The following is a 72,089-nucleotide window of genomic DNA, read 5'->3' on the forward strand; positions in this document are numbered from 1 at the left end:
AGCACCTCTGTAATAAGGCTAAACCCAAAACCCAAAATTGAAATCCAAGACTAGTGATGAAATTGTGAAGTTGTTTCGGATTTCTCCATTTTTGATGTTTTTGTTTTCTGAATACTCTTAGAATTAAAATGCTAACTGAAATCAAAAGCAGGAATGAAAGCTCAAATTGGAACTCAGGGCTGAAGGTAGAAGAAGATAGCAGAACCCCCTTTCCCAAGGCATTTCATGCCCTTTTATAGGCAACCCCAAAGAGAATAGATCAGGTTCTGATTTTCCAATCAGTCCCTCCCTATTTTCAGTTTGGTCCCTCTATTCGTAACTTGCTAAACAAGTAAATGCCTTACATTTATTAAAATCTACACTTGTACCCCATTCTAGAAGGCCCTAGGGTATTCCTCTACCCATACAATACCTATACTGCCCTTCCCTATATCTTGATATTACTATTCTCATCAGAACTACCCTTTTCCATACCCAGATTACCCCTAAAAAACCCTAAAAGTTACTGAACCTACCCTCATCCTTAACAGCTATAACCAATACCCTAATTTAAATCTAAAACTAACTGAAATTAATTAATTAGCATTCAAAAACTAACTAATCAGACTCACCAAAACCAATTTGTTCAATTATACCAACTCAATCAAGCTAAATGAAATTAAACTGAGCTTAAGCTACCATGATCAATATTAAGTGAACTTAAACTAATTCTTAAACCATGAACTTACAATCATTCAACCAAATATCAAACTCAGAATCAATAGTAATTAACAGAACTTAAACTAATACAATTAAATCATAAAATTAACAGAACAATTAACGAAACAACAACTGTAAATAACACTTCAAACGTGCGAGCAAAAAGAAGCAGTAAAACTCACAAAGGCACAAAGGACTCCGGCCAGTCAGAAACGTCTGAATCCTTTCAGATTTTTGACGCGTAACATCCCTAACCATGTGTTCTTACAAGAGAACACATGGTTAAGGATACTACGGTTCAAAATCAAAAGGATTTGGTTTTAGGGTTTGGCCAGAAATTCTTAGATCTAAGATTCGGGCCGTTTCACGGTGATTTGAAAGAAAATAGCCATGGATTAATGTTGAGGAAGGGCCGGGGGTTGTGGGGTGTGATTTTAGACTGATTTGGATGAACTTGTCACTTGGCCGGAAAACTTCAAACTAAGATTCGAAGAGTTTCGGCCTTGTTCGAGGTGGACCAGTGGGTGCAATAGAAAAATGAGGGTGAGGGGGATCTGTGGTGTTAATCTCGGAGTGAACGACGTAGTTTGTGTTCACCGCCGATGAGGGATTTAGGGACGGGGCGAATTAGGGTTGAGGAGAAGGGTGGGGTAAGGAAGACGGGGCAAATGGGGGTAGGGGGGAAGTTTCGAACACTTAAATATAGGTAACCTAGTTAGATCCGGACCGTTGGATTGATGAGATCTAGCGGATCTGATTCAGGGACCCCGAAACGACACCGTTTCGTTTAGAAGGGGGGCATACCGGGCATGGATTTGGGTTGGACAATTTTGAGGCGTGTGGGCCTGAGAAATTTCAACGCATTGGCCTAAATTTTGGGTCTTTAATAAGACCACTTTTCTACTCTTATTTTCTTTTTATTTTCTTTTCTTATTTTTACAATTTTTATAATTTTTTATAATATTTATAAAGATGTAAAACTAACATGAAATCCTGATTGTTTCAAAACAAAGACTAATTAATTCCTAAAATTGTTCAAAAACTATTTCATGACAAATTCACAATAAAAATCATTAAAATGCAAAAGTGAACTATTTTTTGTGATTTTCATGCTTTGTTCTAAACAAATTATCCCTTAATTGATACTAAATATAAAAATTAAAACCTAAATGCAAATGCATACTCTTTATGTTTTATATGAATTAACATGAACAAATAAGATGCCAATAATTAAAACAAAATGACGCCAAAATTCACAAGAATTGTAAAAATAAAGAAAAATTATTTTGTTGGAATTTTTGGGAATTATTTATATATAGGGCAAAAATCACGTGCTCACAACGGTCACAGGTTCATTCTGGTAGCCATCGATTATTTCACTAAGTGGGTTGAGGCCAAAACTTTCAAGTCAGTAACCAAGAAGGCAGTGGTGGATTTTGTCCATTCCCATATCATCTGTAGATTTGGGATCCCGAAAGTGATAATCACGGACAATGGTGCTAATCTTAACAGCAACTTGATGAGAGAAGTATGTGAACAGTTTAAGATTACACACCGTAATTCCACTCCATATCGTCCCAAGGCAAATGGAGCAGTTGAAGCAGCTAATAAGAACATCAAGAAGATACTGCGGAAGTTGGTGGAAGGATCTAGACAATTGCCCGTGAAATTACCCTTTGCTTTGTTGGGTTATCGCACTACAGTCCGGACTTCCATAGGTGCAACTCTGTATTTGTTGGTATATGGAACTAAGGCAGTAATACCAGCGGAGGTCGAAATTCCGTCCCTCCGGATTGTCGCTGAAGCCGAGATTGATGATGATGAATGGGTCAAAGCTCGACTGGAGCAGTTGAGCTTGATAGACGAAAAAAGATCGGTAGCAGTGTGTCATGGTCAGTTGTATCAGAAAAGAATGAAAAGTGCATACAATAAGAAGGTGCGCCCCAGAAAATTTGAAGTAGGGCAGCAAGTATTGAAACGGATCCTCCCGCATCAGGTCGAAGCAAAAGGCAAGTTCGCCCCAAATTGGCAAGGGCCTTATATTGTGACCAGAGTGTTGTCCAACGGTGCTTTGTGTCTAACAGATATCGAGGGAAGATGTGTCGACATGGCTATCAATTCTGATGCAGTCAAAAGATATTATGCGTAATTTCTTTGATTATGGTAGTTATTGGTTCGTTTGTTTGTATTTGGTACTTATTGGATAATGAAATGACGGAGGCAATTCTTTCTTCTATCCAAACACTTTTAACCCTTGCTTCCCCCTTTTGAGCCTTAAGTTATTCTTTCATACCCTTCTTTTGGAATCACTAATGGAAAAAAAGATATGAAAAGAGAAAAAAAAGAGAAATTAAAAGAAAAAAAGAAAAGAAAGAAAGATAAAGATCACAAGAAAAACAAAACCGTGGGAACAACGTTTGACCTGATTCCTCAAAGAGGATACGTAGGCGCCTCACGGATCGGTCGCAGTGTGCATAGTTCAACATAGTGTAACAAAAAAATAAAATCCGCCAAGCAAAGAAAACTGGGGCAGAAGTTAGGTTTTAAAGTTTCAAAAAAAAAAGTTTGATTCCAAGAGTTGTAGTAGTTCACCCATCAAAGTTATTTTGAATTTTTGATAAGCCTTTCTTTTAGCCCCACGCCGAAACCAACATCGATCTCCAAAAAAAAAAAGACCTCCCGATCAATATCCGAGAGGTGGCCAGTCAGGCAAATGAAAGCTGAGGATAATGCGCTGATCCCCAGCAAGAAGAGGATCATAAACTGGAAATGAATTGATAGCCGAAAAGAATCTCCAGAAGAGAGAGTCATATCGGCAACACTCCAATTCCCTGCTGAAAAATAAAATGAGAGAGTCTTATCGGTGAAAACCTTCACAGGCACCATAAGGCGACAAAGGATGAGAGAAATGAAACGAGAGAGTCTTATCGATGAAAACCTTCGCAGGCACCATAAGGCGACGGGAGCTAAGGGAAAGGAGAGAGTCTTATTAGTGAAAACCCCTCGAAGGGCAATATAAGGCAACAAGATAGATTGGCAAAAAGGGTCTGGATTTGCGAAGAGGTGACCACCTATTTATCCCCAGCAAGTGAGGCCATCAGGAAGATCGATTGATACAAATAGACTGGGTTGATTAATCTGTAATGCATGACATGATCGTTGAGACCAGTCATACCGTCCAGATAAGTTCTTTCCTTTTCTTCTCCCCCAGCGTTTGCTCAAGAAGATTTTTTTCTCTTTTTCTATCTTTTCATTTTCTTTGTCTAAAAAGATTTTTTCCAGAAATTTGTTTCGAAAAAGATTTTTCAGAGTTTACTACCAGGGGCCGAAAGAGTACAAAGCAAAATACGAAGGGGACAGGCCAAAGTCAAGACAATAAGACAAAAGGCGTTTGTTGCAAAACCGAATGACAAACTGGCCTGGAAAGTTAAGGGGAACATGAAGAAAAGCGGGAATCAGAGGTTTAAAGACCTGTGAACCAAGTTCCAAAAAGATCCCCGGCAGAACTTCGATAGATCACTGACCAAGGTCCAAGGGGGTCAGACAAAACAGAAAGGGGGAAAGAGGGAGAGAGAATTAATCCGCAACAAGATAACCCTAACAGTCTTATCCTCAATAACGTTATCCCCAGATGATAACATTTTATGCCCTGCAGTGCGGGGAGAAAATAAACTTTTAAGGGAGTAGTTTTGGAGTTGAAGAGAACTCCCCCAGCATGTTTTGAAACAAAAGCGGGGAAGAGATAAATGAAATACCATCCCCAGCAGGAATATCATCCCTAGCAAGCAACTTTATCCCCAACCAGTTTTGGGAGCACAGAGCAAGGGAAAGGGAAAGGAAAAATCATCCCCCAGCAGGAGTGACATCATCACTCACCATGTTAAAACTAACAAAGTTTTCTTTGATTTTTACAGGAAAACAAAGGTTGATGATGACAGAAAAACACGCCACAAAGAAGGTCATCAAAACCGGGGCAGAAAATTTTCTGCCGTTGTTAAAACATTTTCTCGAAGGAACGAAGAAACAAATCCAAATATATTTTTTTTATTATTTTTTTTCATGTCCTAGGTCGCCCACCAGTATAATGAGGGTACGCATTTTTCATTCCATGTCCTAGGTCGCCCACCAGTATAATGAGGGTACACATTTTTCATTCCATGTCCTAGGTCGCCCACCAGTATAATGAGGGAATGCATTTTTTCATTTCCTGTCCTAGGTCGCCCACCAGTATAATGAGGGTATACAATTCTGTCTTTACATTTCATGTCCTAGGTCGCCCACCAGTATAATGAGGGTATGCATTTTTCATTTTCTATCCTAGGTCGCCCACCAGTATAATGAGGGTATGCATTTTTTTTATTTCATGTCCTAGGTTACCCACCAGTATAATGAGGGTATGCATTTTTCATTTCATGTCCTAGGTCGCCCACTAGTATAATGAGGGTATACATCAGTCTTTACATTTCGTGTTCTAGGTCGCCCACCAGTATAATGAGGGTATACGTTTCTATTTCATTTCATGTCCTAGGTCGCCCACCAGTATAATGAGGGTATGCATTTTTTCATTTCATGCCCTAGGTCGCCCACCAGTATACTGAGGGTATGCATTTTTCATTTCCTGTCCTAGGTCGCCCACCAGTATAATGAGGGTATGCATTTTTTTTATTTCATGTCCTAGGTTGCCCACCAGTATAATGAGGGTATGCATTTTTCATTTCATGTCCTAGGTCGCCCACCAGTATAATGAGGGTATGCATTTTTCATTTCCTGTCCTAGGTCGCCCACCAGTATAATGAGGGTATACATCAGTCTTTACATTTCGTGTTCTAGGTCGCCCACCAGTATAATGAGGGTATACTTTTCTATTTCATTTCATGTCCTAGGCCGCCCACCAGTATAATGAGGGCCTACATTTCTGTTTTTCATTTCACGTATCAGGCGCCCACCTGTATAACGAGAGGAATACTTTTCAGTCTTTACATTTTATGTATCAGGCGCCCACCTGTATAACGAGAGGAATACTTTTCAGTCTTTACATTTTTGTTTCAGGCGCCCACCTGTATAACGAGAGGAATACTTTTCAGTCTTATACTTCAGGTCTTGAAATCAGTAACCCCTCCGAAAGGCAGAAGGTTACAACAGAAATCCCCAACACCGGGAAGCAGAAAGTTGCAACAAGAGGTCCTAGCATAAGTCCAAATTCAGAAATCAGAAAGAAGGCAGAATGTTACAACGAGAAGTCCAACACAAGTTCAAGCGCATGAGTCAAAGGGAAAATAAGACAAATCTCAAAAGAAGCGGCCTTTGAACCTCAATTGATCCCAACATAACAAATCTGATGAAGAAAAGCTGTATCCCCAGAGAAACCTTGGAATGTTTAGGGGAGGAAGCCATATCCCAGCAGACCGAACAAGATAGTGAGAACTAGGATTGAGAAAAGCAAAAGGCCAGTGCCATCCCCAAGTTTTCGGAAGAAGGAAGCACCGGAAGAAACACAATCCGACAAGAAAGCAAGGCAACAAAGACAAGTTAAAAATAGATAAGATCTTGTGATCCATAGGCTAGCCTAGCTTCTGATTTTCTTGTTTTCTTTTGGATACGGTGTAATAAGGAGATCAGTAAGGCAGTGGTAACAGTATACAACAGCAGTAACAGCAGAACCACAATTCCCCGGTAGTCCCAGCTACCAAGACTTCCCGAACTACATTGACCTGATTCCTGTTTAGCCCAGGATATGTAGGAAACCTCTGAAGCAAAGGTTCGGTCAAATCTTTCAAAAAATGTTTCACGCGGAGTACTCGGATGGGCAAAAATCGCTCACTTTATCTTTGCACGAAAACCCTTCGTGTTTTCGGGCAAAGAGGGGCAGCTGTAAGCACGTGATTTTTGCCCTATGAAAGAATTACTCCCAAAAATTCAAAATAAAATAATTTTCTTTTGTGTGCAATTTTTGTTGTTTTTGTGGTATTTTGTATAATTATTTGTATTTTTATGAGTGCATGTTTATTTGTTTTAATTAATAAAAATATAAAATATATCACATTTTCATTTAGTATTTAATTAAGTTTGTTTTGCAAAAATGAAAGTCACAAAAAATAGGAATATTTTGCATTGTTAGCATTTAATGTCAAATTATGCAATTTTGTTTTAATTGGTGTTTAATTGTGTATGATAATTGTTGTTAGGAGTTTAATTAGTATTTTTGGAGTTAATTTAGTTTGTAGCTCAATTTAGAATTTTAGTTTTATCAAAAAAAAAAAAAGAGGGCTACAAAACGTTAATATTTGAATTGAGTCTAATATACCTATTTGACTATTTTACTTTATTTCTTCGCAAAAGAAAAATTACAAAAAATATATATGTAAATTTTAGCTTATGTATTTCTCATAAACTAGAAAAAATACAAAAAAAATAGTACCTTATTTTTTGTACTTTATATAATTTCGAAAATTATAAAAAATATAGTTTTATTAATGTTTTGTAGTCATTTTAAACTTAAAAAATATAAAAATAGTACTTTATATTTTATCGTTGAATAATTCCGAAAATTACAAAAATAAAAAGAGTTATTAACGTTTTGTAGCCATTTTAATCTTGAAAAATACAAAAAAAAATATTACTTTATATTTTTATCTTTATATAAAAACGAAAATGACAAAAATAGTTTTATTTATGCTTTGTAGCTATTTTAAAAAAATAGTTTGTTTTAGTCTTATTTTGGTAGTTATTTTGCTTGCATAGGATTAATTGAATAACATCGTGTTCTATTCTCGGGTCTGGACAAAGAATAATATTTGGGTTCAAACTACCCGTTTTTAGGCCTAATTTTCGGACCTAGCCCATAATAATCCGAGCCCACCACACATGGGGGACACGCGTGGGGGACACAGACGGAACATAATGCGATGGGCTCATATTTTGAGACACTTGTCTCCCACGCTTTTTACACATGAGAGCCTCTCACTTTTGGACTTACACGGAAGATTTGTAAAAAAGGGAAAAGTGGGATACACAGACCAAAGGAAAAAAAAAAGAGGAGAATTTTTACAACTGTTCATCTTCTTCTTCTTTTTTTTTTAAGAAGAAATGAAACCAAAAAAAAAAATGCTAGCCCACTGCTTCATCTTCTTTCACGTCCAAAACGACTCGCTCACCCTCAGCTTCCGTCCAGCAGCACTGCTGCGTCGCCATCGTCACTACCAAACTACCAAGCGTTGACCACCCCCGTCGCCTTCTTCACGTCCAAACAAACCCTACTGCCACCCAGTCGCCATAACCAACACTAACAACCCCGTCGACCACTGCTTCACGTCGACGCCACCAGCTGCTGCCGCGAACACCTCCATAACCAACGACCCTACTGTTGCAGCTGCTCCTCACCACCACCCGTAGCTGCTCCTCACCGTCGACCGCTGCTACCCCTCACCAACACCCCACTGCTCGCGACGCCGCTGCTGCTCCCCGTCGTCCAGCTGCTGCCGCTGCTCCTCACCACCAAACCCCACTGCCCAGATGCTCCTCACGTAGACCATGGCAGCAGCGAACCCAGCTGCTACCGCTGCTGCTCCTCGATGCCTCACGACCACCCTTGTCCCTCTATCTAGTCCGCCATAGGCCAAACGACCAGCTTTTGCTTCGTTCTTTTTCGATGTCCACAAAACAGTCCGTTCGACCTCCAATAGTTCAACTCCGAGTTCGACTTGGGTTCGTTCAAGTGTCAGATTTGTCTTTCAAGATTTTTTTAGTTCATTTGATTTATTTTCTGTTATGATTTTTGGTTTTAAGTGTTGTTCGTAATCTTGTTTTGTTCGTTCTATTTTTCGGATTATTGAATCTTTGTTTAAAGTGTTTATTTTTGTAAATCTTGTCTTGTTCATTAGTTCTCCTTCTTCTTCAAGACCTTTTATTTGGTCAAGGTTTTTCTTCTGTTTGTTTGAGTGTGCCTTATAAGCTATCTTCGATTTGAACAACTTCGTCGAATAGTTAGTTTATGACTGCTTTGTTTGGACGAGTACAACCTGAATCACTTCTTTGGTTTGTTTTGATACTTGAATCATTTGTGTGAATTTGATTTAAGGATTGATTGTAGATGTGTAGTGATTTGGTGTAGTTGTAAATCAGAGAGGTTTAAATACAGATTATTAAGAGTGAGGGCAAGACAATAATAATAGGGGATTTTCAGGGGTATTTTTGGGTATTAAAAGATTTAAAATGTTTAGTGTTAGTAGTCTGCCAGTTGAATATTTAGTGTATAATTAAATTAATGAATTATTTAATGAAAAGGGATTAGTAGTGCAGAATACACCCTGTCTGGTATCTTTAAGGGTGGAAAATCAGAAAATAAGCATGGGATTAATGATAAAAGTGTATAGATGCACATGGGAGGGAATATACAGGCTGAAAGTGAAAAACTTTGAATAAATAATGTTTAGTTCTAGCCTATAAATAGGAGGAGTTGATATAGAAAAGAAGACTGGAAAATTTAGAGAAGAAAAATTTTCAGAACTTCAAAGTAAGAAATAGGCTAATTTTTCAGAATTAAAAGTTAGTCTTTGAGAGCTAAAAATTGAAAGTGAGGTCCTTTTCTTTACTACTGAAATCAGAACTTTGTTACTGCCTCTGTGGATTGCGTTTAGTGCTACTGATTTTCAGTCAGGCTTTCCGGGATTTTTCAGTTTGGTTCTGACCATTGTTACACTGGTTATTGCTGGTTTTTGTTGCTGTTATTTGCTGTGGGATTCTGTTGTTGTGCTACTGCTATACATTGTTGCTCCTGACCTCTTTTCTCTCTTATTGTAATTCGAATTTCAGATACACATTTGAATCTTGTAGTGATAAAGCTTTGAAGTTGAAATGCAACAATAAAATCCAACCGTTTCAATAAAATAGATAGTAGACAATTTGGTCTATTTAGTTTTTCTTTGTGAACTGTTTTTTTTTTTTGTATAATTGGACTAAAAAGAGAAGGAATTGTATAAATGGTCATGCGCTGATATAACATGAACCTTTCAATTGTGTTAGATTAATGAGGTAAATCATGATAAGTAGCATATCTCTAGTTAGTTGTTTATTTTCATGCATATATTCAAGTAGTCCACAAACGAGATAGAGTACTTAGTCAAAACCCGATTAGTATTTCGTTTAGATGGTTAAAACTAATTTCCATTAATCCTCTTAAGTGATTATACTCTCATCAGTATTGGCATTAATTCATGTTACAAATAATCTCACATAGATAGATTGTGGACTTGATAAAAAATGTAAATGTAAGGTGGGTAGGTAGTGTCAACATTATAGTTCCAATAATAATAATAATAAAAATAAATAAATAAATAAATAAATAAAGGCCGTAGTCGATAATTTTATGTATTAATAACTAAGTATACTTACACTAATGTAGAGTAGTTTCAATAAGCATTTAGTATAGTTAAATTGCGAATCCATTAGGGTTAATGAATTAGTCTATAGCTTTGATCATTTAGTTAACCTCACCACAGTTAAAAATGGCTAATTGTAGTAACGTTAGTCAATCTTGTACGTTTTTTATATACATAATTCCATTTTTAGTAATATTAGCTTATGGAATAAGGCGCGAAACAATTTTCCATTTTTACAAGTTCAAGTACAATTTTCGTTAGCATCTGTTGTAATCTATTAATTAAATAAGTTACGTTTTTTTTAGCATGTAATTAACCATGATTTTTCTTTATTTAGAGACAAATAAAAATAGAAATGTAGTTACTTTCCTTTTTTTTTAAAAACAAATAAATAAATAAAGACGAGCTTCGTCAAATAAAACAAAAAATAATAATTAAAAAAAAAAAGCAGGACCCTCAGTAAAGGTTTAAGAAATTTTTTAGAAGTAGGGAAGGGCTGTTTAGCGAATTTCACGGCCCTCCCAAAAGATAATAACGCGCTAGAATCTTTAGGTGCGACTTTAGTAAATTACATTCCTAAATATGGATGGGCATTTTATGCGGCCCGAATCCAAATCCTAAAACGTTGAATAGAGTGTGCCTAAGATTGCGGGTTCATCTGATGCGGCGCAATCCGAAAACATACTTTAAACGGCGTTCACTATCTCGAATAAATATGTATATGTAAAAGCAGTAAAAAGTAGAATCAGCACATAGGTTATTCATGTAAAAATCAGATAATAGCTAAATGCAACAGTTGAGCGACCGTGATAGAACCACGGAATTCGGGAATGCCTAACACCTTCTCCCGGGTTAACAGAATTCCTTATCCGGATTTCTGGTTCGCGGACTGTTAAACAGAGTCATTCTTTTCCTCGATTCGGGATTAAATTGGTGACTTGGGACACCCTAAATCTCCCAAGTGGCGACTCTGAAATAAATAAACAAATCCCATTTCGATTGTCCTTTAATTGGAAAAACTCCTTCACCCCTTCGCGGGGGCGGAAAAAGGAGGTGTGACATATGTGTGTATCATGCATTTGATGTTAGTAGCTCTTAGAGGTACCATATGTTACAGGTTATATATTCTTTATCCCTGTTTATATAAATGCTCGTACTTAAGCTTTTCCTGCCTTACATACTTAGTACTTTATTTGTATTGACGTCCTTTTTATTTGTGGACGATGCATGTCGTGCTGCAGGTCTTGATAGACGGGTAGACACAGCTCTGCCACCACAGTAGGCTGCCTAGTTCAGCAGTTATTGGCGAGATCCCTTCTCCGGACTTGCCGTGGTCTTGGTATGCATTTTTGTTATAGATATTATGGTTATGTCGGGGCCCTGTTCCGGCAATGTTGTAGCACTTATGTTCCTTTAAAGGCTCATAGACAAATGTCGACTCATGTATAGTTTGGTATGCCTTTTCGACTGATCTTTGTTGTATAGTCTTTCATGGCAGTATGATAGCTTATACCTTATAAATAGTTTCTTTGTTGTCTGGTCATCCCATGTTATGTATGATCATGCCATTATCTTTCATTGTTGATTGTTCATGATCCATGTCTACCATTTATATTGATCTCGTCAGCCCTTAAAGATAATAAGGAAGGTTAGATAAAATGTACGTTGGTGCTCGGCAAATATGGCCCGGGTGCTAGTCATGACCCTCCAGTTTGGGTCGTGACAAATAATTACAACTATTTATTATTAAAGACAATAATCAAGGTTTTTTTATTTAAATAAAATATGAAAATAAAATTAAAAGAGTGGTTAACTATGCTTTGAAAGGACAATTCTTCTAAAAAGAAAATAAATACTACTTAAAAGGTCATTTTGATTTTGTCCTTATTGTTCTTTTTCCTCTGCAATGATGTAATTACTAATTAGTAACACACGGAGTAATATAATTTGGGTACCGTGCATCCTTTATTAATGAAATCCTAGGAGTTTTATCCCCATAGAGCGAATTCTTGTAATATAAGTTTTCGTATATTAGATTCAATATAAAATAATATTAAGTTGCAGTATAAAGTTATAAAAATAAGTATTTCTTGTACTGGAGAAAAATTCAACTAAAGCGATATAAAATATTACAAAATTTTAGAATGAGATTATATTTTTAATCCAGGTAACTAAAAAAAGAAAAAGGTTTAGATTAGAGAAGAATAACATGTTTGGCCAAGCTTCTTCAAAGCCAAAAGTACTTTTTTTTCAAAGTTAGTCTTTAGGAAGGAAAAAAAATACTTTTGAGTAGCAGAAGCAATTTTGGAGAATCAAAAAAAAAACTTCTCTCCAAAAATATTTTTTTGAGCACTATTGAGAAAAATATACATATAAGCAGTTTTTAAAAGTTTGGTCAAATACTAATTGTTGCTCAGAAGTGCTTTTCAAATTAATTAGTCAAATACAAACTGATAAATAAAGAGTCTTTTTTAAACTCTCCCAAATTAGGAGGATTTAGGGGTCGTTTGGTTGGAATACAATTTATATCGTTATATTGGGATAAGTTATGCTATAATTAGTTATGCTGAGATTGTTGTTTATTCATTGTTTGGTATGTTGTATTAAGAATGATAATTGCATAATTTCTAAAAAGAAGGTATAAGTTATACCAGTGCTAATTACCCCACCTTCTATAAGGTATAAGTTATCACAGTATTAAAATTAACACCGGAATAACTTATACCTAATTTGCTAACCAAACAGAATATTAAAATGATATTAAATTTGTATATCATCCTTATACCTTTTTATACCTCATACCAAATGATCCCTTATAGTTTTTTTACACTTCTCCTCCAATATAAATCGAACCCCGGACCTAACGAAGATGTTTTTATCAATTGGGTAAGCCTCACTTCTCAAAAGGATAAAGCATGAAAGAAGAGGATAAAAGGATGTAGAGAAAGAAGCCAAAAAAGCCTAGGAAAGGCCAAAAGTGAAGAAGATATAATTCTCGAAAGTGGAATTGGATTGGTTATTTAAGCCTAGGAAATTGAAAAAAATTAGACCTTTGCGCGTGTACGACAGAAAACACGAAGGAGCGTGTCTTTCTTCCTCCTCTTCTTCTTCTTTGCCTCTTTTGTTTTTGGTGCGTGTTTTACTGAGTTGTTCTCTTTTTAACGTAGTGCTGACCTTGCCCCTAATATTTTTTCAAGACTTGACCCCTAATTTCAAATAGGTAAAAAGTGAGGGAAACAAAAAAGGAAATAAAATCTTGTATTAAACGGGTAAAGTTAAAAAATGGTCATGGTTTGAATGTAATTAAAAAATAATTACATATTCATAAATCATTAAAAATTAGTTAATCTTTTAAATTTATGACAATGTTATAAATTTTAAACTTAAAAAGATCAAATTTTATTACAGTGTTCTCGATCTTTAAGTTTGAAATCCAAGATACTATTATGAATTTCTAAAATCAAGACAATATTTTAAATTTTTTACTTGTTTAAGTTTGATATTCATAATTATAGTGTTTCACATTAAAAATTATAATTTTTTTTTACAAATTTTCGAACACCAACTATTATTTAACTTAGAATATATGTGCGAATATTCAATAGATAATATTAAGGTTTAGCTGAGGAGTCAAAATAAAAGCTAAAGACAACTTTAAAGAGACCATCTATATATTTGGCCTTAAATATAAGTTACATATAATAATAATAATAATAATAATAATAATAATAATAATAATAATAATAATAATAATAATAATAATAATAATAATAATAATAATAATAGTGTAAATATTTCGACTCTAGTATATGTAACTTGTAGGTGCATTATATTGCTGTAATTATTTTTGTCATTTTAAACAGACGTTTAAGATTTTAAAAAATTTTATTAAAATTTTTAATAGTATTAATAATAATAGTCTTTCATTAGATTAGTTATTAATGATTATACGCTTTCTTGGATTAGAAAGGTTGTTAATGGAGTAGAATAATCAATGTTTTCTTGGTTTTCTAAGGTGATCATTTTGATAAAAAACATAAATTTCGCTAAAGAAGAAATGAAAGGGACAAGAGAAGTAACATATTACTGCTTCCCCCCCCCCCCCAAGACTACTAAATAAGTACTAATTTACGTAGGTATGAACTACAACCGACTAATTCAAGTTAATCAGTAACTTGATAGTGTAACTAATGAAATTAGTAAGCAAAGATTTCTAAACCAATAATAACTATAGGAAATGAATTCATCCTACATTTATCATATTTCTTCTGATAAGAATCACTACTAAAAAATTTGAATTAGCTACGAACGTATTTGCTAATATGTTACTAATTTTCTTGTAACTAATAAAATATTTAATCCGCCGCTAAGTAGGATTAACGCCGGATTTTATTGTTTAGCTACTAAATTTGTTCGTCGCTAATTTTTAATTTTTTTAGTAGTAACATATATTTTATCATACATTCGAGGGCAACTAGGATTTAAATTCTAGCTGAAACAAAAAAAACGCAGATGATTTTTATAATTAGTGACAAAGTTAGGTTGTGTTGTACATGTGCTGCTAATAGGTAACGGATGAAATACTCAAGGTACGCACAGTATAACTCAAGCACCTATGATACTAAAAAAAACATATATTGTATCACGTGCTACATGATAATTTGACCCATAATAAGAGTTCATGTGGGTGCCATCCCACTCTAAGGCCCCGAGGTCTGAATCTTAATTATTCAGATCTCAGACATTAAATGTGTTTATTTTTAAAGTCTGAATTTTAATTATTCAGATCTTAATCATTAAGTGTGTTTGTTTTTTTACTTCACAACCTGAGTCTGAATGAATCCGTATGATTAAGATTTATAACCGAGACTTAATCTCATTAAGATGCTATCACATATTCATTATAAACTGCCGCCACCGCCTATCATTGTCAACTACCACCATGCCACTACCACTACCATATTCAACCACCACCAGCACCGCCACCACCACCGTACCATCATCCTCAATCATAGCAGTCACCATTATCGACAATCACCACCTACAATCCCCACTACTCCGACCACCATCATTCTCATCCACAATCGACACTCATCCACCTCAACTGACCACCCCATCACCATCAACAACCACAACTAGCATTGTCCATCATTATAACCTACCACTGCCCACCCACCACCACCAGCCTCAATCATAATCGCCACCACTATCAATCAGTACGAGCTACTAGCATGAACCACCATCATCAACAAAAACTACCACCAACCACCGCCTCTAGTCGGCGTTCACCCGTTAGCCATTACCACCAACAACTATCATATTTTAAAAACTATATATATATTATTGATAGAATATTAGATTAGTTAGTATTTCATTTGAATTTTATGTTTATCAATTTTCAAATAAAGATAAATTTTATATATTCAGATGTTAAAAATCAAACAGTCTTAATTATTTTTATTCAGATCTTAATACACAACTTAATATATTCGGATGTGTATTGAGATTCAAATGTCTTAATCTTAATACACATCTTGATATTTAGATGTGTATTCAGATTCAAAAATTTTAATCTTAAAAAAATCAAATGAGGCCTAACACTCCTTTCATTAGGGGCCGTCGGATTGACGGCGTTAGTTTTATAACGGCAGGGAGATAAATTAAATATATAATGAGCAAAAGTTAGATAATATGTTCTACTACTAATAAATAAATGAGAAAAAGTAAAAGAAGATGGCGAAAGTGACAGGAAATGGAACCAAAAAGTGTTGGGTTTTTTGCTCACAAAACGTGTATAGTAGGTTCAATTCAAAGCCTTGACTGATAATTTTGACCCCATCTAATCTTCTAAGCAATTGGTATAAACTTTGACTTTTAAATATCCTTCAAATTTTAGAATTTAATTAGAATAACTGTATTGGTTCAATATGTTTATATATGCATGAATCCGAGAAGACAAGTTTAATTCTAAAGAGTTTTTTAATTTATTTTCTTATCACATATTTAGTATGGAGTAGGGAAGGTTGAACCAATTTGAGTTAATTAAGTGATCAAGAAATTTCAACTTAGCTTGTAATATAATACTCTTTTTTTGTAATTGCAAAAAAGTACATGGGGGAATTAAAAAACCCTGGGAAAGAAGTAAAGGGCATACTATAGAAGGCAAAAATAAAATAAATTGTGCCCTATCGATACAAGTTTGTTATAATAGTTTGTACTTTGTAGTTGTTGCTAGTGTATATTCAATGTATAAAAAATGTATATTAGTGTAGAATGCATATTATACATTCATCATGATACACTGCATACATTGCGTACAGACTAAATTTGTAAAAAATAAAGACTAGGGGTAATTTTTGTTGTAGACTTTAATTTATTATTGGATTGTTGTATACAAAGACGGAGTTAAGATTTGAAACATGTGGATTCAAGATTCTAGTTCTTTTATGTTACTGAGTTCTAACTTAGGGTGTGTTTGGCATGAAGGAAAGAAAATATTTTCTAATTTTTTCATATTTGGTTGGCTTAAATGTTTTAGAAAATATTTTCCAAAACTCCTTCTCAACCTTCCCCACCCTCACCAACCCACCTCACACCCTCACACCCAACCCCACCCCACCCCCTCTCTCCAAAAAAAAAATTTTAAAAAATTTTTTAGTTTTTTTTCGTTACCACTCACCCTGCTACCCTCCCCTGTGCGCAAAAAAAAAAAAATTGTTTTATTTTTTTTTTAATTTTAAGTTTCTGTTTTTTCATTTCTCAGCACCCCCCAATTTATTTATTTATTACTTTATTACTTTTTCTTATAATTTCAAATTTCAATTTTTTTTCGTTTTTCTGCACCCCGCACACCCCCACCACCCCCGCCCGAAATTTTACAAGTTCCAAAGTTATGAGTTCGGAGGTTTATGTGTTTGGAAGTTTACGGGTTTAGAAATTATAAAGTTTATGAGTTTAGAAATTATAAAGTTTACGGGTTCGAAAGTTAGCGGTTTATGAAATTTGTGGGTTCAGAAGGTTGTTGGTTCGGAAGGTTGTTGACTCATGTTTATTGTATCTAAATTATTTATGAATACTCTTGAGAAGTTATTTTCCTTAATTTGCGTACCAAACACCAGAAAATGAATAAGATTACTACTTATTTTTCAAAAAAATATTTTCTTGGAAAATATTTTTCATTATACCAAATATACCCTTAATATTTGTTCATATTCAATAATTTTTTAAGACAAATATAAGGTTTGAATTAAAATTTATTGGGTTCGACTGAACTCATAGCCGAAGGCCTCGCTGTGGCCCTTGTTGTATAGTTTAAAAAGTCCCATTCTTTTGCCCTGCTATATGATTTAATGACATTGATAGTACCCTTTTTCTTTGGTAGAACATTGCCACAAGTCCATTATTTTTGTTACTGTTTCCAGATTTTGCGCAGTTGCTCAAACATAGTAAAATAGGTTACTTTGAAGATAAGAAAAACTATTATTGCACTGCAAGTTATGGACCTACATTCTCCTGCATTCTCGAGGTTTTTTTTATTTAAAATAAATAAAGAAATAAACAATACAATTTTTAAAGTACCACCAAAGGAAACACCACAACAGTAGCAACAAAGCCTCTTTCTTTTCTTTATCACTTAGCTTTGTTGAGATCGAAACCCAATTTGCTTTAAAAAGAATAAAAAAAACGTATATTTGATCCTTGTTATTATACACTTATCTCGTTAGTTCAATTAGCAAAATATTTATAACAAAAAAATTAGTAAAATTAACTAGTGAGAGCGCTTTGGTACACGGGGTTAGCTGGACTTACTCGCACTTGTTATAATAAATAATTATGACAAAAAATAGTTTAGAGGTGCACTGAATAAAATTTGTCAAGTTCATAGGGGTCCGATCTATTATGCCTTTACATTTAATTATCACTTAATGATGATATTAGTTTAGGCTCTCAAGTCAGATTATATATAACTCTTAATTCTTTATAAATAAAAATATTGGTATTATTTTTTAAAATTTATCCAAAGCCAAGCCAGTAATGTTAACATAACCTCTTTAGATGCATTACATGAGAAAAAAAAGTAAATTCTAGCTAGTTTAGTTATTTGAGATCAAGGGCTAAATATTCAGCATTATATTAACTACATAACTAATTCTGAAATCAACATGACAATTTGCATACATATGAATCTTTCCATGTGATGAGATTGAAATAGTAATAGTTGGCAATGAATATGCTCCTGCATGCATCTTCATGTTTCACCATGTGCCTAATCAAATTTCACAAAAGCCAGTCATAATTTATTTTTTAAGAGTTCATATAAAAATAGAATAAAATAAATAGACAACTCTACGGTCTTGTCAATACTCATTACTTACAAAAATACTGAGATTAGAAAAAATTCTTAAGGCAATCTTCGCTCATTTTTATGTTAGTTGTTTCAATTTAATTTTTACACTCATTTTTGTTTTCATTTTATTTTTATTCTTCTAGAAATATATTTTAAATATCTGTTTTTTGCGTAAATCTTGTGGTTAAAGTGTTCTTTGTTCTTTTTATAGTGTTGCCTAACTTTTTAAAGTAGTGGATAAAGAGAAAAAGACATGAATGCATCAAAAGTTGGAAGCATGGGTTATCCATTAATTAATCCATTAGTTGATTATTGAAAAAAGATATAGTTGATTCACCTTTTCGAGGAAAGTGTTTGGTATTTCTTTGTTATTTCGTTCAATTTAAAGAAACATAAGGAAAATTTCTTGCTTTTTCCATCTCGAAGGAGTGAAAAAAATGACGCGTAAGCTCATATCTACTCGATATTTGATGCATTACAACAACATACCCAATGTATTCTCACAATATAGGATCTGAGGAGAGTAATATGTAATAGAGACCTTACCCTACCTCTTGGGAATAAAAAAATTATTTTTGATAGACTCTCGGTTCAAGAAAACTCGATATTTGAGACATTCTTCTTTAGAAAAATGACATAGATTGATGAATGCTTTTAGGAAGAAAAAAGAACTTATATAAATTTGATAGTTATATAAAATCAATAAATGAATGACTAATAATATATTATAAGATAGTTTGACATATGTATTCAAAGTAGACCGAAATAATAAGCCCTTTTGTTTGAAATTCATTTTAATGCCCCTACTAGGATAGACTGCTTTATTTTTTCTCGATTTTTGTGTAGTCAATTTTTATAAGGGTTTTAATATAAATATTATGGGAACAAAACCATAATCGGATTATTTATCAGCTATATATCATATTGTATACTCGACTACTAGCAGTTAGAATAATACTGCATGGCATCTAAGTTAGACATGGTCCAAAATGAGGGAGCCAAATACGAGACACTGGGCCAAGGCATGAGATATGGCCATGTTGGTTGACATATTCCATTTAAGATTCAATATATACGTACTAACAATATAATTTTTTTCCTATCTGTATAGTTTAATCTATTGTAATCGGTAACCTTATATTATTTTTCAAATTATTAACTTTACTTTTTATGAACGATTATTTACAATTATCTTTTAGATGACGTTAGTGCATAAAAATTAAACCTGACTTAGATTTTTGTCACTGAATGCAAGAACACTGGTTAGAACAAAGTACTCTTTTGAAGTTTGATGAAACAAATGCACGAGGTCAAAGCATGGGATATGGCCATATGTTTGTTGGACATTTTAGAATTTAATATTTAAAGCAAGAATAGTTTGTCCTAAACTGTATTAATATTTCTATTTTCTTTTCCATTCATATAATAATCACCCTTAATAACTAAATCTACACCTTTAGTTTCCATAGTCTAATACCAAAAATTAGAAGGGAAAAGAAAATTAATAATTCATATTATTTACCTCGAAATACGAGTAATAATTAATCTCATTTGTGATTTTAAAGATACGTGATTTAATTCAATACTAATTAATAACCAAAAAATCCAACATATAAATTAAAGAAGCGAGTTGAATCAAACCAGTGTTTAAACAAATCTTGACATCGAGCTATGATGGCCTCGAGGTAGATCAACAAGAACAGTAAAGTAACAACAATAAAGTTAAGAGATAATTCTGACGAATAATGAGCAAGAAAGTAAGAGAGCATATTCCTTTGCCAATGATTGACAATGCATTACAAATGATTGGTGTCCCCTTTATATAGTTGGGGAACCCTAAATATGGTACATTTCTATTTTCAGTAAGGAATCTTATTGGGACAGTTGTCTAATCGCCTAGTACAAATCCGTACTAACTCATACAAATCTATTCCGGAATTCACGCCATGATCTTAGTGCCATCGCGGGAATCTCGCTCTTTCTGTTATAAAATCATAACGGTATTATCTCGAGGTTGATCATATTCGGCCCAGGTATTTATCGAGCACTTTGATCTTCGAGCTTCGTATTCCGCCTTCAGGCTCGAGCTCGGTCCGTATTGAACTTGTTCCCAACGTGACACCTCGAGCCTACAAAATCGGGGGCACATAATTTTGACTGTATACAGATAGTCCTCGCGTTTCTTAGAATAAAATGATAAGAAATGACTTGAGCCTCGATTTTTCGGAGTCCTTGATGATGATGTCATTCCCATAACGTAGGCACTCAAAGTGACCGAAATGTCCCGTTGGTTCGCTTTCCCAAAACATTAAATGCTTCACCAGTGTTGGTCGGCCATTAACGCCATTGCATCGTCGTCGCTTGCCTATAAATAAAAGGTTTAATTTCGGAAAAATACTTACTTCACTCTTCGAACCATCTCCAAACTTCTTTTATATCTCCCTCTCTTTACCTCTTCTCTCTCATTACCCGTTACTCCCATCCTTTTTAGTATCAGAAAATACCAAACTCCGCCTACCTCCACTTCTTCTAACTTGAATCAATGGCAAAAACTTCCAAAACAGTTCCTCAAAAGGAGAAAGCTTACTCATCCTCTTCCCGGTCGGCCGAGGATAAAGCACCAGCCCTTCACGAGATCATTCTCGGTCCCTGCATTATAAAGAAAGACTTCAGAGTTGAAAATCCCCCCGCGATTTCTGGTCGATGCGAGCATGTATCGAGGTATGTGTGCTTGATAACAGAGAACACATCAAGGCCATAAAGAAATACTGTGGATGGGAGACGAGGTCGTAGTATAGATCCCCGACCCCGAGGAGAGCATTACCACTTATATGGAGGGGTTCCTAAGTGTTTACACTTACCCCTTCACACTGGGTCCCCTCGATCCAGTCGTGATCGACTTCTGCAAAAGATATCAAGTCACCCTCGTCCAGATCCATCCTTCTTTCTGGTGTATAGTGACTATGCCTCGTTACTTCTCCAGCAAGGCCGAGGGGCTAGAGTTCACCCTCAACCACCTCATCCGATTGTATAGACCTCAGTTTTTTCGAGGGTTGATCAAGCTCCAACGCCGATCGAGCAAGGCATTCTTTGCTAGCAATGACTATGATAAGTACCGGGTCTGGATGAGCCGGTTCATGCGAGTGAGGACCTCGAATGTCATCCCCGAGGAAAAAATGTCATTCCTAGAGAAATGAACCCCGATCGTAAGTAAAGCCCTTTTCTCAATGTTTTCTTACTTTTCGTCTTCGCATTGTCTGATGGCTCTACCTTTTTTGCAGTGGTTGCTTAAATGCCATATGTGATCCCCGACCTCGAAGACTGGGTTCGTAAATTAGCTGCGACCTTCTCGTATGACGAGCGCAAATGGCGTGACTTGTCGAGGGGCACATGGGAGGCCAAACCCCACGGTAAGTCCATCTCCTAACTTTTTGATACTTTACCATTTACTAGAGATGCCACCTTACTCATGCCTGATCTTCATTCATGTAGGTATCGAAGATGCCTCCAAAATAAGGCTAGCCCCACCCGGGAAAGAGACCGAGTCCCTGATTCCAAAATCAGGGAAGAACAATAAGAGAAAAAAGGTTTCGAAACCCGAATACCCTCAAGACAGGAGGGTCCCCACTCGAAGTTTAAGAAGGAAACTCATTCACGTGGACATAGACTCAGTCCATCAACTAAATGAGGAAGAATTAGACAAGGGCAAAGAATCGGCGCTGGTGACCTGATCTAGGAAGTCAGTTGAAGTCGTCAAGCCCTCCGAACCGGAGACCATGCCTCGTGGTGAGGAGGATCCGAAGAAAAATGTAGGCAAAGCCCCCGAATCACCTGAGGTCGAGATCGTTACTCTGCCTCCAACAAGCACACCGAAGGGGACAAATACTGATATACATGGATCTGAATAGAGCGCCTCGAGGGACATACTCGGGGCCATGACAATAGGTCACTCTCCTCCTCTACCAACTTATTCTGAGGAGGCAATAAGGGAAGCTCAAGCTCTGTAAACACATGACCCGAGTGGAGTCCCTTGTGAAGAAGATCCTTTCCAGGATTGCTTTACTGGGGTCTATGATGCTGACAACCTCAACGATGCATCTACCCTATTCGAATAGGCTCACCGTCTTTTTTCTCGGGTAAGCATTAACTCATATTGCTGCAATTTCTTCTTCTTCCCTTACCCTAACTGATATCTCTTTTTTTGCGTAAGCCATTACCAAGTTCAGGGCCGACCTGAGCCAATATGAGGCCGAGCTCAAGAAATCCTCGGCAGAGGGGAAGGCCCTGAGGCTCCTTTGTATCCAAAAGGAGGAGGAACTCAAGGATCTTCGGGCAGACTTGGCCAAAGCTCGTCAAAATGAAGTCGACCTAGACAAGCATGTAACCATCATTTTGCAAGAGTATGGTCTACTTGACCCAACTGTGGAGGCTAACACTTCAGTGTCTCAGCTACAGCAAAAATTGGAGATGATCGGGCATCTTCGAGTGGAGGTCGATCAAGTTAAGGCCGACTGCAACTAATAGAAGGAAAATATGGATCGGTTTGCTGCTGAGAAAGAGGCTGCTCTAGCCAATCTGGCCTCGGCTGAGACCCAGCTCCGGGGTGCTAAAGTGAAAATTTTGGCCCAGTCCAAGAAGATCGATGAGCTCGAGGCCAAACTTTCCGCAACCGGGGCTGAGGTTGCCGAAGCCAGGACCGAGGTTGAGAAGACGAAGGCCACGACTGATAAGACCATTGTTATGTACCTAAAAGATGCTGAGGCTGCTCAAATGGAACTAAGGGAAGCCTTCAACTGGGAGAAATGAAGCAATGATTTGGCCAAGTCTCAATCTCGGAGGGAGACCCTCGAAGAGATCCATGCTCGAGGTTTCGATCTCACTGAGGAGATAGACCAAGAAAAAGCGCTCGAAGCCGATGCCAAGTTTCCCATCTCCTCCTCCGACAATGATAATGACGAAGGCAGCCAAAACAGGCCCGATAATGAAGTTGGGCCTGAAGAGGAAGCTGCTCCCGGGGGAGAGACTAGCCCTGGGCATAGATAGGATTTTCTTTTCTCCATCTGTATTTTTCTTTTTTGTAAGACCTTCAGTCTCTTGTATATAGATTTTTCCAAGTATATAAAAGAAGAATTTCCTTGAATATTTTCTCGATGTTTCCTGCCTTATAAAATCCTTGTAATGATTTCATTCTTTGAACTGTGTGTTTGAGATTTTATCTCAGATGTATTCTTCGAAATTGTCGTGGTCGAGTTCGAATAAGGTTCGAACTTTGGGGCATAGACCCGTAAGGGCTTGTGCTGGATAATGGTAAGTCCCCGAGCCATAATCAAGCTATTATTTATTTAGGCTTGGGATAATCAAACCCTTAGGTTCGGATCGGGTGAGGACAAGGTCTTGAACCCTAAGTGTATCGGCCCTTAGGCTCTTTTAGATCGGGCCATTATGGCCTCTAAGAGATGGCTATTGTTTCCCCTTTTTGGCTTAGAAGACTTAGTAAAAAATTATTTATGCCTTGGCATGCACTTTTTACCCATTGGGTTTTTTGAGGGTTCGATGTCGATCAGAACCCTTTGTTTTTAGTGTCTTAGCACAAGTTTGCATTTGGATAATTCGATACCTCTTAAGGTTTTTTGAGGGTTGATTTTATCGAAGCCCTTTGATTATTTTGTTGAGGGTGGCCTTTATTTAATCGATTTTTTGAGAATTCGAAGGCATGTTTTTATTGCGGAATTCGGACGTCTTCGAGCCTCATTATTTAGGGCATAGCCTTTAATATGGTTGTAGCCTTCGGGTGTGTCCCTTGGACTTGTTTCCTGATAGCATTTCGAACTTGTTCGAAATGTTAGTCCTCGAGTATGATAGCCTTGGCCTTTATGTCGAGGGATGCCTCTTTGAGGTCTTATGAATTCGAGTTTAGACGACTCGAATGTGTTGACTGTCGATGACAGTCCCCGAGTATTCAAGGTGTATTTGTGTTTTGGCCCTTAAGCCGTTTCTCACAGAATCACAAGTATGGAGCTCATGTAGTAGTAAACTTATTTGAGACACAGAGCATTAGATATAGAAAGAATGCTTCTTTGAATAATTCATACATGCGTACATGTTTTGCCATCGGGCCTCGACTATCCTATATGGACACGGTTCATCTGACCGTTTGGCCCATTACAAAGTTTTCCTAACTAGGCCCTCTTTGGCGTGAAGTATTTTTCTCGAAAATATAGCCTCCGAGAGTGATGCCCCCCAGTATTCGAGGTTGATTGAAAAGAAGCCTTGGATACTGTTGAATTCTCACTAGGTAGCACGTATTTGTTGACTCATTAAAAACCTTGCCGGAAAAACCCATTTGGGATAAAAATTGATCTAAGGGAAAAAGAGTGCAACGCATGCTGTAAAACCTAAGGCCTTCATGTAGAAGGGTGTTCTCGATGTCTTCGATCGAATATCTGCAACGAGTTAGTCTTAAATACAAATAGAGAAAAGGAGAAGATCATACCTTAGCAGTAATACCGTTTGAGTAGTGATACATTCCAATTATTTGGCAATTGTTCGCCTTCCATTGTGCTAAGCTTGTAAGATCCTTTACCGATAACTCCGATGACTCGGTATGTCCCTTCCCAATTCGGGCCTAGCTTCCTTCATTCGGGTCTCAAGTATTGAGGGTGACTTTCCGCAGAACTAGATCCCCGATTCCAAAGTGTCGAAGGTTAGTCCTTCTATTATAATATCTCTCAATTCTTTGCTTCTGTGCGGCTATCCAAACAAGTGCAGCTTCTCGTTTTTCATCTAATAACTCGAGGCTAGTATTTATAGCCTCGTGATTTGATTCCTCCGATGCATGTCAAAATCTGGCGCTGGGTTCCCCGCCTCGACTGGAATCAAAGCCTTGGAGCCATATACTAAGGAGAGCGGGGTTGCCCCCGTGCTGGACTTTGATGTCGTTCGATATGCCTAAAGAACCTCGGGCAGAAATTCTCTCCATTTCCCTTTAGCGTCGTCCAACCTTTTCTTCAAGTTTTTAATGATAGTCTTGTTTGTCGATTCGTCCTTCCCATTTCCGCTCGGATGATATGGCATTGATAAAATACTTTTTATTTTGTGTTCTTCGAGGAACTTCGTCACCTTGTTGCCGATGAATTGCTTACCGCTGTCGCATACGATTTCGGAAGGTATCCCGAATCGACTCGACATACGATGTGGTCCCAGATGAAGTCAATAACTTCTTTTTCTCTGACCTTCTTGAAGGCTTGTGCTTCCACCCATTTAGAAAAATAGTCAGTCATACACAAAATGAATTTAGCTTTACTTGGGGCCGTTGGTAGGGGGCCTACGATGTCCATTACCCATTTCATGAAAGGCCCATGACAAGACTGTGTGAAGTTGCTCTCCGGACTGATGAATTATCGGTGCAAACCTCTAACATTTATCACACTTTCTAACAAACTCCTTAGTGTCTTTTTCCATGATATCCCAGTAATACCCTACTCTAATAATTCTGCTAATCAAAGACTCGGTGCCATAGTGATTTCCACAAGTGCCTTCGTGGATTTCTCATAGAACATAATCGGTGTCCCTCGGCCCTAAACATACCACAAATGGTTCATCGAACGTCCTCCAGTATAATGTTCCATCGTCATCCAATGTGAACCTAGCAACCTTGGTTCATAGAGCCCTCGACTCTTTATGATCCAATGGGCGCTTTCTAATTTCAAATATTCGATATACTTATTCCTCCAATCCCAAGTCAAACTTGTAGAATTTATCTCGGCATGCCCCTCCTCGACCATAGATCTCGATAATTGGACGACAGTCCTCGGGATAATATCATCTTCCTCGACTGATGACCCCAAATTTGCAAGTGCATCTACCTCACTGTTTTGCTCTCGAGGTACATGGTCTAGAGTCCATTCCTTGAAGCAATGCAAGGTTACCTGTAGCTTGTCCAAATATCTTTGCATTTTATCCTCTCGAACTTCGAAGCTTTTGTTTAATGGTTTACCACCAACAGAGAATCATACTTGGCTTCAACGACTTCTGCCCCCAAGCTCTTAGCTAGCTCGAGACCTGAAATCATGGCCTCATACTCGGCCTCATTATTAGTCAACCTAGAAGTTTTTATAGATTGTCTAATAGTGTTACCTGTAGGCGACTTCAAAATGATGCCAAGCCCGGACCCTTTCACATTCGAGGCACCGTCCGTGAAGAGGGTCCATACCCCCGATGATGTGCCCGATTTTAGCACAAGTTCTTTCTCTACTTTGTGTACGAGGGTCGGTGTAAAATTGACCACGAAGTTAGCTAAGATTTGAGACTTGATGGTCGTTTGGGGTTGATATTCGATATTGTACCCACCAAGTTCGACTGCTATTTGGCCAATCGGCCTGATAACTCGGGCTTATGCAAAACCTTTCGGAGAGGATAAGTGGTTAACACACATATTGGGTAACACTGGAAATATGACTTTAGATTTCTAGATGCGCTTATTAATGCAAGTGCAAATTTTTCTAAATGTGGGTATCTAGTCTCAGCATCTCCTAAAGTCCGACTTACGTAATAGACATGGAATTGCGTATCTTGCTTTTCTTGAACTAGTACCCCACTTACCGCTATCTCAGACAGTGCCAAATATATGTAAAGCTTTTCATCTATCTTCGGAATGTGAAGTAGAGGTGGTCTCGATAAGTATCGTTTCAATTCTTCCAATGCTTGCGGCATTCCGGGGTCCATGCGAAATTATTTTTCTTTTTGAGTAAGGAAAAGAACTTGTGGCTTCGATCTGATGACCTCGAAATGAATCGGCCAAGGCTGTTATCCGTCCTATTAGCCTTTGTACGGCTTTCACACTGTCTATGATAGTGATATCTTTGATGGCCTTGATCTTGTTGGGGTTGATTTCGATTCCGCGATTTGATACCATGAAGCCGAAGAACTTGCCTGAACTAACCCCGAAGGCACTTTTTCTAGGTTAAGTTTCATGTTGTACTTTCTCAAGATTTTGAATGTTTCCTGCAAATGAGTTAAATGGTCGTCTGCACGCAGGGACTTAACCAACATATCGTTAATGTAAACTTCCATTGATTTACCTATTTGTTCCTCAAAAATTTTGTTAACTATGCGTTGGTATGTAGCTCTAGCATTTTTTAGCCCGAAGGGCATTACATTGTAACAATATGTTCCAAACTTAGTGATAAACGAGGTCTTCTCCTGGTCCTCTAGGTTTATCTGAATTTGATTGTACCTGGAGTAGGCATCGAGAAAGATAAGGATCTCGTGGTCGGCCGTGGCATCGATCATACGATCGATGTTAGGTAGTGGAAAGGAGTCTTTAGGGCATGCCTTGTTTAAATCCTTATAATCTACGCACATTCTAAGTTTGTTCCCTTTTTTAGGGACTACAACTACGTTGGCTAACCACTCGGGGTATTTTACCTCCTGAATGGACCCTATTTTAAGAAGCTAAGTTACCTCATCCTTTATGAATGCATGCTTCACCTGGGACTGGGCCTTCTTTTTTGTTTTACTGGTTTGAACATGGGGTCGAGGCTCAGCCGGTGTGTTGTTATTTCCGATGGGATCCCTGTCATGTCTAAATGGGACCAAGCAAAACAATTCATGTTATCGATAAAAAATATAATGAGTTTTTTCCTGAGTTTGGGGGTTAACCCCGTTCCCAAGTATACCTTTCTCTCGGGCATATACTCGATCAGTATGACCTGTTCCAGCTCCTCGACCATTGATTTGGTTGCATCTAACTCTTCAGGAACAACGAAAGTTCGAGGAGTAAGGAAATCCTCTTCTTCTTCTTCGATTACCTGTTTGTCCGATTCGGTCGAGGCTAGGGACGGTAATTGCTATTTGGTCGTATGCTCATCTTTGGTGCTCGATTTTTCTGAGGTCTAAGGTGCTGGTATTGGTGTCACCTCGTCGACTGCAAACATTTCCTTCGCAGCGTGTTGTTCCCCGTAAATTGTTTTCACCCGATCCACTATTGGAAATTTCATCATCTGATGAAGGGTCGATGGTACTGCCCTTATGTTGTAGATCCATGGCCTCCCGAGTAGTGCATTATATCTCATGTCGCCTTCAATGACATGGAATTTTGTATCTTGGATGGTCCCAGACACGTTCACTGGTAGGATTATCTCCCCCTCCGTTATTTCACTTGCCATGTTGAAGCTGTTTAGGACCCGAGATGTAGGCACTATTCGGTCCTGCATGCTGAGCTATTTTACGACCCTTGATCTGATTATGTTTGTTAAGCTACCTGGATCCACTAAAACAAGTTTAACTTGAATTTTATTTAACAAAATAGAAATTAGCAGGGCATCATTATACTGCTGGAAAATGCCTTCTGATTCCTCGTCATTGAACGATAGGATGCCCTCGGGGACATAACTCCGAGTCCGTTTTTCTCTGGTAATTGACACCTTGGTACGTTTGAATATAGGCCCTTGTGGAACATCGACACCGCCAACGATCATATGAATTACATGTTGCGGTTCTTCCTGCTCATTTTTTCTGTTTGCGTCTCTTTCTCTGAAGTGATTCTTAGCTCGATCACTGAGAAACTCCTGAAGATGACCTTCATTGAACAATCGAGCTACCTCTTCCCTCAGCTGCCTGCAGTCTTCGGTCCTATGGCCATGTGTACCATGGTATTTACACATCAAGTTTGGATTTCTTTGAGAATGATTGGTTTGTATAGGTCTGGGCCACCTGGTGTCTTTGATCCTTCCGATAGCCAATACGATCCTCGATGCATCAATACTGAAATTATACTTCGATAACCGAGGTGCTTCTGCGAGATTAATATGTTTATCAAAACCATTCTTACTCATAAGTCCCCGAGAAGTTTGACCTCGATCATTTCTTCGATCATTCCAAGGAGGATTGCGCCCCTAACCGTTATTTCTTCGATCTGCAACATATGGCTGATATTGTTCCCTATTTGATCTAGGTTCCTTGTCTGTATCCCTTGAGGCCTTAACTGCCAATCTATTTGGATAAACTAAACCCGAAGGGCCCCCCAGCTGGTCTTCCTCGACCATGATCTTCGATTGGTAACAATTATGTACATCTGCCCAAGTCATAACTTGATACTCGGTCAAATTTTGCTTCAACTGTCGTGACATGATCGAACTCTGCTCGCCCAATCATCCGAGGTGGTAATTCTATTCGTTCCATTTGAAATCAGGATACGAACTCCCTGAGCATTTCATCACCCCTCTGTCTTATCTTAAAAATGCCCGATTTCATTGTCGCAACCTTTATAGCCCCCGCGTGTGCCTTTACGAAGGCGTCTACTAACATAGAAAACGAATCGATGGAGTACGGTGGCAAGTTGTGATACCAAATCATTGCTCCTTTCGACAAAGTTTCCCCAAATATTTTCAACAAAACCGACTCGATCTCGTCATCATTTAAGTCATTTCCTTTAATCCCGCATGTGTACGAGGTGATGTGTTCATTAGGATCGCTCGTCCCGTTGTACTTAGGTATATCTAGCACACAGAATTTCTTGGGTATGGGCTTCAGAGATGCGCCGGGGGAGGGGGTGGAACGGCTTTTGCACGAATATTTTGGCATCCAATCCTTTCAAAACTAGGGGTGCCCCCGGTATTTGATCAATACAGGAGTGATATGTCTCCACTTTTTTGTCATTATCCTCAATCTTTTTCTCCCCCGACTAGATTCTTTTGGTGCTCCTCGAGCATCCTCATAATCGTGGGATCGGTCCCTGAGCCATTATCGTTCGATCTTTCTGGCACTGGCTTAGTACAGTGAGTGATTTCTGGTTCGACCACACTTGGAGTTTTATGCTGACTTTGAAGCTGAGCGATAGCAATCTGTTGAGCTTGTAGCATCTCGAATATTACTTGGAGGTTGACTCCTCCATCTCCTATACCCTGCATGCCTTGAACACTAGATCGGACTTCCGTGCGTACACTTCCTCCCGGGTCTGCGCCTAAATCTGCATTCAAAGCAATGTGTGAACTAACATCGATTGGTTCCACATTTGGCACTTCCCCAGGGTTAATCGGTGGTACACTGGCTCCCGGAGCAACTATATTGTTATTTTCCCCATGAAATCCAAGATCATCATTGCTGTGTACAAGTGCGTTTTATGAGTTTGACATGTTTTAACCTGAGAACAAAAATTCTTGACAAGAACAAGTGTGAAAATAACGTGTGTTATCAGAATCAATGCTGAAATAACCACTATTATCTTTAGTCCCACGATGGGCGCCAAACTGTTTACCTCGAAATACGAGTAACAATTAAACTTGTTTGTGGTTTTAAAAATACGCGATTTAATTCAATATTATTTAATAACCAAGAAATCTAACATATAAATTAAAGAAGTGAGTTGAATCAAACCAGTGTTTAAGCAAATCTTGACCTCGAGCTATGATGACCTCGAGTCAGATCAACAAGAACGGTAAAGTGACAACAATAAAGTTAAGGGACAATTCTCACGAATAATGAGCAAGAAAGTAAGAGAGTATATTCTTTTGCCAATGATTGATGATACGTTACAAATAATTGGTGTCCCTTTATATAGTAGGGGAACCCTAAATATGATACATTTTTATTTTCAGTAAGGAATCTTATTAGGACAGCTTTCTAACCGTCTAATACAAATCCGTACTAACTCGTACAAATCTATTCCGAAATTTACGCCATGATCTTAGGGCCATCGCGACAATCTCGCTCTTTCTGTTATAAAACCATAACGGTATTATCTCGAGGTTGATCATATTCGCCCCCGATATTCATCGAGCACTTTGATCTTCGAGCTTCGTATTCCGCCTTCGGGCTCGAGCTCGGTCCATATTAAACTTGTTCCCAACGTGGCACCTCGAGCCTACAAAATCGGGGCACATGATTTTGGCCGTATACACATATGTCTCCTAAACAATATATCTTTGCAATTTTTACTGTAATCCCCTTACCTCAGGCCATCTCCAAGGCTAGTGCGTCGTATCTTTGTACTAGGATTCAAATTCAAACTGGTGACACAACATTTGCAATAGTTAATATAAGAAAATAGTCGTAAATATTACACGAAAATATTAATAGCGCCAAAGTAGGGAATAAAAATAAAAACTTAAAAGTAGCATCAAAGTAGGGAAATGGTCAACTTTTTGTATAAATTAGATTTCTCTAAATAGAGCAAGGGAATGGTCAACTACTTCAACTAGGGTGTTCAAATCACTACATAGTTGACCATTTGTTCATTTCCTACTACGAAGCTATTAGATCATTTTTGGTTTTTATTGTGTAAAATTTAGCCTGGTAACTTGAGGATCAATTCATCAGAAAGGACAGGGTTCACTTCTTAAACATCAATCTTTTTATCTGGACAGCCCAGTGTACAAAGCATCATGCATTTACGCAGGATATAGGGAAGAGCCGCACCCTTAGGGGTGTGATATAGAAAGTTATCCTAATGCAAGTATTAGTGGTTGCTTCTACGGCTCGAACTCGTAACCTATAGGTTAAACGGAAACAACCTTACTGTTGTTCCAAGGTTCCCTTCTTTTTATCTGATTGGAGAAAAAAAGAAAAAAATTGAATATTACTCTTCAAGTTTATTTTTGTTACAATTGTGGTATGACATATTGCACTGACTTTGCTTAATTTGATTTTTTTTTTGTAATCAAATCACTTTTAAAGGATAAAGGTCCTATACAAGTTCTTTTCTGCTATTTTATCATTTTTATAGAAAAAAAATATGTTAGAAGATCCCGGGAGTATGTTTAATTATCGTTTCTAGCTTCTACAATGTGTTATTTTTCTAATTTTTCCTAGTGATTTCTTTAACAATTTCAAGTCGTAGAAGAGTGAGCAATCATCTTATGGCCAATATTCAGAATTTAGGTCAACTATTGCCTAATGTTCACAGTTTATTATATGTATATTTTAAACTTAGGTCATTTATTTTATTGAATAATTTAGGTAAATAACTACCCAATGTTGGCAGTTTATTATGTGTCTTTTTCACCTAAATATATGAGTCGAGTCAAAGGTAGTAAATGTGTATGTATCTATTCTATTACTAGTACTTTAAATTTGTCCAAAGAAAGAAGGATGATAAAACTTATCAGATTATGTTTACACGAATTTAATAGATATATTGCATATGTTTGCTTATAGACATAATTAATTAACTAATTAATATGTATCATATTATATAACCTAATAAATTAATATAATTTGGTGTAAACATCAAATATGAGTAAAATTTTACCAACATAAATCTTCTAATTAGAAGAATACTTCCTCCTAACATAGGAAAGAAAAGCAATAAAGTAAGACAAAAATAAAAAATAGAAATATTTGAGACTTTGGTTTATCCACTCATTGTTTCCACAAAGTTTACAGCTTATGAGCACTATATTATTAGTAACTTTTGCCCCAGGAAAATGATCACCTTTTAGCCAAAAATATGATATTTTACGGAGGAATTAACCCAAATAGTCATTCATCCGATCACATAAACTTAAATAATCCTTATATATATATATATATATATATATATATATATATATATATATATAAATTGGCTATGTAAAAAAATAATGAATTCGGCAGGCTATTTCTGTAAACATCTTTCTTATATAGATCGTGACTCGGTCAGGGCTAAGCATGAACTAGTATTATTGGAGATTTGTTTTATTATATATTGGGATGGGAAATAAATCATTAATTAGTCAAATTTGTAAAGGTTGATTTGTAGAAGATTCTACATCCATTTCATAACCTAGTACTGAGGATAATCCCAATATTCATTTAAAAAGTGGTTAATTATGTGGTGTAGGGCTCTCCAAGTATAACTTTAGCTCCAGTCAGATCTAGCTTAAATTTTATTGAATGTTTGATTTTAAATAAAATACCACTCGAGGGCCCCACCCAATTCCAAGTATAGAAAAGCAGAATATTAATGTATTTTAACTTCAAATTCTCTTTTCTCTACTTTAACTAGATATTGTTGAACGTCTACTACATGAACTTGTCTACTTGATAAGGGTTGTTTCGTCTATCTTAATAATGTAGGTAAATTTAGTTATTGGTATTCGTAATTCATTGATCAGACAAATTCATATTCACATCGCGCAAGTCTATCATGGGGTAAAACTCTCTTTTCTCATTTATAAGATTCAAATCCGAGTCCTCTCATTAAAATTGGAGGGATTCCACAATCTGAGTTTAAATGGACGAATTTACCTGATTTCAAATTCTTCTTGACACATAATAACATGGACTTCCATTAGCCCCCACACCACCTACATTTCTCCTATTAAATTACACTATTGGTTGACAATGACATCATCGGAATTTTTATCTTAGTCTCCTTAAAATTCTCTAAATAGATAATATTGATTCATTTTGCAAGTCTGCACTATATTAAATTAAACAAAAAATCCGGTCATTTTCTTTTAACAGAAAAAATATTTGCCAATTCCAACTACAAGATATACTTGGAGCTAGCTGAAAGTGTTTCCTACTTCTTATTGGGTTGTACTACTTTTTATGAATTTTATAGAATGTAACCACAAAATACAATTGCAATAGCTTTAAACATGTCTTTCAAATCAAACATGGAAGCTAATACATCTAGTACCAAATAAATATCTCATCATTCACATAAACTCAAACTAGTTTGATAAGAATCAATTCTAGTTAAACTACAAATTATTTTCTTCATTCACTTATTAGTTGATCCTTTTTCACCAAGTAAAAAAGCTACTAGTACTAAACATATCCTATTTTAGGCACCAAAAAATGATTTAAAGGGGATATCTCAATGAACATATTTTCATCTCGCAAACCTCAGTTTGAAAAATGCACCGCAGTTCAAAATACTTTTAAATAATTCATACATGCCCTGTATTAAACCTCAATACTGACTTTTCGTCAAACTCTGATATGAAAAAGAAAAATATACACACCCCGTTAATACAACAAAATAATCCCAAATGTGGGAAAATATATCGCAAAAGCTTTCTTTTCCTTTCAAATTCACGTCTATCTTTTTTGTATAACCGAAAAATTCTCAAAGGCCAATAACAAACAATTTAAAATTCACTGGATAATGGATCTACCTTCTACCCTTCTCCATTTAAGTATCAGGGTTTTGTCTATAACCCGCACATCACTGTGCTCTTATCACTAGACTAGGAGCCTTCAAATGTCAATCTTTTATCTTGCAAGGGAAATACCTTTGATCTCAAATCCAATTTATAGATCTCTTAGGTAAAAAGAGAAATGCTTCTGTTATATTTACACAAGGGGAAGAGATTACAAGCAAGATTACCCTTAAAAAAACAATACACAGGACCATCAAAAGGGTCTGGCAATATAGCTTTGGTGTTTGTTAATTTTTTTTCATAAGAAATTTTACAACATGCAGACCCGATAATACACCAACATCCCAACAATCTCTTTCCTACATATAAAACAGGAACCTGAGGGACTATTCTCAGAGAGATTAATCAAGCAGCCAAGTATAGAATGGCAAACTAAAGTTTTAAAGATTCCCTTAGGTTTCAGATAATACCTTTTTTAACTGAATACTGAAGTAGCGCGGCTGATAAGTTAATTCAAATTGTGCAACTTAAAGATCAGATACATAGCAAGATTCAAGAAGTACACTTAATACTCATTTCCTTTCAACAATAATACTCTAGTCAATCATAAGGGAAAATTTGATTGTTTATCATTGTGTAGGAAAGACGAACAAATGTGAAAGAAATTATAAAGCAAAATCTTGAATTCCTCTTCTAGAAGATCAGCCAAATAAATTACCTAATTGATCCTTCAGAAATGGATGCAACTTTGCAAACGCCAGCTGAAGTGGTGAATGGCAAATCTTTATAGCAAGCGACCAACTCCTTATTTGAGTGCAGGTCCACCAGAAGAGTTTCCCAAACCTTCTTCTTAGGGTTCAAGACATCATCGGGAGTGCCATCAAACCCAGGGAACGTTACTCTTTCACCAATGGCAGCATCTTTAGGTGGCTTAACTAGTTCAACCTGACATGCAACCATCATCATACTGCATAAGTTAACTTTCCAACTTTTTCTCTTTTCTGCCTTTTAGCTTTTGTTTTCTTTTTTCATTTCAACCATCTTATCTGTGTTAAAAGTCATTAAGTGTGCTCCATCAAAAACCTAGGGAAAAAGATCTCCAAGAGTAACCAAGTGGTCAATTTCCCTTTCTAAAAATGATTATACTGGCAGAAATTTTTGAAATACATACATAAGCATATGTCAGTTATACAGTAAATTCACTGGTAGTGGCCATATGTAAATTACACAATAAGTTGGTAGGATTGCCATTTGTGCAAAAAGAACCGGATGATATCCGGACCAGCATGTGCGCAACTCGACTATTCCACTGGATGCCTGCAACCTCCCACCAACACAGGTATCCACCAAAGCTTTAATAGGAAGAAAATATCTAGTGCTTTTTGCCTTCGCTGGGATTGAACCTGAGACCTCATGGTTCTCACCAAAAATAACGCAGCTGAAGAAGCTACATCTACCTTAGACATTCTATTTAGATGGTCTTGTACAATGGCATACCTCAACAAATTTTCCATGTCATCTATACAAAAAACTTGGCACATGCTTCAGTATTTTGTGCATCAAAATTCGACAAATTACACAGAGAATATTTAACTGTAGCTACTTCATCCAAAAAGACAACAGTGTTTGGTCTACATTAACCCTGAATACTCCTTTACGGAGGGAATATATAAACCTCCTTTTGAACCAAATTTCCACACTCTACATGTCTTTTCTTATTTGGCATCTTAATCAGAGCGAGCTCTATGTGTATTGTTAGGCAGGTATCCTGAATTGATCCTATTTACTATCAACAGAGTGGTGATGATCAAGGAAGTCCGTGCAATTGGGACAAGAAGGAAAATGGAAGAACCATTTCTTGTTTTCCTAAATATGCTGTAAAAATTCGCTCCTTTTTATGTATCCTCCTGGCAAGGCATATAAGCAATCTGTAGCTAAATGGAATAGAAGCAATAGGCCGTCACTTACCCTAGTGTGATCACTGCTAGAAGCAGCAAGAACCATTGCCTGGGATTTTATGCCCCTCATGCTTGCTGGTTTTAGGTTGCATAGAACACAAACCTTCCGATTCTGTTAGAAAGATATCATTGTGAAAATTTTTGCTAGCTAACAATGTATAATCAACACATAGAGAAAGTGAAGAATGCAAACCTGCATCTCCTCCAGAGGAATATAATTTACAAGGCCACTAACAACAGTTCTGGGCTGAGCTTCACCAACATCAATCTCTTCAACATACAATGAATCAGCATCGGGATGTTTCTGTGCTCTTGTAATGAGACCAACACGAATATCGAGTCTGCTAATCGAAATTTCTGCTTCAACAGAGGCTGAACCCTTAGATTTGGCTGCAGAAGGTTTTGTAGCACGTTCTTTCTTCTTATTAGCATCTGATAGAATAAGCAAAATTCGATGTGACCAGCAGTCCATGTAACGAATTGGTAAGAATTATTCTAGCATACAGCCATAAACCATTGGATAAAGAACCCCCCCCCCCCCCACACACACACACACATACAAGAAAAGGAAGCTCTTTAACAAGAATATGATAAGATATCAGTATTAGATATAAATTATTTAGGAGTTACCATACATAATCAGAAGATATGTGTTACTATTCGAAAGAGCGGAATGGATATAAATGATTCACATAGCCGACCTCTGGCATCAATGAAACAATGGCATGATTAAGAGAGGTGGTGATGCATGTCGACTGATTCTGGTTTTATGGTATCAGGAGACTATCCAGAATAGACCTACAGAAGAAGAGCATCCAGAAGGTGCAGCTACAGCATATCAGACATATTAAGAATGCCCGAAATTCCCCAACTAAATATTTTATTTGTAAAACCTGGGAGACTGATACAAAGTCACTGCATTTTTTGCTGAATGCAGATATTCAAAATCTCCAAACTCGGGAGAAAGGAAAACAGCTAGTAGCATACTACATACTGACAGCGAAAACATATACTCCCTCTGTTCCAGTAACAGTTTATGTGAACCTATTTCCTTTTTGGTCCGTTCCAAAAAGAATGACCCCTTTCTAAATTTGGAAACAATTTAGCTTAAACTTACAATTCTACTCTTAATGAGAAGCTTTTATAATCACACAAATACTCTGGGCACCTTTTTGACTTATTTAGGACCACAAATTCCAAAAGTCTTCATTTTTTCTTAAACTCCGTACCCAGTCAAACAGGTTCACATAAATTGGAACGGAGGGAGTAGGTAATATCTCTTACAAGAAAAAGTACCAAATAAGGTCCTCTGAGGACAAAAAGGCATTCTCAATTGAAGATATGCCCACAAGATCCACCGAACAAAACAACATATAAAAAGTAAGGTGAACAACTGAACACTTTCCCGTCCATCTCTGAATGTTTTTTCCCCCTTTCTATTATAACTATTAATGAAAGTAAAAAAAATTGTAATCAGAAATTTCATTTGCGCTGAGGATCAGATACACTAGTTGTGTAAACACACTTTCTCCTGCCCCTATTGGGTGTGGTTCTGTCATAATTGAAAATTTCTTTTATTGCAATTGTATTCTTTTATTTTTGGTGCAAATCAGATAAGGGGGGAAAAAGTAAACATAAGTCACCAGAGATTTTTGCTTTGTTCAATTGATCAGTGATCTTCTTTGCCTCAGCTTCTGCCTTCAAATTCCTATCCGCTTGACTTCCGGCAAACTTCTCTCTGTAAAATTCAACTTCTTCATCTTTCTGCATATAAGCATGTTCAATCTTAGACAAAAATGAAAGAATGAATAAGACATGCAGTAAAGAACAAGATACTGCTATGCATTACCAGCTCCTTGAACAATGGTGCTGGTATTCCAATTTTGTGTCCTGCAGGTAGAATATGCCATGGTCGTTTGCTTTTTTCAATGTCACCTCTTTCATCAGCCAGTGAAACTTGTGTTTCAGGAGGAAAGTTCAGCTGCTTAAGCACCTGTCAATCAAAGGCGTAAGAGCATCAAACCATTAAATACAGAGAAAACCTCAACCACAGGAAGACAAAAAAGTATCAAACATGACCACAGACAGAACCTCAGCCACAGTACAGAACCTAGACACAGTTAAATGCTGCAATCATGGTAACAGAGTTACTACCTCACGTGAAAAGGATGGCATAAATGGCTCTAAAAGACATGCAAGAAGATACACTAGGCCAGCAGCAGTGCTCATCACTATGGAACACGATGGCTTATCTTCCTTGTAAAGTTTCCAGAATTGGCTCTCCTACAGAAAGAAGTATGATAAGTCTAAATTTAGGAGATTAAAGCAACCATGAGGCTAACAGCCATTACTGAAATTCAAAAGCAGGTTCTAATTCAAAAGAGAAAAATACAATGGCATGAGCAACTAATAAATAAAAAACAGACAGTTGGGAAGTATTTGACAGGCTTACTTGCAAATAACCGTTTCCTTCTCCAGAAATAGACATTGCAATCTTCAAGCCTTGCTTCAATTTAACCTAAAAGAATTGCAGTGTATAAGGGTTTTTCAGAACATAGAAAGGAAAGAAGAACTCAATCGAGATATAAAACACATGTAAGATACAACTACTCCTACTATTACTACTAAGTCTCAACCTCAAGCTAGTGATGGCCCAGCTATATGAATCCTCAATATCCATGTCACTACATTTAGACCTATCCCAATCCAATGCCCAATAATTTAGGTTCTCTTGACACTAGTGGGTATACAAATCTTTAACAAGATTAAAAGACTCCTTTTTTTAATGACAGTGGTGTCTGGCCAGCTTGCGCACCTCGACTGTTCTTTCCACCAGATACCTACTATCTCTTAGGCTCTTACCAGCACAGATACCGGGTAACTCCGCTCACCCAAGCTTAGGCAGATGAAAAGGAATCACCTAGTTTTGTTGTGTCTCCTGAGATTTGAACCTGACATCTCATGGTTCTCCTTTCCCTTCATTGACCACTAGGCTATACCTTTGGGCGCAAATTAGAACGACTCCTAGCAAACATTCAACCTACAGGAATGTACTGACATGACTAAGCCTCAATCCAAAAGAATTAGTATCATCTATATGAACCTTTTTCTTTCATATTGCCCTATTTTTGAGATAGTAAAGTCATACAAAACACATGTAAGGAAAAAAAATTGAAATGAGTTCTATTCCATGAGAACTGGAAAGACCCCGTTAAAGTAGTGTAGTTACCTTCTCCATAGCTTCTATATATTGCTCCACATAATTTCCAACTTTTTCACCCAAGGCCTTAGTTAAAGGGTGGGATTCAGCTCCTTCATGATTGGGAATTATGGAACCATAACCTGAAACTGTATAAGCACATTTACATAAATATCTGTTAGATTTCTGTAAGAAAAAGGACTGGATTATTTCCAGTTAACACTCCGAAACCAGAACAAACAACAAATTTCAGTCAAGAACTTTTCCGATTTTATCTTTCTAGCAGAAATAAGAATCTTCCCTTTTTCTCTTTACGAATATACCGGTAACAAGATTTTTTTTCGATCAGTGACCAGTAGCAAGATACTTTTAAATCAAACATAAGGAATCAAGGCAGTTATCCAAATCAGAAGCAACTTTCAGCCAAGAAATTTCCCCCCTCTTTCTTTATCTTTCTAGGGAAGAACAAGAAATATTTCCTCTCTGTTTTCTCTTTTCAATGATATACCAGCATTACAATCCAAGGTGGCAAGTAGATTTTTTGTTGTGATTCACAGGAAGAAGAAACAATAATTTTCATTAAATCAGCCACAAGCAGTCAAGTAGACAATACCAGTAACACAAAAGCATGAAACAGCATAATAAACCATGTCATCTGATACATAAACCAGACTTACTGTAGGAAAATGAACACACGCGAAATAAACTGCCAAAGCTTGGTATAGTCAAGATGTTTTAAAAATTAAGATAAAACAGACACGAAACTAGCTGACAAGAGCAAAAGCATATCAAGAGGGGGAGACTATGTAAATATATCATACAAGACAATTAGCTGACATACCCGGATCTTTTGCAATGAAACTTAGGACTCTATTGACGAAATTGCCTAAGTTGCTTAGCAACTCGCTGTTTAACTTTGCTTGTAAATCTGCCCAGCTAAACAAAGTGTCCGACACCTAGATAACTGAAATCCATTAGTAATCATGCCGGTATAAAAGAGCATTATAGAATAGGGAATTATCAGGCAACAGAAGTTACAACCACCAAGAACCCACCTCTGGCCTGTTTGTCAGCAAGTAATATCTCCATACTTCTACAGGAATGTTTGTATCTTTTGCATCATTTCCGAATACTCCTACGCCCTTACTCTTCGAGAACTTGCCTGATTATGACAACCAAGAGACACAAGCAAAAATTCAAATGAGAAAAGCACTAACTCTGCAGTATGAACTGGTGTTTCCAGTATATTACGTTCCAAGCAGCAAGAACATATGGACAATTTTCACGGCCTTATTTCCAAATTCCAACTAACCTGCTTCATAGTTCAAGTATTCTGTTACACTGATAGTCTTCATAAGAGTCCAGTTTTCACCAGTTCCAAGCAGTGTAGATGGGAAAATCACCTTGAAAATACAAAATTTACTTTCTTACATGTAATAGCCACTAACATAAATAATATCACTATGGTTAAGCTTATCCTACATAGCAACGGAGCCGAAAATTCATGGCATTGGAACTCCCTAAGCATATTTCTCCAAGTCAATCATTCAACTGTAGTTCAATCTCAGATTAGTTGGGCTCAGCTATGTGAGTTCTCTTTATCCATTATGATTTCTACCCTAGTCTGTTTAAATATCAGACTTGGAACCTTGAAAAAACGGAAGAATGACTTATATGTTAACAAATATCCTATATTAATAACGCTGCTTCAATTTTATTATTTCTAATTATAGAAGAACTGATGATTGAATCTTCCTGCAGAAGTTCTTGACCGATTGAGATTAAACAAAAATAGAAGGATAAAGATTCAAAACAAAGTTCTCATATGTGGCCATTTTCTTTCTTCTTTCTTCTTTTTTCTGTATCTCCTATGTAAACTTTCGCACCCTCTACTAAAGAGGGAATTAAATATGTAAATCCCAAGCCATTACAAAAAATAGCCCTAAGTCTATTACAAGAGTAGTAAACAATTATCAAGGAAACCACTATCTCAGTATATTCAATTTGTCTCCATTATCCTTCATTCCAAGTACAGTAACCTGACTTTGTCGTATCAACCTCGTTTTTACCACCAAAGAGATGATGATACTTTTATGGAGTTTATCTTTTTGATCAAGACTTTTATGGATTTTCAAGAACTTACAGTGTGAAAAGGCACGTTATCTTTGCCCATAAACTGATAGAGCTCCACATTCTCTGGATTCTTCCACCACTTCTCCCACTCCGTTGTGTAGCATGATGTTATTGATACATATCCAATAGGAGCATCGAACCACACGTAGAAAACCTAATTACCAATAGATCAATAAATAATGTTGTTAAGAAAATCTAAATGGAATTGAACAGGAAAAAAAATTGCTGCTTCGACTTATACCAACACATGAATTGATAACAGCAAGTGGAGTAATTATCAGTAAAGGTACACATTACAACCAAGTGTTATATATTCAGAAAGAAGGGTAACCAGTTACAACTAACGGTTTTGCTCAATCAACCTTCTCCTTGTATTTTTCATGTGGAACTGGAACCCCCCATTTCAAATCTCTAGTTATACACCTTTGCTTTAGTCCTTCTCTAAGCCAGGCATTTGTTGTGTGGACAGCATTCTGACTCCATCCTCCAGCCACAGACATGTTGTTGACGTAAGTTTCTAATTTATCCTTTAGCAGAGGGAGCTCAAGGAACAAATGGTCTGTATCTCGGATGCAAGGGGTGTTACGACAAACCTGTAGAGTAAGCAAGTTAAGACTTCAGTAGTAAGTAAAATCATTATCACATTCTTGTATTGTTAATCCAACATGCTTTATGTCCTTGAAGTTCTTGGTATTTTAAAATTTCCAAATAAAAGGTTGTTTAGCATCTGTCACAAATAAGTCAAGTCTCATTCAAAGTCCATCGGCTGCGCTCGAAGGGACAAAAATAAGTCAAGTTTCTATCCAAAAAATGCTCATTTTTTAAAAGAAACTAGATGATGAGAAGTACTTTCTTCGATAACCAGATGACTGAGAAGTACTTTAACTATACTATATTAAGAAATACACATCTGGAAAAAGAGGAGAATAAAACCTTGCATCTTGGATCCTTCAGATCAGTGGGATTTAAGAGTTTCCCACACTTCTCACATTGATCTCCACGCGCAGAATCATAGTTGCAACCTGGTGTCGGGCAGTTACCCTCTACAAGCCGGTCCGCCAAAAACTTTTTGCATGTGTCACAGTACGGCTGTGAAATAAACTTAGCTTGAGTAACAAATATGTCAAATTTGACGCATCAACTGAGTTTCGGGCTACTTCAATCTATGAGATATTTGAAGCCAAAGAGCTTAAGGCCTGGCAGTAGCAGCACAGAACCAAGCATCTACCAGAAGATATACTTATTAAGAATTATATACCTGCTGCATAGTGTTCTCAGAGAGCCAATTATTCTCCCAAAGCTTGTTAAAGATCGCCTGACAAACTTCCGTCTGTTGTGGAGTAGACGTGCGTCCAAATTGATCGAAGCTTATATCAAACCATTTATAAACTTCTCTATGAATTGCATGGTATCTGCAAAACCAAGAAAACGAAGAAAGGACTTGTGAGCTTAGCTCCAATACTGAAAAATAAAGTCCCTACAATTTGTAACCGTCTATACCCAAAAAAGAAAAAGGTGAAAGGATAAATTTTGCAAGGACTTAGGGAGAAAGCATGCAATAATAATAATAATAATAATAATCATTATTATTATCATTGTTATTACTATTAGTCTATTACTACTATCATTTTGAGACAGCGAACTCTTTAGCTCTTGTTTCACAGGAGACAACTGCCGAAGCTGATGAGGACCTTATAAGTAAGAGCTATTGAAAGAGACAGCATTGGTGAGCCCCCATTTTGTTCATGTACATGGAGAGTCTTTATCATTTGTCATTGCCATTCATTTAAAACTCACAATGTTGCTTCATTAATCAGTATCGCGAGTATTTCAGTTGACGTGATATTTATTAGTTTATTTAGATTTTCTTGTAGTTCAAGGCTGTGAACTTGTGATGACGTCAGTAATTTTGTGTTACATATGTTTGGTTAGTAATGGATATTACTCCCTTTATCCCAATTTGTTTGGCACCATCACTTTGTTTGTACGTCCCAAAAAAAATTGACACCTTTTTGTGCTTAGAAACTCCTACTCTTATGTCCCAATTTATGTGATGCAATTAGGATTTCCAGAGTTAAACACGTTTTTCGTTGACCGCGATTCTTTTATATGTCTTTTAAATATTTTGAACTGTTAATTAATGTGACTTGTAGTACTTTTATGTAGTTTTTAAATATATAAATTTTATTTCAGAAAAGTTAAAGATTCTATGTCTGAATTTGAAGTCAACATTAAGGAGTTTGACTTTCAAATTTAAACTACATCACATAAATTTGGGATGAAGGAAGTAATATTTAATGTCTCACTTTGCCCTTAATGAGATGTTTTTCTAGAAGTTGGCATGAGTTATGTAAACCTTAGTTTTTTTTCTCTCTCTTTGTTTTTGTGATAAGGTATGATTCATTTGAACCATAGCGGAAGGAATTTGGTAGTTTATACATACTAGTTTCTCGGCACGTGCGGTTCGAGTAAATAATCATACAAAAAAGAATAACATAAGTTTTTATGAATGATCAATGTGGGTCGTCGACTTGTTTGTCGAGATCAAAATGATTGGATATCGTTTGAACCTACAAAGATGAACAATCAAAGTATAATTCTGAGGAGAAAGTGACGTTTCTTTAGTAGTATTATATTCCACTTCAGTCACCGTTATAATAACCGCTAATGGTTTAACAAAATTCTATTCCTGAGATACAATGCCTACTCAAGAAATTAAAGTTGACTTTTTCTAATACCAAAACTCAACCTAATAGAATTAGAAATTTTTGGAAGATGGAGCAGAATATAAAAGAGAGAGGAGTAACAATATACTATATACATTCAACGTTGGTAAAAAAACGAATAAGAAATTGGTAGAATCAATAGGAAGAATGGCTAAGATCTTGTCATGATTGGCTTCATATAGATGACACTTTCAAAAACATCCAACGGTAAGACCAAACTTCAAAAACAGATGGACACAATCTTTTAGAAAAGACACTTCAAATAAGATTAGTTTCTTCTTTCTAATAAATAATTATTTAGAAGAGTAATTAGGTCTTTTAACTTTTTAGTTTTGGGATTCCCACTTTTATAATGATATGCATAAGTTTATGTCAAAATGTCCTACTTTTTCAGCTATGTAACTAGTCAAATCTTGTCAAGCAAATTGAGAGAAGTATTACTTTTCATAAGTGTTGTTGCGGACTTGTGGTATGTAACTTTAGACGAGATAAGAAAATATGGATAGTCCTAGAAATAGAAAAAACTGTCTACATTTCGGTAGAATTACAGTAAGCTTGCTTTGGAGCCCTACCATCTGATTGTCGGTCAAGGCCCAGATTGGATTGTGACAATATCCAACCTTAATTAGTCAGAGATAGAGACCTTTCCTCTTGCATTGACTGCACACTGCAAAATTTCCAAATTTAGATCCTTCTTCTTCTCGAAGCACCTCCAAGTGTTCAAATCCCACTTTTTTAAATTCTATCTCAACAACTTTACTTCTATGCTAAGATATAATCATGCCTTCCCATGACTACAAATGAGTCCCACCACCACTTAAGCATTCTCAAAGACCTTCAGTTCTTGAGAATATGGTGATTTCTTATACCATTATCCACAACTTAGAATAGGGGGTATGGTTTGATACCGCTGTAGGGAGGGAGATTTGCCTGATAAACCAGAAATCATCATCCCATTAGTTGAGAATTAAAATTTTGTCTATTCTCAATCTTGTCCTTTAGTTGTCCACTTTAAAGTGCGTGACTTCCTCCATGTAAAGGAGGATCTAATAATTATGTATGAACTTTGAAAAGTCTATCACGGCTCTGGAATGTCTATATTGTTTATTCTTCTCTTCTCCAAGTTGCGACATTGATGATTTATCTCACCTGCTATTACCCAAGAGTATAATTATGCTCCAGTGATAGAGTTCAAGTCCAAGATATGTCAAACGTTTTATTCTACGAAAAGAGATATCAAGAATGACTTGAATCCATGATGCTAGTTTTGAGTTTTTAACTGCTTTCTTTGACCTCTCTTATATGTTACAACACGACACATGATTCAACTGTTGTTAAAGGCACGCTGGAGATGTGTTTAAACTCTAAACTCTAGTGTAGCACAACATGGACACTTAGCCTCACTTAAGCAGCAACGCAGTGTAGGCGCCTGGCTCTGTCTTTTAAAAGGAGGTGTCAAACAATTTATAGCTGGCAAACAACTATACTAACGGTTAAGAAAATGTAATGGATGAGTATATCAATGATTAAGAATGAAAAATTAAAATTTTAGAATAAGAAAACTATCACAAATTCCAAATCAGAAACTTAAATTTGTATCTTTACATCTACCAAACAAACAAAAAAATGCATCTTTAATACTCCCTCTTATTCCAATTTATGTGATGCATTTTCCATTTTCGTCTCCAATAAAGAATGATATTTTTTATATTTAGAAATAATTTAACTTTAAGCTTTCGATTTTAACCATAATACGATGATTTATAGCCGCTCAAATATCTATGAGTTTTTTCAGACTAGCTTCAAATGTCTTTCTTTCTTTAAACTATGTGTCCAATCAAAGTGAATCACATAAAATGGTACGGAGGGAGTATCAAATGTGTCTGAATATATAAATGATTTAGTAATGAAATAAATAGACCCCAATAAAGTGAATTGTATATAAAGGTCTCCTATAGCCAATCCCAAGTCCCAACTAGTTTGTGATTGCGATGCACTTAACTGATTTATTTAGTGCACATTCTAAGAAAAAATTGATGAATTTAATATAAAAGAAAGGTGCATTACTTGTCACAAATTTGCTTGGGAGTAGAATTTTCTTCCAAAGCTTTAGTCTCAGTAGCCGTGCCATATTCATCAGTACCACACATGTATATTGCATTGTAATTCCGAAGCCTACAGTATCTCGCGAACACGTCCGCACTCAACACACCTACAATAAACAAAAAAAGAACATAATTTGAATATAAATGAGACATCAAAAACAGAGCAAAGAGAGGGAAATAAGGATTGAATTGCTGAGATTAATTACTTCCGATGATGTTTCCGAGGTGAGGAACGTTGTTGACGTATGGCAAAGCGCTTGTGATGAGGATATTCCGTTTTCCCGGTATCGGAAGTTTCGGAGTTGTCGGCGGCAGATAGTCGCCGTTGCCGGCGGTGGAAGAATCGCCCATTTCCGTCTAGGGTTTTAGATTGACTAGGGGTTTTTTGCTTGTTGGATTGCTTCTCTTGAGTTTTTGGGCCTTTGATCTTAATCTGCTTTGGTTTACTTTTTTTGTTTTCCTTTTTTTTTAACATCTCATTTACTCTATTCTTGGAAAGGAAATCAACAGAAAATTTATTTTCTTTTATCTCCACTACAATTCAAAAAGTTTTAATCAATTTTAAACAGTTTAATTAATTTTAGTTTATTTTTTAAAATTAATTTATATATCCTAACAGTATGTATTACATTACCAATATAGTTAAATATGTTGTATCAAGTTATTTAAATGACTTTTTTGTTTACTAATCATTACTTACTATATACGATTACATGTTCTCATATGTTATTGCTAGTATAAAGATTTAATTTAACTTTTTGTTACTAATCATCTATATCTATATCTATCTATATTTATATCTATATTATATTAAAAGGAGAGTAATGAAGCATCTTCTATATTATATTAAAAAGAGAGTAGTGAAGCATGAGGTTAAGCCAAGTGGCAAGCTAAAAAAAAACGCTTGGTAATTTTAAGACAATATTAGTAGTAATTTTAAGACAACTTGGTAAATCTATATTATATTAAAATGAGAGTAGTGAAGCGTCTATATTTATATTATATTATATTAAAAGGAGAGTAGTGAAGAATGAGGTTAAGCTAAGTGGCAAGCTAAAAAAAGTCACTTGGTAATTTTAAGACAACATTAGTAGTAATTTTAAGACAACTTGGTAAATCTATATTATATTAAAAGGAGAGTAGTGAAGCATGAGGTTAAACCAAGTGACAAGCTAAAAAAAAGTCACTTGGTAATTTTAAGACAACATTAATAGTAATTTTAAGACAACTTGGTAAATTTGAATTATAAATGGAAACATAATTAATGAAGTAATAGTTCAATAAGAATTATTTTTTAATTATGATACAAATCTCTATTAGTAGTATAATTTAGTTAACATTTTTTTGTATCATTATGGTAGGGACGAATTTTAATTAATTGATCAAGCTTTGTAACTGACCTTATTTTGGTACAATATACATTACTGTATGTATCTTTAGTTAAAATTTTATATATAATTCAGTTATGGTAGGTATCCTTTTTTGAAAAAGAATCAATTAAACTTTTATTTTGTATCTTACACATTAATTTTAAGTTGAAATAATAATTCTTTATTTAGTACAAGCTTTTTATCTGACCTTATTTTGGTGCAATATACATTACTGTAGGTATCAAATTTAACTACAACTAATACAAAAATAATTATAAGAGAACTCAATACATTTGGAACATAATAATCAAATAACTTAACTCAAAGTTATAATTTAAAATAAAATATGATATTATTTTGGTTATAGGCAAAACATTAATATAAAAACTAACTAAAATATTGTAGTAGGGAAGAGAATGTATAAAAAATAAAGGTAGTGTGAGGATATTTATACTTTAAATTAATTTAAAAATAAAAAAATTAATAATTAAGATATATTTTAAAATATTACTTATAAATTTAAATGATTAAAAATTTTCGAATAAGAGGTTACAAGCATAAAAATATACTAGATTTCAAGAATAAAACATTTATATGTATTAAAGACTATTAAAGGATAATAAGCAAGACATTAATTTAATTATTAAGCTAATAAAAAATTATATGATAGTATAATAAAATTAAATATTACAATAATACAATAACTATAAGAAAAGAACAAAAAAATGCATAAAAATGATGTGATAAATAAGACATATTTGACTTTAAAATAAAAAGAAAGTGATAGTAAGAATTTTGTTAAAATAATATTATTTAATGTGCTCAAACAAGACAGATCACATTATGACATGTTTAGTATTCTTTAATATTGACAGCGAAACGAAATGCAAGTATTAAAATTAAGGGTTATGCTACTATAAATATATATATAAGAAAAATAGATTGTCCACTACGAGATTTGGACAATAATTTCGTATCCTGCTTCATAATTAATATCTAATGTTATATAATTTTTATCTCAGAGGTTTATATTTAATGTTATGCGCACATGATTCAAATAACCTATATCACAATTTGACATGATATTTATTTGTGCATCGCGCGGGCACTAATACTAGTATTATATTAAAAGGAAGGTAGTTTACAATGTGGTTAAGCCAAGTGGCAAGCTAAAATGAAGCCACTTGGCAATTTTAAGACAACAAAAAATTCTATCTATATTATATTAAAAGGAGAGTGGTTTGCAATGTGGTTAAGCCAAGTGGCAAGCTAAAATGAAGCCACTTGGCAATTTTAAGACAAAAAAAAAATTATCTATATTATATTAAAAGGAGAGTAGTTTGCAATGTGGTTAAGCCAAGTGACAAGCTAAAATGAAGTCACTTGACAATTTTAAGACAACAAAAAATCTATCTATATTATATTAAAAGGAGAGTAGTTTGCAATGTGGTTAAGCCAAGTGGCAAGCTAAAATGAAGCCACTTGGCAATTTTAAGACAACAAAAAAAATTTATCTATATTATATTAAAAGGAGAGTAGTTTGCAATGTGGTTAAGCCAAGTGGTAAGCTAAAATAAAGCCACTTGACAATTTTAAGACAAAAGAAAATTGGATTATAAATGGAAAAATATTTAATTAAAATAGTAGTTCAAGATTTTCTGTAAATTGAATTTCATTCTTTAATAAATCAAAGCCAATTATTTGAATATTTAAACTAAAAATGTTCTTTTTTTTAGAATCTATTGGACGTACACAAAGAGGGATGCAACTTTCATTAAGCAAACAAATATATTGTAGCTATATGTATCTTTACTTAAATTTGTGTATAATTCAGTTATGGTAGGTATCATTTTTTTGAGAAATAATCAACTAAAATTTCGTTTTGTATCTTACACATTAATTTTAAGTTGAAATAATAATTCTATATTTAGTACAAGCGTTGTATCTGACCTTATTTGCGAATAATATACATTAATATATGTATAATATACATTACTATAAGTATTTTTAATTAAATTTTGTGTATAATTTATTATTTTTTAAACTAAAAATGTTCTCTTTTTGAGAATATGTTGGACGTACACAAAGAGGGATGCAATTTTCATTAAGCAAGCAAATATATTATAGCTATAGGTATCTTTACTTAAATTTGTGTATAATTCAGTTATGGTAGGTATCATTTTTTGAGAAAGAATCAATTAAAATTTTGTTTTGTATCTTACACATAAATTTTAAGTTGAAATAATAATTCTATATTTAGTACAAGCTTTGTATCTGACCTTATTTGCGAACAATATACATTAATATAGGTATCATATACATTACTATAAGTATTTTTATTTAAATTTTGTGTATAATTTATTCTTTTTAAAACTAAAAATGTTCTCTTTTTGAGAATATGTTGGACGTACACAATGAGGGATGCAATTTTCATTAAGCAAACAAATATATTATAGCTATAGGTATTTTTACTTAAATTTCTGTATACTTCAGTTATGGTAGATATCCTTTTTTGAGAAATAATCAATTAAAATTTCTTTTTTGTATCTTACACATTAATTATAAGTTAAAATGATAATTTTATATTATTACAAGCTTTGTATCTTACCTTATTTGCGAACAATATACATTAATATAGGTATCATATATATTATTATAGGTATCTTTAATTAAATTTTGTGTATAATTCAGTTATGGTAGGTATTCTTTTCTAAGAAAGAAATAATTAAATAGAATTTTTTTATTTATTAGTTTTGGTATCTTTATTAAATATTGTGTATAATTCAATTATGGTAGGTATCCTTTTTTGAAAAAGAATCAATTAAAATTTCGTTTTGTATCTTACACATTAACTTTAATTTGAAATAATAATTCTAAATAATAAGCTTTGTATCTGACCTTATTGCGAACAATATACATTATTATAGGTATCTTTAATTATATTTTGTGTATAATTCAGTTATGGTAGGTATTCTTTTTTAAGAATAAAATAATTAAATAAATATTTTATATCTTACATTTATATTATATTAAAGGAAATAGTATTAAAAAAACGAACAAGAAGACAACGGAAAAAGACAAGAAAAATTAAGGTTTGGTGGCTAACAAATTTTAATTAACCACAAAAAAAAAACGTTGAAAATTAAAAAAATGCCAAAAGCTAAAAAATGAAAGATTCGTATCATTTTTTTAGAACTCACACTTACAAATTGATTTACACATGTCTTTTTTAAATATTAGGATTTCATATACATAAAAGTTGGTTTACTATGATAGTCTTTCCTAAGAAATCTTTATTTAAGCAACTTTTTTTTAGGGTTGACTTCTCTACATTGCTTAGGGTTTAGCTTCCACACAAACTTCTGCAAAGTTTGGCTCCAAACTATAACTATCTCAGCGAAATATCAATGTCCAAAATGAGTTGGAATTTGAATGTTCGTGTTGTTAGATTATGGCACATTTCAGACCGCGAGAAACCAGAAAATTCTAATTCAATTGAATTAATTATTCAAGATGAAAAGGTGCATACTTTTTTACATGTTGTTATTTTTTTCGAGTTGTGATGTATTTTCTTCAACTTATGCGCCTTACTAACTTAAATTTCTTTTCACATTTTTTATTTTAGGGAGATCGAATTCATGCAACTATTGGAAGAGCTGTCATGCGTATTTTCAAAACAAAAATACATGAAATGGGATTGTACGTTATGAAAAACTTTGTGGTTGGACCAAACAATCTGAAAATTAAGACTATCAAGCATATATTGAAACTGGAAATTATAGGGGTTCCATCAATTTTTGATATTGAGAACAGATTGAGTTCCCAGTTAGTATTCTATTATTTATATCCATATGAAATTTATTATTATTGTTTAAGTTCTCACCTCAGCATAATCAACCCTTCCACCGGCTTCATCTATGGTTTGAATAACTAACTTTATCAACTCTCCGCAATTGGCCTGTCCCTTTTCTGCTTCAACTTTGGCTTTAGACCATGTTAGGCTAATAGACAAAGCCTGTGGAATGGTAGAAAGAGTAAGAAGTTTCAATTACCACAAATGCCAAACAATAATAAAGAGAGAGCCTTAGCAGGAAATCAGTTTTTGCATATGCATTGTCGCATACATTTTGATTCTGAATAAGCTAATGTTTGACATAATTCATGTTCCTTCATCACTGACTCAATACAGAGGATAACTTTTGAAAAATGTACTGCAATATATCATGAGCAGTTGCTACAAAAATATTCCTTTAAGCACATGTTTCATATCAAGCAAATTGTATAGCATCATTATTTTTCGTGGAACATTCATATCAAACAAATTGTATAGTATCATTATTTTTTATAGAACATTTACTAGGATTATTTTTGATTATCCGCGTATCGCGCGAGTACTAATACTAGTTATATTAAAAGGAGAGTAGTATGCATTGTGGTTAAGCCAAGTGGCAAGATAAAATGAAGCCACTTGGCAATTTTAAGACAACATTAATAATTAAAAATTATAATAGAAACATAATTAATGGAAGTAGTTGATTTAATCTTATATATAATCTAAATAGATCGCAGACAAATATAATCTATATATCTATATTATATGTATATTGGTATCTATATCTATATCTATATATTGATCCACTCATAGATTTTCTTCTATGTTAGCTAGAAATATGGAGGTGAAAAATTAATTAAAAACTATAATAGAAAATAATAATATATAAAGACGTAATTGAGATAATATATGACTATTTATACTTTGGAGTAAGTTAAAATATAAAATAAAACTAAAAATTACTTAAGATATTAAAGATTTATTGAGTTTAAAAACTAAATAAATTCAAGCAGCAAAATAAGATCTTACATAAAGTATACAAATTAATTATAAGGTAAGAGAAAAATTAAATAATCAGCAAAAGATATTTTAATAACAAGAAAAATAAATTCATATTAATATTGATAAATCGTACAAACGAATATTTTGTACGTAAATATTACTAAAACATTTAGATATAATGCGTTCAAACAATTAAGAAAATATTTTTCTATGATTAATATTTGAATTGAGTTTAGTTAGTTTAAGTTTGAAAGCATAGAATAATTTTTTGAAAATATGGTCCAATTAAGAAAATATAATGATAAAAATTATTTGAATTTGAGATGAGAAAGTATTTTAATTTTTATCTATATTATATTAGAATGAGTGTGGTAAAAATAGATATTAAATTCAAACAGGCTAATAAAAATTCACATGACAATGTAATAATATTAGGTATTGAATAATATAAAATCTATAATAAAGAATAAATAGAAAAAAAAACTAAGATTTTTTATCATATTGTAAACTTATTTAAATTTTTTATATTATGATAAGAAAAGTTATAATATAAGTCCACATAACTCAAGTCTAATAGTAAAATAAAAAGTAAAAATATTGAACAATAAAAATAAATTAGAGATAATGTAAGGACATTTATAAATCATAAGTTTAGAAAATAATATAAAGTAAACATATAATACTTAAAAATATTATTAAATTTTAAATAATTTAAACTTTTCGAGTAATATTTTTGAAACAAAATAAATACCTATTTAAGTTATCTTAGTTCTAAGTTTTCTTGGAGGTTGGAAGTTGAACGTGTTTACTGTGTCCTGTTGTGTCCTGTTGTGTCCTGTCTAACTACAACTCTTCCTGGCCTATAACGACGACGGCAACTGACGGCAACTAATAAGGTTCAGCTAACTCTCTCTCAGAGACCCTCACACTATGAACTTCACACTAGATAACAGGATTGAACGATAAACATATACTGGAATGAATAGTATATAACAATTAAGATCTATAGCATGAAACAGATAACCTGATAACCTTAAAGACAATTGAGAGTTTAGCCTCTCATGGATTTAGTTAACATGGCTTTGATACCAAGTGGAAGGATCGTAAGTACAGATAAAAATATACGGAATTTAAAGAAAATAAAAACAAGTTTAAGAAACTTACTTTTATTTAGAACATAGAAAACTGTAGTGCAAGGAACTTTTACAGAGAGGGAAGGGAAAACATATATGAAAAGAGAAGGGCAATTTTCGGTCCACATTCTATATTACATTTGAAGACTTTATATAGACTTCTAAGAAATAACTGAGTTGATCTTGATCGTCCATAATGAATGGTCAGATCTTTCTCTTGAAAAGTCATTTGTCCTTTGCCTTTTTGAAGAGGCAATTGTCCCTTGCTTTTTCTGAAGGGCAGATGTCGCTTTCTTCGTCCTTTGATTTTCTGAAAGGGCAAGATGTTATTTATCGATTAGACTGAGTATAGGCTAGGGCTATCTTTCCGTCTAAGTCTTCTATGTCTCCGTTTTGTCTGCTTTCTGCAGAGGATGACTTTGAGATTGTATCCATTATTGCCTGTATTTGGGTTGGATCCGTTGATTCTATGTTTACAAGCATGCTGAGTAGTTTCTTTTTTAACTCATTTTTTGAGTTACTTGATTCCGTTGTTGAGTTTGTCTGAGCCGGTCTGGATTTCCTAGTTTCTTTAACTTCTGGAATCCATCCTTTGATTTTGGGTATTTTTACGAAATATTTGATTTTGTCAATCTGTTCTACTTCGAATGACCAATTAATTATAAAAGAGATTCGTTTCGCAAAATAATATTTGTATAGTTTTATATGGTCAGGAAGGGTAGAGATTTCTTGTTCTAGTAGGAATCTCACATAGTACTTGTGGAAGCTACGAGGCATTGTTTGCTCTGTTCCCCCAAAGATTTTCCACCAGTCGTAGAACCACCTGGGTAATATAGATTTCTGGGCTTGCTCACTGTATTTAACGAACCAAGTATGGGTCTTTGGTCGTAGGTAGAGAAAGTTAAACCAAGCATCTACGTAATCTTTGTAATTATAGGTTTGGGGCCTATACTGGACTGATAAAGCTATAGGTGTGTGCAAATGATCCATATTCCATTCAAATGGGCTTAAAATTTTGTTGATGGTCATTTTCGAAATCCTAATACTAGTAGGATCTCTTTCATCATAGAGAGTGTGTTCAAAAGTAACAGACTTAGTATATGTAAGAATTAATTCGTAGTATCTCCTTGTTTTTAGGGGATCACATGTATCAACATAGTTTCTGTCTGTGTAACAAGGACGAATTAGGTCTGCTAGGTCAAGGTTTTCATAGCCTTTATCTAGGGCTAAAACTTTAACTGGTTCTTTTGCAATTAACTCAAACGTTTCCTTCTCTGAGGAAACCGGTCTTTTATCTTCCGCTTTTGAGGGGGTGTGAGGATTAACTGCTTGGGCGAAGGTTTCAGGAACCTTCATTTCGTAATCAGCACTTGTCAAGGTTTTTACCGCTTGGCTGGTGGAGGCTTTTGAGGAAGCCTGTTGAAATGGACCTGTTCTTTGTGGGATAGATCCAAGAACTGTCATGGCAGAGGTTTTATCAGTAGTGGGTACTCTCGGAGGGGTAACCATTATATCTAGCAGTGATCTCACGGGTGGTCTCACCGGTGGTAGTAACATTGGTCTCACTGGTAATTGTGGGAATTCTGCAAGAGCAGAATACTTATTCTCCCTTTTCGGAGAGGCCCTGAAGGGACCCTTTTGTGGTCTCATTTTTTCCCTGTAAGAATTCTCTGGTTAGAAAATCAGGCAAAGAGTTTTGTTCCCCTTTTATAAATTCAATTTCAAAATCAAAACTAGACAGTAAAGCTTGCCATCTGGCAAAAATTTGTTTTGAAATAAGGTTTTTAACATCCTTTTGTAAAATCTCTTTAGCTGACTTACAATCAACTCTTAATAAAAATTCTTTGTTTATTAAATCGTCTTGAAACTTTGTAATACATAGTACTATAGACAAAATTTCTTTTTTGACTGTACTATAATTCTTTTGAGCCGGATTCCAGATACCAGAAGTGAAACGAACTAACTGTTTGGGAGATTCTGAAGAAATTCGTTGTTTTAGAATACCACCGTACCCTTCATCAGAAGCGTCGGTTTCGACTATCATAAATGCTTCAGGATTTGGAATTCCTAGACACAGGAGTTTTTGAACAATGGACTTGACCCTTTTGACTGTGTTGGTTTGTTCTAGACTCCAGGGGACCGGGTTTTTTCTAAGGCGCTTGTAGAGGGGTTCACAGATTTTTCTAATGTTAGGAATAAAATCTGCTACGTAGTTAAGGCTTCCTAAGAACCTCTGTAATTGTGTTTTATCTGTGATTTCGTCGGGAAACTTAGAGGAGAACTCAATGGCTCTGCAAATTGGTTTATAAGTACCTTGATATAAGTCGTGCCCTAAGAATCTAATGGTTGTTTGGAATAACTTAATTTTCTTAGCACTGACTACCAAACCATTTTGTTTTATTATTTTGAAAAAAAAATATCAAGGTGTTTAAAGTGAGAATCTATGTCCTCTGAGAATACTAATACATCGTCAATATAAACTGTTGACATGTTACTATAAGGGTTAAATATATTATTCATCACATTTTGGAATTCTGATGGGGCATTTTTTAACCCGAAAGGCATTACGTTCCATTCATATTGTCCAAATGGGACATTAAAGGCCGTTTTATATTTATCTTCTTCAGCAATTTGAATTTGCCAAAATCCTGATTTCATATCGAATTTGCTATAAATATTAGCTTTATAAGTTCTTTTTAATAAATCTCTTTTATTAGGTATCGGGTACCTAATCCATTGTAATACCTTATTTAAAGGTTTATAGTTAATTACTAACCTAGGAGCTCCTCTTTCCTTTTCTGCGTTGTTGTTAACGTAGAAAGCTGCACAGCTCCAAGGGGATTTAGAAGGCCTAATAATCTTCTTTTGGAGAAGATCACCTATTTCCGTTTTACAGACTTCCATTAAGTCATGATTCATCTGAATAGGTCTTGCCTTAGTAGGTATATTTTGTTCATTAAATTCTTTTATGTACGGTAGGTGGATTTTGCGCCTTTTTCTTTCCCAAAAGGCTGTAGGTAAATCGGAACAAACTTCTAGCTCGAGTTTTTGCTGAAACAGTTTAATCTTATCTTCTACTCCGGGGGTTTTTAAAGTTTGTTCAATTTTGCGAACTTTAATATCATTTTTTAAATAATTCACTTGTTGAGATAATAGGTTTATTTTAAAAATTGTTTGTGATTTAATGTAATCACTTTCTTCTTTAGAGATTGGATTTAGGTAAGGAAATCGTATTTCTTTTCCTAATACATTAGTGCAGAGGGCACTTAAGTCGTCGTAATGCGGTTTTATTTGAGTCAGGAAAGGAATATCAAGAATTATTTCTTCGTTTATATCTCTAGTTATTATAAAATCATTAATAAAACATATTCCATCATTACAGATATGTGCTTTGGATAATTTGTAATTTATTTTTAATAATTCTCCTGTTGCAGAGTATAATATTTGTGTAGTTTTCTCTAAATACTTTAATGGTATTATTCCTTCCATTATGCAGTTCTTATCTGCACCTGAATCTAATAATGCTAACTTATTAAAGGTCATATCTTGCACTTTTAAGGTTATGGGGAGATGATAGCTTTTAGCTTTTACTTTAGTAAGTTTAACTAAGGCTGTTGAATCATCTTTTGATATAATTGAATCATTTAATTTTGAAGTGTTGTCAGAATTATTACCATCTTCTTCTTCGTTGAAGAATTCTTGATTAATCGTTTTCCCTTATTTACTTGGGATAATATTTTATCAGTAATATTTTCCATTTCGATTTTATTAAGTCTAAGCTTAATATCTTTTAATTCTTCTTTTACTGATTTAAGTTCAATCTGAAGATGTTGGACTGTGGTGGGTTCTTCTGTTTTGACGGAAAATCTATCCATCACTTTCTTCATATCAAAAGGTTCTATCTGTGGTCGATTTCCCTTTTGTTTTACCATAATATTTTTTAATTCAATTAGATACTTTTTCTTTAAGTCATCGTCATCAATGTATTCGATGATGTCGAATAAGACTTCCTTGGAGTCTTCTGATATAACTCTAAGTGAGTTTTGGCTACACACGCAAATTGCGCCAGTACAGTTACAGCTGTCTTCTATTGAGCTACTACTGTCTGAATCATATGCGACATTGATAAGTTCATTGTCACTATCCGAATAACTATCAGTGGATGAAGATGATGAAGACGATGAACTGTTATCATTATCTCCTAGAATAGCGTAAAGTTTTTCTTTAGTATTTTCATCAAGTTCTAAAGAATTTACTTTATTTCTTTTCTTTTTCGTGACCTTACAGTCACTGGCTCTATGCCCTGTTTTTCCACATGACCAGCATTTATCTCCATAATTTTTCTTCCTTTTAAACCTTTTCTTTTTAGAAGTTTCGCCTTCTTTCTTTTCTTTACGCTTATGGCGTCTTCTAGGTTTATCAGAAAATTTATGTTTGTATTTCTTTGATGCTCTTTTTGAAGGAGCTGCAATTGTTTTGTAACCGAAGTCTTGGCAGAAACTACCAAGTTCAGCTTTGGATTGTAGCCTGTCCTTTTTAATAAGGCTTTTTAGCTTTAGGTCTGTACATAGTTGTAAATCTGTAACATTTATAAAGCTTATTAAATCTCCATACGTTAGGTTATCATATGGAATTGAGCCATTAAATCTATTTTTAATCTTATTTCTTACCTTTTCGGCAAACAGCCTGGGTAATCCACTAATGAATCTTTCTTTCCAGAAAGGTTTATTACAAGTCTTCTCTGACCAATACCTTTTCTATAAACATATCTTTATACCACCTAAAATCTGTTAATTTTGGGCAGCTAAGATTATTTAGAAGTTCAAGACTTCTATCTTGGAATAGTTTTGGTTCACCGATAAAATGTTTGGCTATACAGTAGATTAAAGTTGCTGTGGCATCTTTTTTAACTACTTGTTCAGTTATTTGATTATTATTTTCAGTTTTTATTATAGTTGCTATGGTCGTAGCATTAAGAATTTGATTTTTGTCGTCTTCTGAAAGGTAATTATCCCACCAATTTTTTAATGAACTGGTAAATCCTGATACTACTAGGGTTGCAGCATTTTTATCTGACGCATTTTTCATTTTATAGGCAGTTACCGCAATTCCTATTTCGTGGAGTTTTTTGTAGATTTGGCCTTCTGCTAGGCCATCAATATTCCATTCAGAAATTCCAGTCCCGTCATGACTGGAGTAGGATAGATAGACGTCTTCTTCAAATTGAACATCTGGGAATGTTGGTCTCCCATAATAATTTTTCTTATTAGGATGTCGAGGATTTCCCATTATTCTACTTACTTCAGGAGTGTTAGCAGAAATAGTTTTTAATGTTACAAGAGGTTTTATCTTATTAATAGAGTTTGAGCATTCGTTAGAAGCTTTCTCTATTATTATTAACTTTGCTTCTCTATCCGGGATGGATTCATCTTTTAGTATTGTTTCATATGTTTTATTTAATGAAGTTAACTGGTTTTGTAATTTATGAAGTTCTATAGTTTTATCTATACTATTACTAGTTTGTTCTGTATGGATTTTTGATATACTCAGTTTTGTTTTAAGTTGTTCTTCAAGAAGTTCATTTGTAAAATCAAATTTATCTTTTAATTGCGGGAACTTTTCTTTTGAAAATTCAGGGATTTTGATAGTAGGGTGTGTTTCTATAGTAGGTGCTACTGTTGATTTTGTTGGGATTCCTAATCTGTTAGTGTCTTTTAATTGATTAGCTACAACATGTAAAAGATTGTTCGTATAATTATTTTGGACAATTATTTTGTTCAAATCTTTATTTATTGGTTCTTTATCGAGGTGAATGCTTTCTCTTTTGAAGGGGGAAGCTGTTATGACCTCAGTTTGAACTGGTATCACTATTTCATCTAAAGGCGGAATAGTGGCTTCTATTGTACCTTTTTTTTAGTATACCATTTGTTAATAATCATTTGTAAAGATTCTTTTTGATTTGGAATCTGCCCTGTTAATTCAAACCATCTAAAGAATTCTATATCACATTTAAGTCTTTTTAGATCTTTAATCCAATTGTTCTTGAAAGACTTTCGTTGATCTAAAGAATAGGCATTTACATACCATTTTCTTTTAATGTTGTTATCAGGGTGTTTCCACTGAGCATTTAGACTTTTCCAATCTATTTCGAAGTTACTTTCTTCTTTAAGAGTTCCAAGTCTATCTATTGTTTCTGCGGATGAACTTTTATGAATAAAAGGACCCTTTTGATAGATTACTTTTGGAACAGTTTTATTAAAATCCACTCCTTTTATTTTCCTATCAAGTTCTTCAATTAGTTCTTCATCGCTTTTATCGCTTTTATATCTTTCCTCCGGGGGTTTAGAAGAAGAAGGTCCACTGAAGGACATTCTTTTACTGGAAGAAGCATCGCTTATTGAGTTAGACCTTAAAAATTTTAAGTCTACTGCCCCAGTTGGGTGTTGAATTACTTGTTCGATGTGTGAACTTTCTAGTTCGTATTTAGGTTGAGTTATGGCTTCAAAACGCCATTCATCTTTGGATAATATTTCATCCCATCGAATCATTCTAGGGACGAAGGTATTACTATGCTCTTGGTTTGCTTCCATGAGCATTGTAACTCCCTTATTACTTTCAATTTTAGCCTTCGGGGCTAAAGTGGTTTTCATTAGCCTATAATATACTCGGTATATTACAGCTATCTCTCTTGTATTAATTTTACTATTCATATTTTTTGTTTTAATATTAAGAGTCAAAGTATCTAAAATATTCTGGTCATTTATGTCAACCGAATAATTTGGATAACAGTAAAAGTAGACCGGGCCATGAGCTAGGTTACTTTGTAGGACTCCTAATAATGAATCGTCAAAATTTAATAATCTGTCATCTCTTAACAAGAGACAAAGGGGTGTGTCTAAACCTAATCTGTATAAAGGTTTGACAGCTACTTGTACTAGTCCAATATGTAGGAAATTATATTTTTTCCTATATTGTTGTATGTCATGTGCTGCTAATAACTTAATTGTTTCGATTGAGTTATTAATAGCGATCGTTGATTCACAAGTTTTGATATTATAACTTTTAATAAAATCAAACTTGCCTGTATGATATGTAGTGCTAAAGGATTCTCTAGGAATACTCCAATTTTGTAAATCATTTTCTATTTTGGCAATATCTGCTACTGCCGAAATATTAACACTATTTAGCGTATTATTTCTTTCTGAATTATTCATATTAATATTGACAGGTGTACCAGCTAATACAGGTTTTTAGCATACCCAAATTGTCAAGATATGTATTTTTAGTGATTCACAATTTTTTAAATTGTTGTTATAATAATTAATTTCCTTTATTATGTTTAATAGAGGTAATTTGCTAATATTCTTATTTGAAGCAAGGGTTTTACAAACTCTTAGATTGTGTTTAGCACACTCTATTTTTCTGTTTACCTTTCTTAATTCTTTATTAAGTATCCATCTTTCATAATTTATATTTCTAATATATTGAAAAGAAGGTTGTTGCTTCATTTAAGATTTTAATATTGAGAAGAGCATCTGCTAATAGAGCGATTAATACTTCGTATATTGCTCACTATCATTTGCCTTTGCTCAAGATACCTGTTGATATTTCTTTTATTAAAATCTATTTCATCTTTTAATAACCATAAGGCTACGTTTTTTATTTTATTTTCTCTAATGATAGATCTGGTAGATCTAATGTTGAGTCGGGAATCACTAATTCTTTTATTCGTATCTCTAAGGTGTTTCAAGAATTTCCACCTCAATTTATTATAAGATTCTATTATGTTAAAGGTTCTGTGTTTCATATCCTAGTGATAATGAGATTAAAGGTTTCTTTGAAGTTAAAGAGAGAGATATTGTCCTTAAGGTTTCTTGTTATCTTTTCAGTACTATTTCTCTTAATAGTTTTGTACTATTCTTAACAATATATTGTTTACTGTTTATCAGGTTTAAGTTATCTTAGTTCTAAGTTTTCTTGGGGGATGGAAGTTGAACGTGTTTACTGTGTCCTGTTGTTTCTTGTCTAACTGCAGCTCTTCCTGGCCTATAACGACGACGGCAACTGACGGCAGCTAATAAGGTTCAGCTAACTCTCTCTCAGAGACCCTCACACTATGAACTTCACACTAGATAACAAGATTGAACGATAAACATATACTGGAATGAATAGTATATAACAATTAAGATCTATAGCATGAAACAGATAACCTGATAACCTTAAAGACAATTGAGAGTTTAGCCTCTCATGGATTTAGTTAACATGGCTCTGATACCAAGTGGAAGGATCGTAAGTACATATAAAAATATACGGAATTAAAAGAAAATAAAAACAAGTTTAAGAAACTTACTTTTATTTAGAACATAGAAAACTGTAGTGCAAGGAACTTTTACATAGAAGGAAGGGAAAACATATATGAAAAGAGAAGGGCGATTTTCGGTCCGCCTTCTATATTACATTTGAAGACTTTATATAGACTTCTAAGAAATAACTGAGTTGATCTTGATCGTCCATAATGAATGGTCAGATCTTTCTCTTGAAAAGTCATTTGTCCTTTGCCTTTTTGAGGAGGAAATTGTCCCTTGCTTTTTCTGAAGGGCAGATGTCGCTTTCTTCGTCCTTTGCTTTTCTGAAAGGGCAAGATGCTATTTATCGATTAGACTAAGTATAGGCTAGGGATATCTTTCCGTCTAAGTCTTCTATGTCTCCGTTTTGTCTGCTTTCTGCAGAGGATGAATTTGAGATTGTATCCATTATTGCCTGTATTTGGGTTGGATCCGTTGATTCTATGTTTACAAGCATGCTGAGTAGTTTCTTTTTTAACTCATTTTTTGAGTTACTTGATTCCATTGTTGAGTTTGTCTGAGCCGGTCTGGATTTCCTAGTTTCTTTAACTTCTGGAATCCATCCTTTGATTTTGGGTATTTTTACCAAATATTTGATTTTGTCAATCTGTTCTACTTCGAATGACCAATTAATTATAAAAGAGATTCGTTTCGCAAAATAATATTTGCATAGTTTTATATGGTCAGGAAGGATAGAGATTTCTTGTTCTAGTAGGAATCTCACATAGTACTTGTGGAAGCTACGATGCATTGTTTGCTCTGTTCTCCAAAGATTTTCCACCAGTCGTAGAACCACCTGGGTAATATAGATTTCTGGGCTTGCTCACTGTATTTAACGAACCAAGTATGGGTCTTTGGTCGTAGGTAGAGAAAGTTAAACCAAGCATCTACGTAATCTTTGTAATTATAGGTTTGGGGCCTATACTGGACTGATAAAGCTATAGGTGTGTGCAAATGATCCATATTCCATTCAAATGGGCTTAAAATTTTGTTGATGGTCATTTTCGAAATCCTAATACTAGTAGGATCTCTTTCATCATAGAGAGTGTGTTCAAAAGTAACAGTCTTAGTATCTGTAAGAATTAATTCGTAGTATCTCCTTGTTTTTAGGGGATCACATGTATCAACATAGTTTCTGTCTGTGTAACAGGGACGAATTAGGTCTGCTAGGTCAAGGTTTTCATAGCCTTTATCTAGGGCTAAAACTTTAACTGGTTCTTTTGCAATTAACTCAAACGTTTCCTTCTCTGAGGAAACCGGTCTTTTATCTTCCGCTTTTGAGGGGGTGTGAGGATTAACTGCTTGGGCGAAGGTTTCAGGAACCTTCATTTCGTAATCAGCACTTGTCAAGGTTTTTACCGCTTGGCTGGTGGAGGCTTTTGAGGAAGCCTGTTGAAATGGACCTGTTCTTTGTGGGATAGATCCAAGAACTGTCATGATAGAGGTTTTATCAGTAGTGGGTACTCTCGGAGGGGTAACCATTATATCTAGCAGTGATCTCACGGGTGGTCTCACCGGTGGTAGTAACATTGGTCTCACTGGTAATTGTGGGAATTCTGCAAGAGCAGAATACTTATTCTCCCTTTTCGGAGAGGCCCTGAAGGGACCCTTTTGTGGTCTCATTTTTTCCCTGTAAGAATTCTCTGGTTAGAAAATCAGGCAAAGAGTTTTGTTCCCCTTTTATAAATTCAATTTCAAAATCAAAACTAGACAGTAAAGCTTGCCATCTGGCAAAAATTTGTTTTGAAATAAGGTTTTTAACATCCTTTTGTAAAATCTCTTTAGCTGACTTACAATCAACTCTTAATAAAAATTCTTTGTTTATTAAATCGTCTTGAAACTTTGTAATACATAGTACTATAGACAAAATTTCTTTTTGACTGTACTATAATTCTTTTGAGCCGGATTCCAGATACCAGAAGTGAAACGAACTAACTGTTCGGGAGATTCTGAAGAAATTCGTTGTTTTAGAATACCACCGTACCCTTCATCAGTAGCGTCGGTTTCGACTATCATAAATGCTTCAGGATTTGGAATCCCTAGACACGGGAGTTTTTGAACAATGGACTTGACCCTTTTGACTGTGTTGGTTTGTTCTAGACTCCAGGGGACCGGGTTTTTTCTAAGGCGCTTGTAGAGGGGTTCACAGATTTTTCTAATGTTAGGAATAAAATCTGCTACGTAGTTAAGGCTTCCTAAGAACCTCTGTAATTGTGTTTTATTTGTGATTTCGTCGGGAAACTTAGAGGAGAACTCAATGGCTCTGCAAATTGGTTTATAAGTACCTTGATATAAGTCGTGCCCTAAGAATCTAATGGTTGTTTGGAATAACTTAATTTTCTTAGCACTGACTACCAAACCATTTTGTTTTATTATTTTGAAAAAAAAATATTAAGGTGTTTAAAGTGAGAATCTATGTCCTCTGAGAATACTAATACATCGTCAATATAAACTGTTGACATGTTACTATAAGGGTTAAATATATTATTCATCACATTTTGAAATTCTGATGGGGCATTTTTTAACCCGAAAGGCATTACGTTCCATTCATATTGTCCAAATGAGACATTAAAGGCCGTTTTATATTTATCTTCTTCAGCAATTTGAATTTGCCAAAATCCTGATTTCATATCGAATTTGCTATAAATATTAGCTTTATAAGTTCTTTTTAATAAATCTCTTTTATTAGGTATCGGGTACCTAATCCATTGTAATACCTTATTTAAAGGTTTATAGTTAATTACTAACCTAGGAGCTCCTCTTTCCTTTTCTGCGTTGTTGTTAACGTAGAAAGCTGCACAGCTCCAAGGGGATTTAGAAGGCCTAATAATCTTCTTTTGGAGAAGATCACCTATTTCCGTTTTACAGACTTCCATTAAGTCATGATTCATCTGAATAGGTCTTGCCTTAGTAGGTATATTTTGTTCATTAAATTCTTTTATGTACGGTAAGTGGATTATGCGCCTTTTTCTTTCCCAAAAGGCTGTAGGTAAATCGGAACAAACTTCTAGCTCGAGTTTTTGCTGAAACAGTTTAATCTTATCTTCTACTCCGGGTTTTTTTAAAGTTTGTTCAATTTTGCGAACTTTAATATCATTTTTTAAATAATTCACTTGTTGATATAATAGGTTTATTTTAAAAATTGTTTGTGATTTAATGTAATCACTTTCTTCTTTAGAGATTGGATTTAGGTAAGGAAATCGTATTTCTTTTCCTAATACATTAGTGCAGAGGGCACTTAAGTCGTCGTAATGCGGTTTTATTTGAGTCAGGAAAGGAATACTCTCACTTAAGTCGTCGTATTTCTTTCCTGACTCAAATAAAACCGCATTACGACGACTTAAGTGCCCTCTGCACTAATGTATTAGGAAAAGAAATACGATTTCCTTACCTAAATCCAATCTCTAAAGAAGAAAGTGATTACATTAAATCACAAACAATTTTTAAAATAAACCTATTATCTCAACAAGTGAATTATTTAAAAAATGATATTAAAGTTCGCAAAATTGAACAAACTTTAAAAACCCCCGGAGTAGATGATAAGATTAAACTGTTTCAGCAAAAACTCGAGCTTGAAGTTTGTTCCGATTTACCTACAGCCTTTTGGGAAAGAAAAAGGCACATAATCCACCTACCGTACATAAAAGAATTTAATGAACAAAATATACCTACTAAGGCAAGACCTATTCAGATGAATCATGACTTAATGGAAGTCTGTAAAACGGAAATAGGTGATCTTCTCCAAAAGAAGATTATTAGGCCTTCTAAATCCCCTTGGAGCTGTGCAGCTTTCTACGTTAACAACAACGCAGAAAAGGAAAGAGGAGCTCCTAGGTTAGTAATTAACTATAAACCTTTAAATAAGGTATTACAATGGATTAGGTACCCGATACCTAATAAAAGAGATTTATTAAAAAGAACTTATAAAGCTAATATTTATAGCAAATTCGATATGAAATCAGGATTTTGGCAAATTCAAATTGCTGAAGAAGATAAATATAAAACGGCCTTTAATGTCCCATTTGGACAATATGAATGGAACGTAATGCCTTTCGGGTTAAAAAATGCCCCATCAGAATGCCAAAATGTGATGAATAATATATTTAACCCTTATAGTAACATGTCAATAGTTTATATTGACGATGTATTAGTATTCTCAGAGGACGTAGATTCTCACTTTAAACACCTTAATATTTTTTTTTTCAAAATAATAAAACACAATGGTTTGGTAGTCAGTGCTAAGAAAATTAAGTTATTCCAAACAACCATTAGATTCTTAGGGCACGACTTATATCAAGGTACTTATAAACCAATTTGCAGAGCCATTGAGTTCTCCTCTAAGTTTCCAGACGAGATCACAGATAAAACACAATTACAGAGGTTCTTAGGAAGCCTTAACTACGTAGCAGATTTTATTCCTAACATTAGAAAAATCTGTGAACCCCTCTACAAGCGCCTTAGAAAAAACCCGGTCCCCTAGAGTCTAGAACAAACCAACACAGTCAAAAGGGTCAAGTCCATTGTTTAAAAACTCCCGTGTCTAGGGATTCCAAATCCTGAAGCATTTATGATAGTCGAAACCGACGTTTCTGATGAAGGGTACGGTGGTATTCTAAAACAACAAATTTCTTCAGAATCTCCCGAACAGTTAGTTCGTTTCACTTCTGGTATCTGGAATCCGGCTCAAAAGAATTATAGTACAGTCAAAAAAGAAATTTTGTCTATAGAACTATGTATTACAAAGTTTCAAGACGATTTAATAAACAAAGAATTTTTATTAAGAGTTGATTGTAAATCAGCTAAAGAGATTTTACAAAAAGATGTTAAAAACCTTATTTCAAAACAAATTTTTGCCAGATGGCAAGCTTTACTGTCTAGTTTTGATTTTGAAATTGAATTTATAAAAGGGGAACAAAACTCTTTGCCTGATTTTCTAACTAGAGAATTCTTACAGGGAAAAAATGAGACCACAAAAGGGTCCCTTCAGGGCCTCTCCGAAAAGGGAGAATAAGTATTCTGCTCTTGCAGAATTCCCACAATTACCAGTGAGACCAATGTTACTACCACCGGTGAGACCACCCGTGAGATCACTGCTAGATATAATGGTTACCCCTCCGAGAGTACCCACTACTGATAAAACCTCTGCCATGACAGTTCTTAGATCTATCCCACAAAGAACAGGTCCATTTCAACAGGCTTCCTCAAAAGCCTCCACCAGCCAAGCGGTAAAAACCTTGACAAGTGCTGATTACGAAATGAAGGTTCCTGAAACCTTCGCCCAAGCAGTTAATCCTCACACCCCATCAAAAGCGGAAGATAAAAGACCGATTTCCTCAGAGAAGGAAACGTTTGAGTTAATTGCAAAAGAACCAGTTAAAGTTTTAGCCCTAGATAAAGGCTATGAAAACCTTGACCTAGCAGACCTAATTCGTCCCTGTTACACAGACAGAAACTATGTTGATACATGTGATCCCCTAAAAACAAGGAGATACTACGAATTAATTCTTACAGATACTAAGTCTGTTACTTTTGAACACACTCTCTATGATGAAAGAGATCCTACTAGTATTAGGATTTCGAAAATGACCATCAACAAAATTTTAAGCCCATTTGAATGGAATATGGATCATTTGCACACACCTATAGCTTTATCAGTCCAGTATAGGCCCCAAACCTATAATTACAAAGATTACGTAGATGCTTGGTTTAACTTTCTCTACCTACGACCAAAGACCCATACTTGGTTCGTTAAATACAGTGAGCAAGCCCAGAAATCTATATTACCCAGGTGGTTCTACGACTGGTGGAAAATCTTTGGGGGAACAGAGCAAACAATGCCTCGTAGCTTCCACAAGTACTATATGAGATTCCTACTAGAACAAGAAATCTCTACCCTTCCTGACCATATAAAACTATGCAAATATTATTTTACGAAACGAATCTCTTTTATAATTAATTGGTCATTCGAAGTAGAACAGATTGACAAAATCAAATATTTGGTAAAAATACCCAAAATCAAAGGATGGATTCCAGAAGTTAAAGAAACTAGGAAATCCAGACCGGCTCAGACAAACTCAACAACGGAATCAAGTAACTCAAAAAATGAGTTAAAAAAGAAACTACTCAGCATGCTTGTACATAGAATCAACGGATCCAACCCAAATACAGGCAATAATGGATACAATCTCAAATTCATCCTCTGCAGAAAGCAGACAAAACGGAGACATAGAAGACTTAGACGGAAAGATAGCCCTAGCCTATACTCAGTCTAATCGATAAATAACATCTTGCCCTTTCAGAAAAGCAAAGGACGAAGAAAGCGACATCTGCCCTTCAGAAAAAGCAAGGGACAATTGCCTCTTCAAAAAGGCAAAGGACAAATGACTTTTCAAGAGAAAGATCTGACCATTCATTATGGACGATCAAGATCAATTCAGTTATTTCTTAGAAGTCTATATAAAGTCTTCAAATGTAATATAGAAGGCGGACCGAAAATCGCCCTTCTTTTTTCATATATGTTTTCCCTTCCCTCTCTGTAAAAGTTCCTTGCACTACAGTTTTCTATGTTCTAAATAAAAGTAAGTTTCTTAAACTTGTTTTTATTTTCTTTAAATTCCGTATATTTTTATCTGTACTTACGATCCTTCCACTTGGTATCAGAGCCATGTTAACTAAATCCATGAGAGGCTAAACTCTCAATTGTCTTTAAGGTTATCAGGTTATCTGTTTCATGCTATAGATCTTAATTTTTATATACTATTCATTCCAGTATATGTTTATCGTTCAATCCTGTTATCTAGTGTGAAGTTCATAGTGTGAGGGTCTCTGAGAGAGAGTTAGCTGAACCTTATTAGCTGCCGTCAGTTGCCGTCATCGTTATAGGCCAGGAAGAGCCGCAGTTAGACAGGACATAACAGGACACAGTAAACACGTTCAACTTCCAACCCCCAAGAAAACTTAGAACTAAGATAACTTAAACAAGATAAACAGTAAACAATATATTGTTAAGAATAGTACAAAACTATTAAGTGAAATAGTACTGAAAAGTTAACAAGAAACCTTAAGGACAATATCCCTCTCTTTAACTTCAAAGAAACCTTTAATCTCATTATCACTAGGATATGAAACACAGAACCTTTAGCATAATAAAATCTTATAATAAATTGAGGTGGAAATTCTTGAAACACCTTAGAGATACGAATAAAAGAATTAGTGATTCCCGACTCAACATTAGATCTACCAGATCTATCATTAGAGAAAATAAAATAAAAAACGTAGCCTTATGGTTATTAAGAGATGAAATAGATTTTAATAAAAGAAATATCAACAGGTATCTTGAGCAAAGGCAAATGATAGTGAACAATATACGAAGTATTAATCGCTCTATTAGCAGATGCTCTTCTCAATATTAAAATCTTAAATGAAGCAACAACCTTCTTTTCAATATATTAGAAATATAAATTATGAAAGATGGATACTTAATAAAAAATTAAGAAAGGTAAACAGAAAAATAGAGTGTGCTAAACACAATCTAAGAGTTTGTAAAACCCTTGCTTCAAATAAGAATATTAGCAAATTACCTCTATTAAACATAATAAAGGAAATTAATTATTATAACAACAATTTTAAAAAATTGTGAATCACTAAAAAATACATATCTTGACAATTTGGGTATGCTAAAAACCTGTATTAGCTGGTACACCTGTCAATATTAATATGAATAATTCAGAAAGAAATAACACGCTAAATAGTGTTAATATTTCGGCAGTAGCAGATATTGCCAAAATAGAAAATGATTTACAAAATTGGAGTATTCCTAGAGAATCCTTTAGCACTATATATCATACAGGCAAGTTTGATTTTATTAAAAGTTATAATATCAAAACTTGTGAATCAACGATCGCTATTAATAACTCAATCGAAACAATTAAGTTATTAGCAGCACATGACATACAACAATATAGGAAAAAATATAATTTCCTACATATTGGACTAGTACAAGTAGCTGTCAAACCTTTATACAGATTAGGTTTAGACACACCCCTTTTGTCTCTTGTTAAGAGATGACAGATTATTAAATTTTGACGATTCATTATTAGGAGTCCTACAAAGTAACCTAGCTCAAGGCCCGGTCTACTTTAACTGTTATCCAAATTATTCGGTTGACATAAATGACCAGAATATTTTAGATACTTTGACTCTTAATATTAAAACAAAAAATATGAATAGTAAAATTAATACAAGAGAGATAGCTGTAATATACCGAGTATATTATAGGCTAATGAAAACCACTTTAGCCCCGAAGGCTAAAATTGAAAGTAATAAAGGAGTTACAATGCTCATGGAAGCAAACCAAGAGCATAGTAATACCTTCGTCCCTAGAATGATTTGATGGGATGAAATATTACGTTAACTTATTAGAAATTTACTATTAGAAATGAAAAGAAAAGACTATTTGAATATAAGATTAGAAAGTTCTTAAAACTACAATGCGAATGCTCAAATTATGAATAATACCACGAAATTGAAGTCTTATTTATGAAAAATAAAATAATAATAAAAAATAAAATTTTAAATTATAAAATAAATTTGTAATATAGGTAATTTTACAAAAATTAAATTTGTATCTTCAAACTTAAAAAGAAAAAAAAATTATGTAAAGAAGTAAAATGACAATGAAAATATTACTACAACATTTAGATATAATATGTTCAAACAATTAAGAAATTATTTTTCTGTGATTAATATCTGAATCGAGTGCAGTTAGTTTGAGTTTGAATGCATAGCATAATTATTTGAAAATGCGGTCCATTTTAGAAAATAAAATGATAAGAATTATTTGAGTTTGGGATGAGATTTTTTTTTTTTGAAAATATTACGTAAAGAATTAAAATGATAGTAAAAATATTATTACAATATTTAGAAATAATGTGATCAAAAAATTAAGAAATTTTCTTTCTATGATTAAATAAATTTTTAAAATACGAAATAAATTTTTAATATTGGTAATCTTAATAATGAAAATTAAAAATTAAATTTTATCTTATAGCTAAAAAAGAACAAAAATTTAACTACATCTAATACAAAATTAATTATAAGAGAACTCAATAAATTTGGAACATGATAATCAAATCACTTATGTATTAATATTTTAAACTTATGATTAATATCTGAATCGAGTGCTGTTAGTTTGAGTTGGAATGCATAGCATAATTTTTTGAAAATGTGGTCCAGTTTAGAAAATAAAATGATAAGAATTATTTGAGTTTGAGATGATTTTTTTTAAACAAAAATATTATGTAAAGAATTAAAATGATAGTAAAAATATTATTACAATATTTAGAAATAATGTGTTCATAAAATTAAGAATTTCCTTTTCTATGATTAAATAAATTTTTAAAAATACAAAAAAATTCTAATATTGGTAATCTTAATAATGAAAATGAAAATTAAATTTTATCTTATAGCTAAAAAAGAAAGAATATTTAACTGCAGCTAATATAAAATTAATTATAAGAGAACTCAAGACATTTGGAACATGATAATCAAATAACTTATGTATTAATATTTTAGACTAATTAAAAGTTACAATTTAAAACAAAATATGATATTATTTTGGTTATTGGTAAAATATTAATATAAAACTAATTAACATTTATAGTAGGAAAGAGAATGTATATTAAAAAGAAAATAGAGGTAGTGTGAGGATACTTATACTTTAAATTAAATTTAACATAGATAAAATAAATAATTAATTATATTTAAAAATATTACC

At 34.4% G+C, this 72,089-nt stretch overlaps 1 protein-coding gene across 1 annotated transcript; it reads right to left on the minus strand.

Moving 5' to 3' along the window:
- Positions 1 to 35,062: 35,062 nt before the first annotated feature.
- LOC104243638 (methionine--tRNA ligase, cytoplasmic-like) lies at positions 35,063 to 47,057 on the minus strand. Its single transcript, XM_009798858.2, has 17 exons — positions 46,839 to 47,057; positions 46,595 to 46,739; positions 43,060 to 43,213; positions 42,735 to 42,890; positions 42,164 to 42,394; positions 41,812 to 41,955; positions 40,981 to 41,071; positions 40,724 to 40,830; positions 40,510 to 40,624; positions 39,699 to 39,817; positions 38,922 to 38,987; positions 38,624 to 38,752; positions 38,319 to 38,462; positions 38,113 to 38,233; positions 36,663 to 36,901; positions 36,480 to 36,581; positions 35,063 to 35,456 (listed from the first exon to the last, which is right to left on the minus strand). Exons 1-17 carry the CDS (start codon positions 46,981 to 46,983, stop codon positions 35,226 to 35,228), a joined length of 2,439 nt encoding a protein of 812 aa, XP_009797160.1. The 5' UTR covers positions 46,984 to 47,057; the 3' UTR covers positions 35,063 to 35,225.
- Between the last annotated feature and the right edge of the window lie 25,032 nt (positions 47,058 to 72,089).

Source organism: Nicotiana sylvestris, chromosome 11 (assembly GCF_000393655.2).
Source record: "Nicotiana sylvestris chromosome 11, ASM39365v2, whole genome shotgun sequence".
NCBI lineage: Eukaryota > Viridiplantae > Streptophyta > Magnoliopsida > Solanales > Solanaceae > Nicotiana > Nicotiana sylvestris.

Excerpts from the sequence above, each read along its gene's own strand:
- LOC104243638 (XM_009798858.2), bottom strand. The coding sequence starts at position 46,983 with ATGGGCGATTCTTCCACCGCCGGCAACGGCGACTATCTGCCGCCGACA. Across the intron at positions 40,831-40,980 it reads ATACTTGAACTATGAAGCAG|GCAAGTTCTCGAAGAGTAAG; the intron begins GTTAGTTGGAAT and ends TGTCATAATCAG. Across the intron at positions 38,234-38,318 it reads CACCATTGTTCAAGGAGCTG|AAAGATGAAGAAGTTGAATT; the intron begins GTAATGCATAGC and ends GCTTATATGCAG.